General features: G+C 43.2%; 1 protein-coding gene across 1 annotated transcript; it reads right to left on the reverse strand.

The window, feature by feature from the left end:
* Nucleotides 1–17,273: 17,273 nt before the first annotated feature.
* LOC120518506 (G-protein coupled receptor 4-like) lies at nt 17,274–60,519 on the reverse strand. Its single transcript, XM_039741719.1, has 4 exons — nt 60,460–60,519; nt 36,987–37,125; nt 24,233–25,185; nt 17,274–17,566 (listed from the first exon to the last, which is right to left on the reverse strand). Exons 2-4 carry the CDS (start codon nt 37,028–37,030, stop codon nt 17,274–17,276), a joined length of 1,290 nt encoding a protein of 429 aa, XP_039597653.1. The 5' UTR covers nt 37,031–37,125; nt 60,460–60,519.
* Nucleotides 60,520–62,422: the final 1,903 nt, after the last annotated feature.

A 62,422-nucleotide genomic window follows, 5' to 3' on the forward strand; every position in this document is an offset into this window, starting at 1 on the left:
TCACAAGAGAGGAGGGTGTGTTGAGCAGATGGAAAGAGTACTTTGAGAGGCTGATGAATGAAGAGAATGAGAGAGAGAAGAGGTTGGATGATGTGGAATCAGGAAGTGAAATGGATTAGCAAGGAGCAAGTGAGCACAGGTATGAAGAGGATGAAAAATGGAAAGGCCATTGGTCCAGATTACATACCTGTGGAATTATGGAGGCATTTAGGAGAGATGGCAGAGGAGTTTTTAACCAGATTGTTTAATGGAATCTTGGAAAATGAGAGGATGCCTATGGAGTGGATAAGAAGTGTACTGGTGCCGATATTTAAGAATAAGGGGGATGTGCAGGACTGCAGTAACTACAGGGGAATAAAATTGATGAGCTACAGCATGAAGTTATGGGAAAGAGTAGTGGAAGCTACGTTAAGAAGTGAGATGATGATTAGTGAGCAGCAGTATGGTTTCATGCCAAGAAAATGTTTGCTCTGAGGATGCTTAAACATACAAATTCTAATAAACAATGACACCCTTCAACAATTTATGATTATCTTCCCAGAATTCCTGTCTATGTCTTTTTTACATACACCCCAGAATTTTATCTAAACCTAAATTTGACACTACCTCATGAATATTTATGAGCTCATCTGTACCTGCCTGCTGTTTCACTTAAAGAATATTTTGATTGCAGAAATGTCAGTTTATGGACTCTAAGGGCTCATTTATACTTCATCCTCAGAATGCATACTCACCCGCATCATGACTGCCACGCAGTCCCAGTGTTCATTTGACGCATCCTCTGAGCAGGTCCTCAAAAATTAACACGATGCGTGCGCAAGTTGCAGTACCAGCAAAAAGTCAGAGGGTGCAGTGTGCTAAAAGTCAGACTGTGACGTCAGAGTCTCTGTTTACTATCTACATGTGACAGAAAGCCACTTTGCGGATTCCGACGAAATCGATGTGCGCGCTTCGATGTTTAATGAATGGTTTGATATGGTGAAGCAAAATGCCGACATACAAATGCATTTGTGTTGCTTTTATATTCAAGCGTCGCATATTCCCAATCATAATGACACGATACATTTTAAAAGTCTCACATCTTTTGTGCCGTCTTTTTTTTCTGGGGCTTCCTCCTGACCTGACAGCAGCAGCAAACAGTAATAAATAACCACACAAGACACATTAAATTTATGATATTCCAACTCTCTGCACATTTAGAATCCTTAGATTTATACTTGATATCACTTTCATGATGAAATGCATTAAAATATGTATGTTACATTTTATAAATAAATCATTAATTTCATTTAAATAATGAATACTGTTAATAATTACACAGATGGTGGTGACATGGTGGCGGAGCGGTAGCACTAGGGAGTCACGTCGCTGGTGTTCCCTACCTGCAGTTTACATGTTTTCCTGCTGGGTTTCCTCAGTGGGCTCCGGTTTCCTTCCAAAGACATGCAGATTTAGTGATGCTAAAATGACGCTAGTGTATGTGAGTGCTTGTTTTCACCTTGCGATGAGCTGATGCCCCGTGTAGGGATTGTTTCTGCCTCATGCCCAATGCTTGCTGGAATGGACACATCCCTGGATTGATGGATTTAATCATTAAACATCCTTTTCAGAGATATTGCGGTAAGGTGTCATCGGAATTTAATGGGTGCTCCAGGCAATTCACAACACAGCGAAGCCAAACCTGTTCTCACCGTGATGATATCTCGCACTGCCACCTGGTGGATTCTTCCAGATTTACATAAAGAACACGCGCAAGTCGCTTGCGTAGCAGGAGCGTCCTCTGGAGCATGCGTCGCGTCATGTGAAGTATAAACCCGGCCTTAGACATACTGTATGTATAGTCTTGGTCACACAGTATAAGAGCATAATCTAAATAATTCTAAAATGGAAACACACAAATGAAATATTACGAGTCGTATTTAGCATACTGTAAAAGCACAGTTTTCCAACAGCATTACGCTAACTGGCTATATAAATGAATAAACAAGTGGAATATATAAAATATTCCTGTACTCAGTTACTTGCACTTCGGTCACCGCCACCTTAGAAACTCTGTTGCAACTTATCAGAGGAGCAGCTTGTCTGAAGATGGAAAAGGCAGAGGAATCAGAGTGAGGATAAAAGTAAGGTGGAATGGTTTCACATCTGGCCTGCCTCCATAGAATGTGGAATGTCTGATTATGTTTTAATAAGTCGAATGAACTGTCACATCTCATGGCAATTCACGGTGAGTTCAGGTACTGCAGCATTTTGGGTACTGCACAGTAGCAGCTTTAATGCTGGACATTTGTAATCAATTATGATCAGTCAAAGAGGAAAAGACAGAAGGGGGACTGGACATCTATACTCAGCAAAAAAAGAAACGTCCCTTTTTCAGGACTGTGTATTTCAACAATAATGTTTTAAAAATCCAAATAACTTTACAGATCTTCATTGTAAAGGGTTTAAACAATGTTTTCCATGCATGTTCAATTAACCATAATCAATTAATTAACATGCACCTCTGGAATGGTCGTTAAGACCTTAACAGCTTACAGAAAGTAGGCATTTAAGGTCACAGTTCTAAAAACGCAGGACACTAAAGAGACTTGTCTACCGACTGTGAAAAACAGCCAAAGAAAGATGCCCAGGGTCCCTGCTCATCTGCGTGAACGTGCATTAGGCATGCTGCAGGGAGACATGAGGACTGCTGATGTGGCTAGGGCAATACATTGCCATGTCCGCACTGTGAGACGCATACAGGGAGACAGGAAGGACAGCTGATCATCCTCGCAGTGGAAGTCCACATGTAACAACACCTGCACAGGATCAGTACATCCGAATATCACACCTGCATGACAGGTACAGGATGGCCACAACAACTGCCCAAGTCACACCAGGAACACACAATCCCTCCATCAGTGCTCAGACTGTCCGCAATAGGCTGAGAGAGGCTGGACTTAGGGCTTGTAGGCCTGTTGTAAGGCACGTCCTTACCAGACATCACCAGCAACAACGCCGCCTATGGGCACAAACCCACCTTCGCTGGACCAGACAGGAGTGGCAAAAAGTGCTCTTCACTGATGAGTCACGGTTTTGTCTCACCAGGGGTGATGGACGGATTCGTGTTTATCGTCGAAGGAATTGAGCACGTCTGGGACCTGTTGGATCGCAGGGTGAGGGCTAGGGCCATTCCCCCCAGAAATGTCCAGGAACTTGCAGGTGCCTTGGTGGAAGAGTGGGGTAACATCTCACAAGAACTGACAAATCTGGTCCAGTCCATGAGGAGGAGATGTACTGCAGTACTTCAAGCAGCTGGTGGCCACACCAGATACTGACTGGTACTTTTGATTTTGAGCCTCCCTTCATTCAGGGACACATTGTGAAACATTTTTAGTTTATGTCTTATGGTGTTGACTCTTTTAGTGTTCATACAAATATTTACACATTACGTTTACTGAAAGTAAAAACAGTTGAAAGTCAGGGGGCGTTTCTTTTTTTGCTGAGTACATGAATGGGCAATTCTAAAATAGAAAGCACATTACAATTAAATTAAAACGTGCGATTCGGACATTGAAATACTGACTGAATTTGTCTATGTTACTGTCTATCTATTGTAAAACAGGAGACAAGACAAGATAAAATGTTGGGGGCACCTTGAAGGCAAACCCCATGTAACTGATGGAAAAAAAATAACTAAACTTGTCAAATTTATAAAGAGGTCATTTTAGAGTGGAGTCAAAAATGAGACTGATCAAAAATGGCGGCGGCACCCACGGGCCCGGAGCCAGGGGCCGGGCCAAAAAAACATGACCTGAAAGTGACATCACTAGGACTGCTGATCTGTAGGAGAGAAAGAAGGAGAAGCATTAGGCAACGGTGCCCACCCGCGACTCGGGGTGGAATTATCATCAGATAAGAGCATGTCTGTGACACTCTATATCTAAAATGACAAATATCCATTCTAAAAGCAATCAGCTCTTCACCATTTAAAATGAACAGAGATCTCCTCTTGTCCTTACATCTACGTGTGGTCCAGTTTTTCATCACTTTGAGCTTCATTGCCTGGTTTACTGGTCTGACAAATCAAGATTTAAAGAAAGCTCCGGCATTTTACTGTTCCTTTAGGGGGTCGCTAGCTCCCTAGTTGGAATAAGTTCTTTTGTAATTGTGGCGTTTTAAGTAACCCAAAACTAACTAGATATAATGTAAAAAAAGGCGATATCCCTCCCATAGTGATACGGCGGTAAAAATCACATAAGAGAAAATAACAGCTTTCTTTGATGACTATTTATGTGGCATAACAGACGAGGAAGCCATGACAACACTTTGTGTATAGTTTGTCATTTTCGTCGCTGTGCTGAAAGGGTTTTCAGGACGGATGATGTTATCATTCATCTGTCCGTCGGCTTCAAAGCGTTTGGCTGCTGTCCAAGCCTTATATGCTGGTTCCTCCACGTGCAGACCCTTACTTAGGTTCCAAACAAGGGAAGCAGAGGATTCAATTTCATCTGTAATATACATAAATAGTACAATGCCCATTGTTGTAGTTGTACCTTCTCTCTTCAAATGTTTGCCTAGCAGTTCTAAATGCTGAGAGCCCCTGTGTGCTAACTTTGGCCTGGCCTGTACATGTGAGTGGATTTATAAAATAATTATTGTACAGAGCACAGTGACATTAAACTTATATTCTTATTACAATTACCAAACATGATCAGGCATGTGTGTGTCAGAGGGCCATGTTAAGGAACGTGGAGATCATCTGAGCTGAGGACAGACCCCCATTACAAGCAGAGCTCACCTTCGGTAAATCAGGGAGGATAGTCCCGTTAAAGGCCCATGCTAACCACTCCAGTCATTTCTTTTCTGCCAGTGACTTATGGCTTTTTTGTCTTTTATTTAATGCAGCTGAAAAGACAAATTCAATGTTTTCTTCTCTAAACATGACTACATAAAAAAAAAAATCTTGAACCTTCTCCTTGGTAGATAAAGATTCAGTACAGGCTCTTCAAAATGTAGCCTACATGAAAGAATGCAAAGGAAAGGGCATGCAAGGAAGGAAAGAAATAAAACTTTTAAAAAGACAGAAAACAAAAACCTGTCTCTAAATATATAAAAATCTAACGTCTGTCTGCCTGTATGTCTGCATAAAGAAAGATGAAGATCTCAGGAATGTTGATCTGCTCAGGACCACAAATCAGCTGATCAGGGCTCTTAGAAAAGAGAAAATCAACAGTTTCAGAAATGTCTGCTAGCTAATGCACAGAATTAAAGAAGGGGTTTAATTAACAACAAGAATCAAACAAGGAGTTTGAGGCCCTGATTTAGCTGGTCTTCGGTTGGCTCCCTCACTTCACATTTCACTTCTGTTTGGCTGCCATTTAAGAAAAGAAATGAAGCAATTCAGAGGAACAAACCTTAAAAAAAAGTCAACTAAAATGAATTCAAAAGAAGTCAGTTAGCATCAAGAACAGGTCACTAATTAAGAAAAGGGTTAGAATGAAAACCTGCAGCCACTGCGGCCCTCCAGGACTGGAGTCGGGGACCCCTGGTCTTAACTGTCTAGTTTGCAAATGGCTGCCGCACTGATCTGAAAATGATTCATGAATATGTATGAGGCTGCTCCTGATTGGTGCTGACAGTAAACTCGTTTTCTTTTTTTTAGTACACTGAAACTGAGCAACTGTTGTGAGAGCTCAGGGCTGGCTCCAGAATTTGTGCTGCCCTAGGTGAAGCTGTAAATGGTGCCCCGCCATGTCCTTTGCTTTGAGTAGAATCATCACTGCCATACCTGTACATAGGAACCTGGAGAAACGAGAAATGAGCCAGGACTGCGGAGAGTGCAATATGGAGGGTTTGAATGCAAAACAGGGAGTTTACAATTTGGGAATGTCAGCATTACTTACAGTAAAGTAGCTTCACTTACAAACTGTCTCAGAGAGATACCTGCTTGAGAGGGAACCTTTCAGAAAAAAACATTGGAATTGGGCTTTATTTATTTATTCACTGCATTTGAAGGTTCTGTAAGACAACAAGACCATGTGAATTTCATGATCAAATTGTTTGAACTGTTGTTACTCACGGTACCTCTCTGTTTAAACCAATAGGCCAGTGTTTCCCAATCTTTTTTTGTGGCGACACACTTTTAGCAACCAAAATCATCCCAAGGCTCACCGCTGTTTTACTAATAACCATAAACACAATATACAGTGTACCTCATAGATGTGCTCAACAGTCTGAAGAGGTGAGACTAGCAGAGAATGCTGTAAAAAAGCAGCTCCGAGATCAGCATTCGCAGACACGGCACTTAGTGACCACTTTGGTGGCATCTCCAAGCTGCTTTGTACCTTTGCCCATCCTTCTCAGCCACAGAAGCCATTTGTATGCCCACTAACCACCAGCCCTGTGAGACTTGCTGGTGACCAAACACTCAGGCAGGTGGACTCTAGCAGCCAGGAGATGCATCCAAAGTCCTCTATGTGCTGTGTCTGCCACATGGCAATGACAGAGCTGCTTTTATGCCAGCTTCTCTAGGTAGTCCTGTCCTCCTCCTCCTCCTCGACCATGTGAAGAGCCAGTCCCTCTCAGGCTTAGTCCCAGATGTGCTGCACTATTATTTCCACAGCACACCTGGGAAATTCCCATGACGCATCACTGTGCCACGGCACACTGGTTGAAAAACACTGCACTTGACTACCAGGTAGCTTACAATAATGGTGCCAGCTCAGTTAAAATCATATCCATTGTTGCATAAATATATACATGTTATTTATATTATTTAATAATAGACTTAAAAAAATCAAAAAATTCAATGAAATTGAAGTATAATGATTGCACTTGAACATTTACCCACAAGCACTATTTACCACTTCCTCACTAACTTATGCAAATAATGCAGCCTAATTATCCAATCAGTGCATGGCCTGTGAGAGGTGGACTGTAGAGAACACTATTTCAGCACGCAAAAAGTGAACGTCATAGACGATGGTGAGCAACGACGAACGATATTCTCCACGTTTTAATGTAAACCCATTATAGGGAGATGATTATAGTTTGGATTAAAACTGCCTTTAGCAATGTGTTCATGAGCGGCAGTCCTGTTGCTGTCTCGATTGCTTAATTTTAGTTTGCTGCATCTGTGTCTTCTATGCTACACCAGTTTGATGATGATGATGATGATGATGATTATCTATGTTGTAGCCTATGATTTTTGCACCTCACCCCAACAGACACCAGGATTTCAAAGACCAACTGTGACAGTGGTGACGTCATCATCTATGCTGTCAGACCAAACATCCATCCATCCATTATCCATCCCGCTATATCCTAACTACAGAGTCACCGGCGCCAGCCCACCACAGCAGACCAAACATTATAATATAAAACAATAAAATTGGGTTCATGAGAATTGGACAGTTGTAATGAGCCCAAGTGTTTGCAAGTCAGTCTCGAGTCTGTATTGTTTTAAAAAATGGCATCTTCGCATTTTGCTTCAATAAACAGTCGCCTAGTTTGCCTAAATGGTAGCACTGGCCCTGATGAGAGCAAAACTCACACATGCCTTAACAGGTGAGTGAGACTGACATATACGTCACATGTTCTTAGAAAGTATTTAAAAAGTCAGTCATTATAAAACCACACACTGTTACACGATACCGGATCTCTTCACTCCACATTCTCACCCGTCCACATTGCTCCACTGAGCCAGCATTTGCAGAAGTCAATAGCTATGGAGAGCATTTTCAAAAGTCTCCATTATTGGGGGTGAAATATATTGGGAAGTACGAACAATCGTCAGCACCTCTAATGACCTGAATTAACAAGGCACCCAGGCCTGGGCCCGAGGAATTGTTCTGTAGAACAAAAGGACAAGAAAAGTTAGAAGAACTTAATACAAGTGCAGATGTTAGGGTCATCTTTAGGTTGTTCTCTTCTGAAATTCACTCCCAGAGTATTTGGAGCCCTCATATACTCATTAAAGTCAAAGCCTTTCAAAAACGTTATCTGTAGTGCCCTACTAATCCAAGGAAGGCCTCTACTTGCCATTTTGTGTTTGGTCGGGGCCAGTTTAGTGTGGCTTTGATTTTAGACACCTGAAACTTGATTCATCACTGTTCTGCTCCATACTTCAAGTAATTTGTGTTTCCTCCAGTCTGAAATGACAATTCTTTGGTGTGATGAAGAGCCCCACAGCTTTTAGGTTCTCTAGGACAGTCGGCCGGTGGTGCAAGAAGGCTAATCAAGTGCTGAAAAAACTAATAACATCATCAAAAAGGGCAGCTCAGCAATTTGCCCCCAAGACTTTGGACAGTCGCTGGGAAGGACACAATACTGGGGTGTCCACTTGGAGGGCTAAGCGCAGTGTTCTCCTTTGGGTTCTGCTTTTAGGGGTATCTGTGACATCACTGCTACAATGAGTTTAAAGGTCTGCAGTGGGCATTTCCTAGCCATCTCAGAAGGCATCACCTTTAAAAACTTCTTGCAATTTTCTGTTTCTGAATCCTTTGATAGAAGACCTCTTGGTCGACTTTTGATGGGTTTTTTTTTTTTTTTAGTTGTGTGTTTTCCTCTTCCAGTTTTGTCCATTGGGGGAGTCCTTTGACTGCATACACCTGTTCATCCCTTTCTGATATATTTTTTTAGGTGGGAAGTTGACTTGCCTACATTATGATGCAGTTGATATGCTAAAGTTTACTTCTGGCATGTTTGAAAATGTTTTTTCTTTCTGCCTGTTCCTTCCAGTAAAAGCTGTGTCAGCTTTCTTTTTGCTGTGCCCTTTCCCCATTTCAGCCTCAATTCCTTGACATCACTGTGAACCCCTGACCCCAAAACGGGATTCTGTGGCTTGGCCTGTATGTAACCCTTCAATGGCTTTCCCTTGCTGAGACTCCCACTAGTCAGGAATCTGAAAGTGAAATGAGTGACGATGCAAAACCAGGAGAAGGACAGTGACAGAGAAAAAAGAAGAAGCTGGAGGTGTGATGATAAATCCTTCACTGTGGATTTGGAGAAAACGACAAAATATGGAGGCCAACCCACCAGACACTTGGGTACACCGTGCCTTTATTGGAAGGCTTTAGCAGATGATCCTCTTGCTCAGCTTTAGATAGATAGATAGATAGATAGATAGATAGATAGATAGATAGATAGATAGATAGAAAGGCACTATATAATAAATAGATAGATAGATAGATAGATAGATAGATAGAAAGATAGATAGAAAGGCACTATATAATAGATAGATAGATAGATAGATAGATAGATAGATAGATAGATAGATAGATAGATAGATAGATAGATGGTAAAGGCACTATATAATAGATAGATAGATAGATAGATAGATAGATAGATAGATAGATAGAAAGGCACTATATAATAGATAGATAGATAGATAGATAGATAGATAGATAGATAGATAGATAGATAGATAGATAGATAGATAGTAAAGGCACTATATACTAGATAGATAGATAGATAGATAGATAGATAGATAGATAGATAGATAGATAGATAGATAGATAGAAAAGGCACTATATAATAGATAGATAGATAGATAGATAGATAGATAGATAGATAGATAGATAGATAGAAAAGGCACTATATGATAGATAGATAGATAGATAGATAGATAGATAGATAGATAGATAGATAGATAGATAGATAGATAGATAGATGGTAAAGGCACTATATACTAGATAGATAGATAGATAGATAGATAGATAGATAGATAGATAGATAGATAGATAGATGGTAAAGGCACTATATAATAGATAGATAGATAGATAGATAGATAGATAGATAGATAGATAGAAAGGCACTATATAATAGATAGATAGATAGATAGATAGATAGATAGATAGATAGATAGATAGATAGATGGTAAAGGCACTATATACTAGATAAATAGATAGATAGATAGATAGATAGATAGATAGATAGATAGATAGATAGATAGAAAAGGCACTATATAATAGATAGATAGATAGATAGATAGATAGATAGATAGATAGATAGATAGAAAAGGCACTATATAATAGATAGATAGATAGATAGATAGATAGATAGATAGATAGATAGATAGATAGATAGATAGATAGATAGATAGATAGATGGTAAAGGCACTATATACTAGATAGATAGATAGATAGATAGATAGATAGATAGATAGATAGATAGATAGATAGATAGATAGATAGAAAAGGCCCTATATAATAGATAGATAGATAGATAGATAGATAGATAGATAGATAGATAGATAGATAGATAGATAGATAGATAGATGAAAGGCACTATATAATAGATATTTTTAAAATGACCTTTATTATGAACATTAACAATATACACAGTCATAAGACAAACAGTCCCAATATTCAAGATAAACAAAAGGCTAAATATCAGACAACTACCACACCTCCCCCTTTACACTCCTCCTACTCCGCACATAAATAAAAAGTTAACAATTCATTATAATACAAAGACCACCACTACTCCCCCTTTACACTCCTCCTACTCCGCACATTAATAAGAAAATCAAAAAAATTGGCAGTTCATTATGATACAAAGACCACCACTGATCCCCCTTTACACTCCTCCTACTCCGCACATTAATTAGAGCATATTGTTGAAGCCCACCAATACTTTTCATTCCCAGTTGATCACCAGTTCGCCCCCCTCCACAGCACACAGTACCTGTCGTGTCCCCCACATGTCGCTGAACATTTCTAAATTGTTTGTTAGTTTATGGTACATGAATTCAAGTTTCAGTCGACTTTTAATTAAAACTTTGAACAGCAGCAGAGCGCCTGTCCCCATGAGGTTTTCTCTTTATTCCTCCTTGTTTTAGGATTGCCAACTTGGCCTATCCTAAGAGGAAATTCCCAAGAACAGACTTATTCCTATTTTTTTGATTATAGTTAATACCAAAGATAAAGTTAATTTTTGAGAGACCAAAACCAAAACCACTAAGAATTAAATCCAAGAAAATAAACAAAGGCCTCAGCCGTTCACAGTGAATGAACAGATGAAAGATGGTCTCCCTTGTGTCACAGAACGGGCACTGGTCAGTCTCTGAAGCGTTAATTATATTCAGAAATGAGTTTGTGGCTAAGGCCGAGTGCATTATCCTCCACTGCAGATCCCCAAGTCTTTTCTGTAACGGGAGCTTATAAAAGCTCTCCATGAAGGTGTTATGTTCTCTGAGACCTGCAGTTCTTTCCTCCACAAAGTATCTGGCGACTCTTTCAGTTGGTTATAAAATGTCACTTTGACACACAGTTTATAAAGTTCTTTTTTGTTAAACAGTTCAAAGTCTTTCTCGACCAGAGTCCCAAATCTGAGAAGGTGTCCAGGTCTGTCAGTGTGGTCAGTGACGTGTGGTCTTACAATGATGGTGGGTGATGTCATCTCTGCCTCTGGTGTCCCTCACCTGTGAAGTACTCGTCACACAGTGAACTCGCTCCTGACCTCCGCAGTGCTGTTTGTACTTGACTAAGAAAAATGTCAACCAAGCGTACTGATCTGATCCCCAGGACTGTCGCTAGGTGGGCAGGGGTGTGCCAGCACCTCATATTTGTATTAAATAAATGTCTTATTTTTAAAATTCTTTTGTTTAAAAGAATTGATACGAATGAGTCAGAAAATAATAACAACAATCTAAAAGAGGATTCCAGACTAAAGGTTCTTCCAAGAACCAAAAAATACTTTCCAGATTTAGCCTGGTCCTCCTGAACTTTCTGTGCCAAACCTGAAGTGCAGATTTATAAAATTCTGGCAGGTCAGACCCAACAATTGGCAGAATGTAATAAAAATAATGTTCAGCAAAATTTAAATTCCTTACCCCACGAAATAAGGTAAAGGCCAGCTGTCTCCATGGTAGGTGCTCAGGGCCGTATAAGAGCCGATGTAATGCCTGTAACCTAAAGGCCTCCATCTTGCTCACCAAGTCAATGAGTCCCTGACCGCCTCTTCTACAGGCAGATACAGGACACTGCGCTTCACCCAATGCAGGCCATCCCAAAAGAAATCTAAAAGTATTGCCTGGATGTTCTTGATGACCGATATTGGGGGTCTATACACTGTAACTTATGCCAGAACATGGAGGCTATTAAGTTATTAATAATGAGGACCCTGCCTCGACAGGAGATCTCCTTTTGAAGATATTTCCATTTCTTCAGTCTGGCTTGAACTTTTTCTACCCAGTCAGCCCAGTTTTCCTCAGCTACTCCTCCCTGTCCTAAAACACCCCAGGTATCTGAAGACTCTTCTGTTCCACTTAAGGCCACCAGGTAGGCCGGTGGGTCTCCATCCCTCCAGTTGCCAATTAAAAATGTGGTACTTTTGTCCCAGTTAATTTTTGCCGATGACAGTATTTCAAATTAATCCAGGCAATGTTTCAGCGCCGTGATGTCTCCAGGATGACAGATGAACACGGTTAAATCATCAGCATACGCGACCACCTTGAGCTGTAAATTCGGGCACTGAGGGATGTTCAGACCTTGAAGGCGGATGCGTTGTTGTAGTAGCGGCTCGATGGAGAGCGAGAAGAGCATACCGACAGAGAGCAGCCCTGACGTATCCCTCTGGTGACCTTGAAGGGGGCGGTTAGTGTTCCATTAAGTTTCACGACACTAAAAACGTTGTGATATAAAAGTCCAATGTGTTTAATGAATGAAGGTCCAAAGCCAAAGGCCTTCAGCACTGCTAAAAGGTAATTGTGGTCCACCCTGTCAAACGCCTTCTCCTGATCCAGTGATAAAAGACCAGCATCAAACCCAAAGAGCCTGGCAGCATCAATCACATCCCGAACCAGGAAGATGTTGTCCAGAATACACCTGCTGGGGACACAGTATGTCTGCTCGGGTTCACGATACTCGCCATGACTCTTCCTAACCGGTTAGCCAGGGCCTTGGAGAAGATTTTGTAATCCGCACACAGCAGGCTTACTGGGCCAGTTCTTTAGCTCCGTGAGGTCTCCTTTCTTTGGGAGTAGTGTGATAACTGCTCTGCGACAGGAAAGGGGCAGTTCACCCACTGCAGACTTTCACAGAAAACCTCTGCCAGATCAGCCAAGGTGACACCAAAAGCTTTAAAAACTCAACAGGCAAACCGTCAATTCCTGGGACTTCCCAATGTTCAGCCCATTCAACGCTGTGGTCAACTCATCTAGAGAGATCGTAGATTCCATGAAGTCCGTCTCTCCATCTGGAACCTGAGGTAAGTCCTGGAGAAAAACTGATGACTCTAAATGTACCTCTTCAATGTCTGCAGAAAACAGTCGCTGGTAAAATTGGTGTGCCCAGGATCGAAGGGCTTCAGGCTCCAGCAGGTCTGACCTTTGTCATTTTTAAACAGTTGATGGTCTTACTTTGGCCAATTGTTTTTCCAGTTTAAAAAATTGTGTGGAGCGTCCATCTGGGTGAGCGACTGCATTCTCGAGCGGACGAGTGCCGTTGACTCTCTTGTCTATAAGGTCCATCAACAATTGTTTCTTTGTTTTAAGGGACTCAAAAATGCTGCTGTCAGAGTTATTACATAAAACTGAATGAAGTTCCTCAATATCCTTCTCCAGTTCTGAAATGGCCGCATTCACATCCCTGGTGGTGTGCTCGGTGTATTGTTGACACAATACGCGTATCTCAGTTTTGAGCAATCCCACCATTGCCTCAGTGAAGAGAAGGTCTTCTTTTTGTATCTCCATTGTGTCCAGAAGTATTTGAAACAGTTGATGAAGTGGGGTCTTTCAGTAGATTATTATTAAAGTGCCAGTAGGATTTAACAGAAGGAGCAGAGAGAAAAGAGATTTGAAGGAAACAAGACAGTGATCAGATAAACTAGTTGGAAGAATGGAGCAGTTAGCTATGAGGTTCCTGTGATTTTCTGGATGTAAATTCTGTCAAGTCGAGCCATAGACAGCAGCCCAGCTGAGCTCTTCACCCACGTATACTGCGGACCCCGGATAAAATCCTCCAAATATCAAGGAGATTATTATTGGTGACCACAGACCTCAGTGATTGGACGGACCCCGGGTGCGGTTCTAGCCCATTCCTGTCCAGCTGCGCATTTTCTGTGCAGTTAAAGTCGCCCCCAACAAACACCAGCTCATCATTGTCACATGTCCCCAGGACATCATTTAAAACTGAGAAGCAGTGAGTTCTCTCAATCCCTACATTTGGGGCATAAACGATAATAAACACCCACTTCTTCTCCCCCAGCTGTGCTTCTACCTTCAGCAGCCTCCCTGGATTAACTCAGTACAAACAACACTGTCAGGTACAAAACTCTTAGAAAATAAGATGGCAACTCCTGCACTGAGATTTGAGCCATGACTAAGATGTGCCAGCCCTGGCCACTCTCTGTGCCAGTCAGACTGATTAGCCTGTCAGTATGGGTCTCTTGAAGGAAAACCACGTTAATTCTTTTTTGCGCTAAGTGCTCAAATAGCGCCGTTCTTTTTACTAGATCTCTGCAGCCGTTTATATTGAAAGAGCACAGGGAATAGACAGGCATTTTAAAAGAAAATAAGGTGGCGGTCAACAACACTACATTAACCAAAGAAACGGGAATCGCATTAAAACTGCCATCATGATTGTGCTTCTAGTGAACGTTTCACTTTGCTTATGATATTCTTTAATCGGACTCTCTCTTTGGAGGTCATACCTAATTCAGCAGCCCCGCGCACTTGCTTCGCCGAGCTCAGAAACTGATGGAGATCAGGAAAGTGTTCGACTATACTGACCCCAAGCTTCCCTTCTAAAAACTCAAAAAGCGCAAAATGCTTTCTGTGCTGTAAGCCTCGTGTAAGCTCGAGTGAGATGACAGATCAACTCTTATCGACGGGTCAGATTCATTGCCGTCCTCCCCTCCTTCCTCTCTCGCTTTGATTTCAGTGCCGTCTGTCTGCTGCTGATCACTAGCGGCGGCCTCTGCACTTTCAGTCTTAGTGCTCTTCTTGGCGCGGCCACCACTGGTTATTTGCTCTTTTCTTTTCTGGTTACCGGCTTAACATAACCGTGTTCATCGTTACTGTCTTCAACGAGCATTTCTCCATCGGCCCCCGTCTCATGCGTTGTTTCTTCAGTCAATGCCTGCACAGCCAGCGCTCTTCTCCGCCCCTTGAGAAGGCGCATCTCTTGGGCACGTCTCTAGAGCGCAATACTCTCGGTGGGTGTTTTTTGGAGAAGCGCTGCAGGGTCATCTTTATAATATTCAACCCCTGGTATCACCTTAGCCACCACCTCCTCCTCTTCATGGCTGACTTCAGCCTTCTTGTTCCCATTACTTTTACTAATCTGCCCGGCATTAGCGCTCGCGTGATCATTTCAGCCCTCAGGTTTTTCCTAACGCAGGCTCTCCGCTGGACACTTCCGGCTCCCCTGCTTCATGTCCCAGGCCTGCTGTGATACTTTGAACTATAGTAATTTCATTCTGATCTTCAGCCGCTTCATCTGAATCGTAACTCAGATCCTCCATTTCTGAATCACTGATCACCGACTCATTCTCTTCGTTGTCCGAAGTTCTATCACGGGGCTCTCTGTGCACACCAGACGCTCTTCGTCATCTCACCCTACTTACACTGACTCGCTTTGTGTCCTGTCTGACCACACAAAGCATTTCATTTGTTCCGTAGTGATAAAAACTATATATTCGTAACCCTCTACTTTAAATTTCAAGGCCACATCAAGCTCCTCACGCGAGTTATTTAGTATCATGTACACCTGTCTCGGAAAGACACGACATGCTTTAAATCCGGTGAGCAGCAGCCAAGCGGTATCATAACCACATCAGATATGACTTCACCATATCTACGAAGTTCATTTAATAAAGCCTCATTTTTCAAAAATGGTGGAACATTTGAAATAATAACTCGTTTAGCAGGAGTCGATAAAGGCAGCACCGGGGCTAGCGAGCCGTTTATCACTAGGCCCTCCTGCACTAGAGTATGCACCATAGCTTCGTCGCTAAAAACTACAATAGTTTTGTTCATTGGGATGCTGACTTCACATTCTTACAGCCAACTCTTTTCGCTACCTCAATAACACACGCCTCAACAGAAACCATCGGGTCCACAACCACTTTAATTCCATTTTTCCTTGAAAGATTTTCAAAATTTCGCGGGTTAAGCCCTGGAGGCTTTGCTCGGGACGCGGCCATGGCGGCGAGCTGCAGCCGCGTCCAAATATTTCACCCACCACTAACAATAAACTATAGACTGTCAAATAAATGGCAAATCAGTAAAAAATATCTTTATACTTTAAACTGATAGTAAAGAAAGATAGAAAAAGAAAACGAGAATACTCACAGAGACCCAGACGAACGAAGAGAACCTACAACCAACAACCGCGCCCACCCAGACCAGAGTAATCGACAGACAGAGATTCCACAGACAGAAAGGATAGATAGATAGATAGATAGATAGATAGATAGATAGATAGATAGATAGATAGATAGATAGATAGAAAAGGCACTATATAATAAATAGATAGATAGATAGATAGATAGATAGATAGATAGATAGATAGATAGATAGACTTTTTATCTGACCCGGAAGTGATAAGAGATCACACGGACTGAGGATTGGAACACTTCCGGGTCAGGGAATATTAAAGGACTGTGGGAGCTCCCAGACAGCGAGCCTAGCTGGGTGGAAGGGTGGCAACGCGTCTGGAAGTAGAGGATTGTTTATTGTAGTGATTATTATTGTGATTATTGGTTTGTTGAATGAGTATTATAGAGAAGAGGGTGCTTTGTGCACTGTGCAGAATAAATATAGTCTACTTTTGGACTTTTATCTGGTGTCTGGCGCCACTGTGACAGATAGGGGGCGCTATCGCTCCCTTGAACCCTTGTCCAAGACGCCATACACCAGTATTGGTATTGTGCCATTGAATTGTGCCCTTCTCTTTATTTAAATCACCTCCTAATGAAAGGCACTATAAAATCAGACTGGCTTGACGTTTCTCCTTTTTCTTTGCAGTGCCAGCGCAGGGGGTGTCTGTGTTGTGACATCCTTCACTCAAGTAGAGAGACACCCAAGATCAGACATGTTTTTGCATTTGCTCTTAGTGACATTGAGGCGCCTTCCGAAAAGCAGCACCACAAGTGATGAAGAGTGTAACAGGATACAGGCTTGCAAACTAGAAAATAAGACCTCACTGAGCAGGGGAAGTGAAACTTGCTGTGGCCAGAAAGTTTTTTTTTGTTAGTTTTTACTGAATGTGCAGAAACTGAGCCAAGATTGAATGTGCAAAGACGGCACTGCGCCTTTGCTGTGTCTACCAACTTGTCAACAACTGTCTTTACTGGATTATGCGATGGATCTTCTCCCCCACGCTCACCACAATGACCTTCATGGCTACCAGCTGGTTGAAGTAAAGCTCAGCTATAAAGAATTCATTCTGCTGCATGACGTAAAATCTGGTCCACCAGTCCCAGTCAGCAGTCCTTTTGAGTACATTTATGAGGCTGATAAGGTGTTGCTGCCATAGCATTTGTACCTTGATGCTGATGTCTTTAAAAAGGTCAAAAATGTCAAAACAGCATAAGTGACCCCCAAAGTAAATAAGAGGCAAAGCCTCCTGAGAAACCGTGCCTGAAAAAGACAGTGAGATGAGACATTTAAAGTGCATCAGTAGTCTGGGGACCACTTCAGCAAAAAGCAAATGAGGTGAGGAAAGCTTATTAGCGATGAAGAATGGATCAATGATCTACTGCTGGAGTGTATCAAAGGAGCAGAAGAGAAGTTGAGTGTACAACATAGAAGGAGGCTGAGCTGTGGTAAGTAACTGTGAGCATCAGAAGTGAGATGAGTGGCTCGATTAACTTTGTATTTTAATATCCGGAAACAGCAGGCAGAAGAATAAAATCCTTTTGCTAGTGTTCGCCCTGCAGTGGGTTGGCGCCCTGCCCGGGGTTTGTTTCCTGCCTTGCGCCCTGTGTTGGCTGGGATTGGCTCCAGAAGACCCCCGTGACCCTGTAGTTAGGATATAGCAGGTTGGATAATGGATGGATGGATAGTGTTCGCCTCTGACACTGGGCTAAACCAGGTATCACTATCTTATGGATCCTTGAACATCACAATTAGTCAGAATGCACATCCGTGTTGGTTTAGGCGCAGCATTATTTCTAGTTTGGCTCAAGACTACCCCCTGTTGTTCACAGATGGTATGATTAACCTGGTAATCATAAAAGAGCCCTGATACAGCCGGGTAGCTGTAATATCGCAGGTCTAATACAGTATAGTGCCTTACAAACAACACATTACGCTGACATGCACAGTACAGGACATCATGGGGTGACCTGGTAACATTCAAGATGATTATTCTAAATGGGCGCTAACAATACCATCCATCCATCCATCCATCCATTTTCCAACCCGCTGAATCCGAACACAGGGTCATGGGGGTCTGCTGGAGCCAATCCCAGGGCACAAGGCAGGAACCAGTCCCGGGCAGGGTGCCAACCCACTGCAGAACACACACAAACACACCCACACACCAAGCACAATTTAGAATCGCCAATCCACCTAACCTGCATGTCTTTGGACTGTGGGAGGAAACCCACGCAGACACGGGGAGAACATGCAAACTCCACGCAGGGAGGACCCGGGAAGCGAATCCAGGACTCCTAACTGCGAGGCAGCAGCGCTACCACTGCACCACCCCTAACAATAGCAGCTCTGTACAATATGATTTTAGGAAGCTTTAGCATTCATAAAATATTATCGCATTGGTCCTTCTAACCGACTGCAGGGCAGATAGAATTTATGCTTAAGACCACCTTTTACAGTATGTATTGCATGGTGTCTCTCTTCTTATGTTCTTAAATTGTTACTGAACAAAGTCCCCAGCATTGAGCAGGTATATTAGTTCAATGGTTTAAGGTAAGAAAGCCAATATTTGTGTGTTTTTAAGTGTTGACGGCTACCTCTCCATTATCTACACTACCACTCTATCAATGTCGTTGCTCTCATGAGGCGAGAATCTCTTCTTTTTATGTCTGATTGGAAATCGATAATTGGGGTAACTCCTTGCTGGGTTGGAGCCATGAATGCTACTTCTTTTGTAATTTTTGTTTTAGCGTGGCCTAACAAACACATGTTTAATCTGGACAGCTTTTGGCATAACTCAACCCATTGACCACAGAAAGCATCTACTGTAGTGTGGCCAACGGCGTTTGGGGTTTACAGGCATCACTGTAGGTCTCCATCTTATTACAGTAGACAGCACCGGTGATAATATTTGATAATGCTAAAGAGGCGATTCGGAGTTCGTTCATTTATTGTTGGTTTTAAATGGCTACAAATCACAATGTTGTACTGTTATTTAAACCTAAGATTACAATTGCCTCATAGAAAAATGAGCTTGAAAAAATGTCTACCATCAAGGAAAACACCATCCTCAGTCGTTCTCTTTACCATCCTCTGAACAGCAACTCAGCATAAAAAGTCTGTTTCATTGTAGCTTCATCTCCACGGCGCAGTGTCATCAGTTTGTGTCTGAGTTTTTCTCAGTTGTGTTTTTGAGGGTGGTTCCCCCAAGAGGCAGGGCCACCTGCCCATCACCACTTCAAAGTCGGGGGCAACCCACAGTCCCTTGCGGTTCATTTGAATGCACTTGGGAGTTAGTGAATGTGTTTGTTGTGAATTTATCTTTGTTTGGTGCTTTTCAGATTTATTGGATTTGCTCTGTTCTTGCCCACTTTTTGGATTTCCTATTGGGATTTTGTTCACTTTGGATTGCCTTTGCCTTTTTATGCAGATTAGAAGACTCTAGATGAGAACAGCCCCTCGTTGAACCGCCACCTTATCGTGGTGGAGGGGTTTGCATGTCCCAGTGATCCAAGCGCTCTGTTGTCCAGGGCTTTATGTCCCTGGTAGGGCCACCCAAGGCAAACTGGTCCTAGGTGAGGGATGAGACAGTGGTTCAACATAACCTCCTATGAAGAACAAAAAATTTGAATGGTGTTTTCCCTTACCCGGACGCAGGTCACCGGGACCCCCCTCTGGAGCCAGGCCTGGAGGTGGGGCTCAATGGCAAGCGCCTGGTGGCCGGACCTGCACCCATGGGGCTCTGCCGGGCACAGCCCGAAGAGGCAAAATGGGCCCCCCCCCCATGGGCTCACCATCTATGGGAGGAGCCAAGGAGGTTGGGTGCAGTGTGAGTTGGGTGGTGGCCGAAGGCGGGGACCTTGGCGGTCCGATCATCAGCTACAGAAACTGGCTCTTGGGAAGTGGAATGTCACCTCTCTGAAGGGGAAGGAGCCTGAGCTAGTGCGCGAGGTCGAGAGGTTCCGGCTAGATATAGTTGGGCTCACCTCGACACACAGCTTGGACTCTGGAACCAATCTCCTTGAGAGGGGCTGGACTCTCTACCACTCTGGAGTTGCCCCCTGTAAGAGACGCCGAGCGGGTGTGGGCATACTTATTGCCCCCCGACTTGGAGCCTGTTCATTGGGGTTTACCCGGTGGGCGAGGGTGGCCTCCTCCCGCCGAGTGGGGAAGGGTCCTGACTGTTGTTTGTGCGTATGCGCCGACCGGCAGTTTGGAGTACCCACCCATTCTGGAGTCACTGGAGGGGGTGCTAGAGGGCGTACCTTCTGGGGATTCCCTCGTTCTGCTGGGAGACTTCAATGCTCACGTGGGCAATGACAGTGAGACCTGGAAGGGTGTGATTGGGAGGAATGGGCCCCCCGATCTGAACCCGAGCTGTGTTTTGTTATTGGACTTCTGTGCTCATCACGGATTGTCCATAACGAACACCATGTTCAAGCATAGGGGTGTTCATATGTGCACTTGGCACCAGGACACCCTAGGCCTCAGTTCGATGATTGACTTTGTGGTCGTGTCATCGGACTTGTGGCCACATGTCTTGGACACTCGGGGGAAGAGAGGGGTGAAGCTGTCAACTGATCACCACCTGGTGGTGAGTTGGCTTCGATGGTGGGGGAAGATGCCGGTCAGGCCTGGTAGGCCCAAACGTTTTGTGAGGGTGTGCTGGGAATGTCTGGCAGAGTCCCCTGTCAGAAGTAGCTTCAACTCCCACCTCTCGCAGAACTTCGACCACGTCCCGAGAGAGGTGGAGGACATTGAATCCGAATGGTCCATGTTCCGTGCCTCTATTGTTGAGGTGGCTGACCGGAGCTGTGGCCGTAAGGTGGTAGGTGCCTGTTGTGGCGTCAATCCCTAAACCCATTGGTGGACACCAGCACTGAGGAATGCCGTCAAGCTATTCGGGGGTCCTGGAGAGGAGGATCCGTCGGATGGTTGAACCTCGGATTCAGGAGGAACAGTTTGGTTTTTGTCCTGGTTGCGGAACAGCGGACCAGCTCTACACCCTTAGCAGAGTCCTGGAGGGTGCATGGGTGTTTGCCCAACAAGTCTACATGTGTTTTGTGGACTTGGAAATGGCGTTCGACTGTGTCCCTCGGGGAATCCTGTGGGGAGCATGAGATCAACAGGCAGATCGGTGCGGCATCCAGAGTGATGTGGGCTCTGCATTGGTCTGTCATGGTGAAAAAGGAGCTGAGCCGTAAGGCAAAGCTCTCAATTTACTAGTCGATCTACGTTCCTACCCTCACCTATGGTCATGAGCTATGGGTAGTGACCGAAAGAACGAGATCGCGAATACAAGTGGCCGAAATGAGTTTCTTCCGCAGGGCGTCTGGGGTTTCCCTTAAAGATAAGGTGAGAAGCTCAGTCATCTGGGAGGGACTCAGAGTAGAGCCGCTGCTCCTCCGTATCGAGAGGAGTCAGATGAGGTGGCTCGGGCATCTGATCAGGATGCTTCCTGGATGCCTCCATGGTGAGGTGTTCCGGGCACATCCAACCGAAAGCAGGCCCCGGGTGAAGACCTAGGACACGCTGGAGGGACTATGTCTCCTGGTTGGCCTGGGAACGCCTCAGGATTCCCCTGGAAGAGCTAGAAGAAGTGGCCGGAGAGAGGGAAGTCTGGGCATCTCTGCTCAAGCTGCTGCCTCCGCGACCCGGCCCCGGATAAGCGGAAGAGGATGGATGGATGGATAGACGAGAACAGGCCATTCAGCCCAACAAAGCTCGCCAATCCTATCCACTTTTTTCTTCTAAAAAAACATCAAGTTGAGTTTTGAAAGTCCCTAAAGTCTACCACACTACTTGATAGCTTATTCCAAGTGTCTATTGTTCTTTGTGCAAAGAAAAAATTCAGAATTTTTATACAAAATTTACCCTTAACAAGTTTCCTACTGTGTCCCTGTGTTCTTGATGAACTCATTTTGAAATAAGTCTCGATTCACTGTACAAATTCCCTTCATAATTTTAAACAATTCAATCATGTCACCTCTTAATCTTCTTTAGCTTAAACTGTAAAGGCTCAGCTCTTTTATTCTTTCCTCATAATTCAACCCCTGTAGCCCTGAAATCAGCCTAGTCGCTCTTCTCTGGACCTTTTCTAGTGCTGCTATGTCCTTTTTGTAGCCTGGAGATCAAAACTGCACACAGTACTCAAGATGAGGCCCACCAGTGTGTTATAAAGCTTGAGCAGAACCTCCTGTGACTTGTACTCCACAGATCGTGCTTTATAAACTGACATTCTGTTAGCCTTCTTAATGGCTTCTGAACACTGTTTGGAAGTCGATAGCTTGGAGTCCACTATGACTTCTAAATCCTTCTCATAAGGTGTACTCTCGATTTTTCGACCGCCCATTGTGTATTCAAACCTAATATTTTTACTTCCTATGTGTAATACTTTACATTTACTGACATTAAATTTCATCTGCCACAAATCTGCCCAAGCCTGTATGCTGTCCAAGTCCTTCTGTAACGATATAACGGATTCCAAATTATCTGCTAATCCACCTATCTTGGTATCATCTGCAAACTTAACCAGCTTGTTACTTATATTCCTATCTAAATCATTTATATATATTAAAAATAGCAGCAGCCCTAACACTGACCCCTGCTGGTCACCACTCTTAACATCGGCCAGTTCTGATGAGGTTCCTTACACCATCACCCTCTGCTTCCTGTGTCTGAGCCAATTCTGCACCCATCTAAAAACATCACCCTGAACTCCCACTTCTTTTAGTTTGATGCCCAACCTCTCATGTGGCACCTTATCAAATGCTTTCTGAAAGTCCAGATAAATAATATCATAAGCTCCACTTTGATCGTATCCTTTTGTTGTCTCCTCATAGAATTCCAGCATGTTACTAAAACACGACCTCCCATGCTGACTGTTCCGAATAACTCCTGTCCTTGCCATGTGTTGCTCAATCTTATCCTTACTAATTCCTTCCATTAATTTTCCTGTGATGCATGTTAGGCTTACTGGCCTAAGTCAATTCCTGATTGTCTTTTTTGCTGAGAATTTGCAGAGAATTTTTGTGAAGACTAAATCTTTCTATTTATAAAGATTCTGTGTTCACCCTTTTTTATTAGCCAGATGAGCTGATTACCCCCTCTAGTGGGCATTTTTAGAACTTGTTTGGGACCTTGTGCTTCTGAATTCTTGAGCAACATCAGATTCTCATGTGCATGCAGTGCAATGAAATTCCTATCTGAGTGTCTGACCAACAAGACTGCAAGCCGCATCTGTCTTTGCCTCAAACTGAATCTGAATCTGAGTATAGGGGTCAGGTGGACTGACATGTTTATGTACAGTATTCATTCATCTGTTCATCCATTTTCTAAACTGACTTACAGTGGTACAAAAAGATTTTTTTAGAGGCTATGCAAGATTTATTTTTGAGCCCCCATTCTGCATGCATTTGATCATCATGGATATGTTTTGGTCTACGCAAACAGAAGAGGGGCACGTCTGTCAAATGTCTCTTGTTTGTCATACCACACCCAAATGAATATGGAATAAAGACGAGCCGATACTGTGACTCAACTTAGCGCACTTGGAAAACATTCACACAGGCACCAACGCTGTCAGGAAACATGTTAATTGGCTAGAAAAAATGCTTTATAAATTATAAGTTGTCAACTCATGCTATTTCTAGTCATGTAATCTGACATCCTGAAGGTGACATGATCAGCAACTGTGGTCGTTATGTTTGATGAGCTCTGCAATTCAGTGTCATGTAGTGTGCTGTAGGCTTTAGGTATAACTACATATATATAAATAAGTAAATATATGTTATATAGTACCTGTCAAATAATACAAAGAATACACAACATGTGATTCACTCTGTTTGGGGCATTAAATTCACAATAATAATTCACAGGGTTAGCTGGAAAGAAATCTGATAGACTCAGACCCAGTCTTAGTCTCCACACTTTGCTTGTCAGTTTTAAAGAGTCTGAAAATTTCCAGATTTTTCTTAACATCTTGTCTAAGAAAAATATAGAAGACTGGATCCAGTAAGGTGTTCAGGCTGAGAATTCCCTTTCCAACTTGATAGAAAATAAAAATGGTGGCCTCATTCTGGCATACATTTCCATGAAGAATGAGGATGAATTTAACAAGGCTGAGCAGGTGGTATGGCCCAAACACTAAGACGAAGGCAAAGACCACAAAAGATAATAGTTGCTTCATTCTCTTCTTTTTATTCTCCGATAAAAAAGCAATGTGTTTCATCTTCTGAGAAGCTCTGGTCGAACACAAGAGGAGAAGGACCAGAGGAAAAAAAAAAGTGAAGACCATTATGGCACAACGAAACTGTGCAAAGTTCCTCCTTGTTGGATACGACTCCATGCACAAGCCAGTGGTGGAGCCTGAGAATCCAATTCGGAAGGCAAGAATAGTCATGATGGACACACACAGCCAAATGCAGGCACACAAGATGTAGACGCCTTTGAGACGATTACTTTGAAACCACAGAGGCCGGACAATGGCGAGGTATCGCTCAATGGAGATGCAGCAAGAGAAGAAGACGCTGTTCCACATGCAGATCCAGAACAAAATGCTTGTGATGGTGCAGGCATTCAAACCAAAGCGCCAATTGTGGCCGTTGTGATAGTAATCGATCCACAGGGGCATTGGAAGAAGGTGTAGAAGGTCGGACACAAGAAGGTTGACAACAAAAATGGGAAGAGCTTTATTGCACTTGATGTAGCTGCCTAGGCCGTATAACGCCAGGCAGTTGGTGGGCAGGCCAAGGCAGAAGATGAAGCCGTAGAGGACAGGGAGGAAGACTTGGTCAGAGCTGAAGTCGATGCTGTCACATTTGTCTGAAGTGTCATTTGTGGCGTTCATTTTAGGGATTGTCAAATCCCTTCTGTTTAATGGTCTAGAAAGGAAGCACAAATGAAAGGAATTAAAAATAAAAAAAACAAAAGATGTGGCCATTTACACCATGTGAATGTGTGACAATAAGTCAATCTGACAGAATTCAGCTTACAGTATGTATTATTGAATTAAAGGAAGTCTTCAGACCCCTTCACTTTTCGTGTATTTTGTTATGTTGCAGCCTTGTGCTAAAATCATTGAAATTCATTTTCCCACACCAAACAAAACTCAATACCCGTGAATGACTTCACGGAAAAAAGACATTTTTGCAATTTTATTAAAAACAAAAACTAAAATATCTCACTGACTCAAGTATTCAGACCCTTTAGATAATTAAAGCCTGGAGATTTCTTGGGTTTGATGCACCAAGCCTCACACATACCTGGATTTGAAGATTTCCTGCCATTCTTCTCTGCAGATCCTCTCAGGTTTTGTCAGATTGGATGGAGACCATCGGTGGGCAGCTAACTTCAGGTCTCACCAGTGATGTCTGATTAAGTTCAAATCTGAGCTCTCGCTGGACCATCCAAGGACAGACTCTTGTTTTTGCTTTGTGCTTAGTGTCTTTGTCTTACCCAGTCTGAGGTCCAGAGTTCTCTGGAGAAGGTTTAGATTACGGATATCTTTGTGATTTGCTCTGTTAAGATACCCCTCAACCCTGCTTCTGATAAACAAACACGCAGTATGACGTTATGATGGAGCAGTACAGGAGAATGCAGGAGCAGAAGTTGCAGAATAACAGCATGAAGGAAGTGTGGGATGGGATGAAGATCATCACTGGCTGTAGCTCGAAGTGGGGTGTCACCATCAAGAGAGACGTGGAGAGAGCAAACCAAATGAACAACTTCTTTAACAGGTTTGACCACCCTAACCCACTCTCACCTCGGAGTACTGCACCCTCCACCCATCCTTCTGCTGATACCAGCATAGGTGAGACATCCCCACCCACAATTACAGCAGCCCAAGTAAGCAGAGAGCTGAGAAGACTTCGTGCCAGCAAAGCAGCGGGTCCAGATGGATTATCGCCACGACTGCTGAAGGCCTGTGCGCTGGAGCTGGGGAGTCCTCTACAGTGCATCTTCAACCTGAGCCTGGAACAGGGGAGAGTCCAGAGGCTTTGGAAAACATCTTGCATTACCCCAGTCCCAAAGGTATCACGTCCTAGTGAGCTGAATGACTTCAGGCCTGTCACTCTGACGTCACATGTGATGAAGACCATGAAGCGGCTGCTGCTTCACCAGCTGAGGCCACAGGTCCGCCACGCTCTCGACCCGCTGCAGTTCGCATACCAGGAGAAGGTGGGAGCGGAGGATGCTACACCGATCCCTCTCCCACTTGGACAGAGACAGTGGTGCTGTAAGAATTATGTTTTTGGACTTCTCTAGCACCTTCAACACCATCCAGCCTCTGCTCCTTAGGGACAAGCTGACAGAGATGGGAGTAGATTCATACCTGGTGGCATGGATTGTGGACTATCTTACAGACAGACTGTGCGTCTTACTGTCAGTATGTGCGTCTTGGGAACAGCAGATCTGACATTGTGGTCTCCGGTTCTGTTCAGCCTATATACATCAGACTTCCAATACAACTCGGAGTCCTGCCACATGCAAAAGTTTGCTGACGACACTGCTGTCATGGGCTGCATCAGGAGTGGGCTGGAGGAGGAGTATAGGAACCTAATCAAGGACTTTGTTAAATGGTGCGACTCAAACCACCAACAACTGAACACCAGCAAAGCCAAGGAGCTGGTGGTGGATTTGAGGAGGCCCAGGCCCCTCATGGACCCCGTGATCATCAGAGGTGACTGTGTGCAGAGGGTACAGACCTATAAATACCTGGGAGTGAAGCTGGATGATAAATTGGACTGGACTGCCAATACTGATGACCTGTGCAAGAAAGAACAGAGCCAACTATACTTCCTTAGAAGGATGGCGTCCTTCAACATCTGCAATAAGATGCTCCAGATGTTCTATCAGACGTTTGTGGCGAGTGCCCTCTTCTACGCGGTGGTGTGCTGGGGAGGCAGCATAAAGAAGAGGGACACCTCACGCCTGGACAAACTGGTGAGTAAGGCAGGCTCTATTGTAGGCACGGAGCTGGACAGTTTGACATCTGTGGCAAGGAGACGGGCGCTAAGCAGACACCTGTCAATCATGGAAAATCCACTGCATCCACTGAACAAGATCATCTCCAGACTGAGGAGCAGCTTCAGCGACAGACTGAGGAAATCGTTCCTTCCCCACTTTATGCAATTCTTCAATTCCACGCGGGGGGTAAACGTTAACATTATTGTCTGTTATACCTACACTCTTTAATTTAATATTGTTTTTTATGAGTATGCTACTGCTTGAGTATGTGAATTTTCCCTTGGGATTAATAAAGTATCTATCTATCTATCTATCTATCTATCTATCTATCTATCTATCTATCTATCTATCTATCTATAGTTGTGCTTGAAAGTTTGTAAACCCTTTAGAATTTTCTATATTTCTGTATAAATATGACCTAAAACATCATCAGATTTTCAATCAAGTCCTAAAAGTTGATAAAGAGAAACCAGTTAAACAAATGAGGCAAAAATATTATACTTGGTCATTTCTTTATTAAGGAAAATGATCGAATATTACATATTTGTGAGTGGCAAAAGTACAAAGTATGTGAACCTTTGCTTTCCGTATCTGGTGTGACTCCCCTTTCCAGCAATAACTGCAACAAAACGTTTCCGGTAACTTCTGATCATACCTGCACACCGGCTTGGAGGAATTTTAGCCCATTCCTCCGTACAGAACAGCTTCAACTCTGGGATGCTGGTGGGTTTCCTCACATTAACTGCTCGCTTCAGGTCCTTCTACAACATTTCGATTAGATTAAGGTCAGGACTTTGACTTGGCCATTCCAAAACATTGACTTTATTCTTCTTTAACCATTCTTTGGTAGAACGACTTGTGTGCTTAGGGTCGTTGTCTTGCTGCATGACCCACCTTCTCTTGAGATTCAGTTCATGGACAGATGCCATGGCATTTTCCTTTAGAATTCTCTGATATAATTCAGAATTCATTGTTCCATCAATGAAGGCAGGTTATCCTGGCCCACATGCAGCAAAACAGGCCCACCACCATGTTTCACAGATGGGATAATTTTCTTATGCTGGAATGCAGTGTTTTCCTTTCTCTAAACATAACGCTTTTCATTTAAACCAAAAAGTTCTATTTTGGTCTCATCCGTCACGCCGTGCTCTTGGAGTGATCTTTGTTGGTCAACCACTCCTGGGGAGGGTAACAATGGTCTTGAATTTCATCCATTTGTACACAATCTGTCTGACTGTGGATTGGTGGAGTCCAAACTCTTTAGAGATGGTTTTGTAACCTTTTCCAGTCTGATGAGCATCAACAACTCTTTTTGTGAGGTCCTCAGAAATCTCCTTCATTCGTGTCATGATACACTTCCACAAACACGTGTTGTGAAGAGCAGACTTTGACAGATCCCTCTTCTTTAAATAACACAGGGTGCCCACTCACACCTGATTGTCATCCCATTGACTGAAAACACCAGACTCGAATTTCACCTTCAAACTAACTGATCATCCTAGAGGTTCACATACGTTTGCCACTCACAAATATGTAATATTCGATCATTTTCTTCAATAAATAAATGACCAAGTATAATATTTTTGTCTCATTTGTTTAACTGGTTTCTCTTTATCTACTTTTAGGACTTGAGTGAATGTTGATGATGTTTTAGGTCATATTTATGCAGAAATATAGAAAATTCTAAAGGGTTCACAAACTTTCAAGCACAACTGTATGTGCCATCAGCTGACTTCACTACAGATGAACTTCAAACAGAAAACGCAGAAACATTTCAGCGTTGATCAGCAGAATGAGACGAACCTGAGCCTGATTTCAAGTGTCACAGCAAAGTGTCTAAATACTTCTGTCAATGTGGTTTGTCAGGTTTTTATTTTTAATAAATTCCCAAAAATTTCTAAAATCCTCTTTTCACTTTGTCATTCTGAGGTATTGAGAGTTGCTTGATGTGGGAAGAAATTAATTTAAATGATTTTAGCACAAGGCTGCAACATAAAAAAATGTGAAAAAGTGAAGTGGCACCCCCTGATCTTTAACAAGATTAAGTGGCTTCAGGAAATGGATGGACAGATAGATAAAACAAATCATGCATACATAAAAATAAATCTTTAAAACATTCTTTAAAATGTTAAGTTTTAACATGAATATAAAATGTTCAAAAAAATTAAAGGAACACTTTGAAAACACATGAGATCTCAATGGGAAAAAAATCCTGCTGGCTATCTCTACTGATATGGACTGGCATGGTAATGTGTTAGGAACGAAAGGATGCCACATCGTTTGATGGAAATGAAAATTATCAGCTTATAGAGAGGGGCTGAACTCAAAGACACCCTGAAAATCATCAAAGTGTGGCAGGCTAGTCCATTTTGCCAAAACGTCATTGCAGCAACTCCAAATCGTGCTCAGTAGTTTGTATGGCCCCCACATGCTTTTATGCATGCCTGACAACATCGGAGCATGCTCCTAATGAGATGACGGATGGTGTCCTCCCAGATCTGGACCAGGGCATCACTGAGCTCCTGGACACTATGAAGTGCAACCTGGTGGCGTCTCATGGACGATAACATAATGTCCCAGAGGTGTTCTATTGGATTGAGGTCAGGTGAGTGTGTTGGCCAGTCAATGGTATCAATTCCTTCATCCTCCAGGAACTGCCTGTGTACTCTTGCCACATGATGCCGGGCATTACCAAACACCAGGAGGAACCCAGGACCCATTGCACCAGCACAGGGTCTGACAATGAGTCCAAGGATTTCATCCCGACACCTAATGGCAGTCATGCTGCCGTTGTCTAGCCTGTAGAGGTCTGTGCATCCCTCCATGGATATGCCTCCCCAGACCATCACTGACCCACCACCAAACCGGTCATGCTGAACGATGTTACAGGCAGCATAATGTTCTCCACGGCTTCTCCAGACCCTTTCACATCTGTCACATGTGCTTAGGGTGGATCAGCCAATTCTGGTATTCTATGGTAAATGCTAAACAAGCTCAACAGTGCACAGGGGCCACTAGAGGACGTCGGGCCCTCAGGCCACCCTCATGAAGTCTGTTTCTGATTGTTTGCTCAGAGACATTCATACCAGTGGCCTGCTGGAGGTCATTTCGTAGGCTCTGGCAGTGCTCTTCCAGTTCCTCCTTGCCCAAAGGATCAGATACCGGTGGGTCCTGCTGATGGGTTAAGGACCTTCTATGGCCCTGTCAAGCTCTCCTAGAGTAACTGCCTATCTCCTGGAATCTCCTCCATGCCCTTCAGAGTGTGCTGAGAAACCCAGCAAACCTTCTGGCAATGGTACATATTGATATGCCATCCTGGAGAAGATAGACTACCTGTGCAACCTCTGTAGGGTCCAGGTATCGCCTGTAAAACTAGTGAAAAAACAGATGGGGAGGGAGAAATGTCGGTGGCCTCCACCTGTTAAACCATTCCTGTTTTGGGGTCATCTCATTGTTGCCCCTCTAGTGCGCCCGTTGTTAATTTCATTAAAACTAAAGCAGCTAAAGATGATTAACAACCCTCTCTGCGACTTACAGTAACTGGCCAGATCAATAGCCCAGAGGTTTCATTGACTTGATGCTATACTCGGATTAAAAAGTGTTCCTTTCATTTTTTTGAGCAGTATGTATTCACTTCAATAAAAGGATAAGCATTTGTCATTTTAACAGGTGGAGCATCACAAACATTAACACTGCTTTTATGAATCCCATACCAAATGGCTTATAACAGAAGCATATGCATTGTATTTTTCATATCAGTAGATGGCACATCACAAACATTTCTAGTAATGCATTTTATCATTACAAAGGTTTGTGATGTGCCATCTGTTAGGATGAAAATTGCCATACATTTTATTATAAATTGATTTCAAAAGATGGTGCACTGCAAACGTTAATGCTGAGGCCGATGTTGATTACTTACATTTCAGCCTGTCTTAGACGGGCAGCACAGCAAGTTAACGATTAAAATGTAGAGTTCTAAATACGGTACACTAAATTCCAGAATAGGCAAATTCTCTCTGCCCTTTGCCAGCTTTTCCATTTTGCAAACAAACATCATTGCAAAAAATCATTCTACCAATAACACAACATTAGGTCAACTAAATAACTAAATAGGCAACAGTAATTTGGGTCTGCTGAAGGGCACACTAGGGCCTTATTTTCAACATCACATCCACCTGACAGTCGTCCACCTCAATTTTACAGCACAGATCAATGTAACTCTTTTATGACCTTTTTGATATGAAGATTGGAAATATCCTCAGCAGTTGACTTCTTTAGAAAACTGTGCACTTGGAACATTTTATGATTTCCCTTCTTCTTTTCTTACTAGTTTTAAACTCCCAATTGTGGAGGAAATATCTGGTATTATTAGAAAATCCTGGCCCTCTACCTGTCAGCTGGATCCAGTTCCTACATATTTGGTTAAATCCTCTTTATCTTCTCTTTCTCCCTCTAATAATTAACATTCTACATTCTTCCCTTATCTCTGGTTGTGTTCCTTTATTTCTTAAAATGGCTGTAATAACTCCAATTCTCAAGAAATCTGGTGCAGATCCCTACAACCTAAATAATTCTCATTCAATCTCAAATTTACCTTTCTTTTACAGTGGCAGTTCGTAGCTAAAATTAGTGGGGGTGCTGCTCCAGAAAATTGTTAGCCTTTGTTTTAAAATTGTGTAAAAGGAAACAAACATGTATAAAAAGAAAATTTATTCAGAAACTTGGTTAAATCCTAAAAGAACAAAATAGAACATTTTTTACTTACTATAACCTAAATTGTTACAGTTCAAGCTTGATCTACTCATTTAAAAATGAAATCCATTCTTCTTGTTTTAATTTGCGCGAAAAGATCAATAATTTTCTCCTTGATCTCTGGATGAGAACTGAGGACATTTTTCTCCATTGAAAGCACTGCAAGTGCATTTAGTCTTTCCGAATTCGTAGTGCTTCTTCCAAAAGTTTTTATTCTTTTCAATGTTGAAAAGCAGCGTTCTGCCTCTGATGTAGTCATGGGAACTGTCAAGAGGATTTCGTAATTTCACTAAGAACATCATCAAGATTATTTTCCAAGATAAATTTCATCAGCTCAATTAATTTGCAGTATTCATGAATATGGTACACGGTTTGTAAGCACAACACACGCAGAGTAAAAAAAAAAAACACTACCTTCCACCAGCACGCCAGGGTCGGCACTGCGGGAGCGACAGTGCTCTCTCTCCCTCACAGCCCCGCGTGCAGCTTCTTATGTGCGCATGCGCAAAACAGCCAAACACCACGCCGCTGGAACTGTGAAGCGTATAGTTCCATACAAAGATTTTTGTATCTTTTTCATAAACTGGGGGGTGGCTACTGACATTAAGCTTAAGGATTATATATTGTACAAGTATAAAGAAAGAATTAAAGAAAAAAGCACTCATTATATTAAATGTTATCGATAATATCAAGTGGAAATAAGGGGGTGCTGCAGTTTCACAGTGCCTATACGCGAATCACTTGAGAAGACTGTTGCTGAGCAGGTTCACTCTTACCTTACTGACAAACATTTGTTTGAACCATTTCAGTGTGGCTTTCGTCCATTTCACAGTACAGAGACAGCCCTGGTCAAAGTCACCAATGACCTGCTGATGGCAACTGACTGTTTGCTGTTAACCATACTTGTGTTCCTTCATCTGAGCTCTGCCTTTGCTACTGATTCTCCTTGAGAGATTAAAATCTTTTGGTATTATTGGCACTCCACATGCCTGGTTTAAATCTTATATCTCAGATCATTCACAGTTTATTCCATTATAAAATTTCAGATGACAAGTATACCCAGTTGTTAGTGGTGTTCCCCAGTGCTCTGCCTTAGGTCCTCTTCTATTTATTATTTATCTTCTGCCCCTTGGTCACATCTTTAGGAAGTTTAATATTCATTTTCCTTTAAGCCTGATTCCACTCTTCCACCTTCTTCCCTCTCTGACCGTCTGCAGGAAGTTAAATCATGGCTGCCTGCTAATTTGCTAATAATAAAACAGAGGTTCTTTTGGTACAAACTGAATCTGTTTTGGCCTAATGTGATAATATTTCTATGACTATTGATAATTCTCTAAACTCTTCTTCTTCCCAGGTTAAGAGCTTAGGTGTCATTTTTGGTAGCACCTTTAAATTTGAGGCCCATATTAATAATATTACTCGGCCTGTATCTTACTATTGGTGTAATATCAGCCGTTTACTCACATCTCTTTAAGCCACCAGCACAGCTATTCTTGTTCATACTCTGGTTACATCTTGATTACATTGATTATTGTAATTCTATCCTCTCTGATCTTCCTCACAAACCTCTTCACAAACTTCAGTTGGTTCAGAATGCTGCGGCTCGTTTTATTACCAGAACTCCTTCCAATGAAAATGTTACTCCTGCCCTTCAGCAGTTTCATATTGCATTGATTTTAATATTCAGCTAATTACTAATTACAAGATCCTCCAAAATCTGATACCCCCTTATCTTTCTGATCTTCTTCATATCTCCATTCCTTCTCGTATCCTTAGATCTTCCTTCTCTATTAATCTTAATACACCTCCTGCTCACTTGACTACCATGGCGTTTAGAACTTTCAGTCGAGTGACCCCTCGCCTCTGGAACTCTCTCCCTCAAGATATTTATTTAATATTGACTCTTCTTAATTTTAAATCTTACCTTAAAATACATCGTTTTAAGCTGGTTTATATGTTATATATAAATTGTAGAGAATATATTTAAATTTAATTCTATTATTGTATTTATTCTGATTTTATTGTACTGCAGTATCTTATTCATTTTATATTGTGACTGTTGTTATTAAGGGCGGCACGGTGGCGCAGTGGTAGCGCTGCTGCCTCGCAGTTAGGAGACCCGGGTTCGCTTCCCAGGTCCTCCCTGCGTGGAGTTTGCATGTTCTCCCCGTGTCTGCGTGGGTTTCCTCCGGGCACTCCGGTTTCCTCCCACAATCCAAAGACATGCAGGTTAGGTGGATTGGCGATTCTAAATTGGCCCTAGTGTGTGCTGTGTGTGTCCTGTGGTGGGTTGGCACCCTGCCCAGGATTGGTTCCTGCCTTGTGCCCTGGGATTGGCTCCAGCAGACCCCCATGACCCTGTATTCGGATCCGGCGGGTTAGAAAATGGATGGATGGATGTTGTTATTAATGTGTTCTGTAAGGTGTCCTTGTGTGCCTTGAAAGGCTCCTATAAATAAAATAGATAATAATAATTTATTATTATTATTATTATCTGCAGTGGGCTGGTGCCTTGCCCAAGGTTTGTATCTGCCTTGCGCCCTCTGTTGGCTGGGATTGGCACCAGCAGAGACTCTGGCGAGTGTGTCAACATCCGTGTAATTGTGGGTGGACCACCAAACCAAATTTTAAGGCAGGCACTGGGATCTCTGTAGGCAGGCACCCGTCATTATGAATTTACCACATAAAGTCAAATGAATCCATGCCTTTATGCCAAGAACTATCTTAAAAAAAAAAAACTTTTCAGCTGAAAATGATATTTTGACTGTGGTGGGCTGGTGCCCTGTCTGGGGTTTGTTTCCTGCCTTGTGCCCTCTGTTTGGTGGGATTAGCTCCAGCAGACCCCCGTGACCCTGTAGTTAGGATATAGTGGGTTGGATAATGGATAGATGGATATTATTATTATTATTATTATTATTATTATTATTATTATTATTGTGTTCCTCAGACAACTGGCATGTATTGGTGTGCTTGACACCTTCTACTTCTGGATATTTCTCTTACCTTTGTAAAAAGTGAACCTGTCTGATAAATCCAACATTTGTAAGTAGGAAGAATTGTTAGATTTGACACACAATGTGAGGCTTGAATCTTGAATCGTGGAGTCGTCAGTATCAACATGTAGACGGTGTACTGAAGTGAAGACTAATGAGATGTTATGTTGCATATCACGAGGTGTGGAGTACACATCAAGGGAGGTTGCACTTATGGTACACTAGTCAAGCCCCCCGCACTCATAAAGCGCTCTGATTCTGGACTCCTATATTGCAGAAGCATCAGTCAGCGAATTCCTCAGAAATACCCAGAGCAGTGGACGTGGGCCTGACTAGATTGAGATATTATATGGAAAAATGTCTCTAAACTTTCTTGTTGTGGTGTGACGACTACTGGCTGAGTTTTGTGAGCCGTGCTCAATGGCAGCAGCAGCCAAGGCTCTAAAGGTCACTTCAGTGCCTGCACATGTACAGTATAATGCATTTCTTCTCTCGCGCTACTTGATACGTACTGTGAGCCTGTGCTTTAGCGTTTTATGGCCGATTCAATTACAGAGAAAACACACTTTTAGTTGGTTAATGATTACTCACCCTTAATTGCTTATTTTAGTCTTAAAAATCTGCATTCACTGTTTTTAATGGCTCCTTGTTAGCAAAAGGTGAAAATATTAAAAGATCCAGCAGTTCTCCACCTAACTTGTCTCCATTTGCTCCTGTGTGTGTTCATTACGCTCTATCTAGTTGTGTCAGGAATGCGAATCAAGGGATCTCACAGATTTGATTGAGGTATGTAATAATTGGCGAGGACAAGAGGGGTGGTGGCGCTAACATTCTCTTCTCCTTCTCTGCCCACAGTGCCAAGAAACCACCCAGTGAGGACACTCAGCCCCGCCCCTTCTAGTTCACCCGCTGTAAGTAATCTGGAAGGAGGGGTCTTTTGAGGTCCGAGCGACCCGATGGACGGAGCTCCTGTCTGATGGACCCTAAATCTGCAGTTACAGCTGAACCTGTTTGTTTTGCATTGAGCTTAAGGGTAAGAAGCATAAACACCAAGGCACGTCCTTATTGTAGGACAATTCAGTTAATTAAAAGGGATGACCCAGTTGGCGTCATTCCTACATCTGGCCCCACAGGTTTAATAAAATCAAAAAAGTAGAGTAGATCCAACTACACTCTTTCAGCTTAATGGTGAATCCCAGGGGTGGGCAAAGTCATTCCTGGAGGGCCGCAGTGGCCGCGGGTTTTTGTTCCAACCCAGTTGCTTAATTAGAAAATAATCCTTGCCAATAATTAAATTTCAGGGCTTGTAAGTGCTTTAACTCTGCTATGTCAAGTCATTCTCATATCCTAGATTTTTTTTTTTTTCTTAGGATATCATCCAAATACTTTGAAGTGTAAGACGGATGGGTAATTCTCAATCCTTCACTTTTTTTCTCTTCTATTTAATTAAACCAAATAATGCACGATAAATACACACAGGTGTAAAGGGTAACAAGCAAAATGGATAACTGCTGGTTTCTTTTGTCGTTTGCATCTTATTGCTAATAAGGGAGCAATTAAAAACCGAGAATGCAGCTGTTTAAGACTTAAATAAGCAATAAGGGCTCAAAATCTTAATGAAGGAGGGAACTAAAATGAAGCAGAAGTGTTTCTAGAGCAATAAGTGCTTCTTGTTAAGCAATTAGGTTGGAGCAAAAACCTGCAGCCACTGCGGCCCTCCAGGAATGACTTTGCCCACCCCTGGTGAATCCTGAAGTTAAGGGGAAATGCATTTAAAACTGAAGCCAGGAAGCACTTCTTTACGCAAAGAGTTGTGGGACAAACTACTGAGACATGGAGTTGAAGCAGAAACCTTCATAACCTTTAAGAAAAACCTGAATGAGATATGGGACAGCTAAACAAACAATTAGGTTATTATAAAATGTCACTAAACCAAAGTATTTTCCTGAATAAAGAAATATACAGACCTTGTCTTGAAGTAGTACTGAATTAGCTGTAAGGCAATGGACATCAAAGTGAAAGCTCAGGGGTCCGTCTGCTGAGTCCCTCTTATGGCAAAAGAACCAAATCCACTAACTGAGAGCACAGCCGTGGTGATGCAGCCTGCTGACAGAATATGAAGATAAACATCAGCTGTGCCGTGTGGAAGATGATGAGAGCAGGTAATGTTGGCCAGCTACTGGTCCTGTCCTCACTCAGCTGTAAAGTTACAAATCCAAAAGCCTATCTTAAAGATGCTTAAGATGACATCATGAGGTGACACTCCTTTATCATTTGCTCTCTTCTCCTCTACTTCCTTCCTTCTTTTTCTAAAAAGCACCAGATGGCTTTGACCTTCCATAATCCATGTTTGTTGGTCGGTGCATTTTCTCATTATTATTATGATAGATAGATAGATAGATAGATAGATAGATAGATAGATAGATAGATAGATATGGAAAGCACTATATGATAGATAGATAGATAGATAGATAGATAGATAGATAGATAGATATGGAAAGCACTATATGATAGATAGATAGATAGATAGATAGATAGATAGATAGATATGGAAAGCACTATATGATAGATAGATAGATAGATAGACAGATAGACAGATAGATATGGAAAGCACTATATGATAGATAGATAGATAGATAGATAGACAGATAGACAGATAGATAGATAGATAGATAGATAGATAGATATGGAAAGCACTATATGATAGATAGATAGATAGATAGATAGATAGATAGATAGATAGATAGATAGATAGATAGATAGATAGATAGATAGATATGGAAAGCACTATATGATAGATAGTGTGGAAGACTGCCGGCTTCCGAGGCCGGTCCGCACCCCCAGGCCGACAGGAGGAGCTCTCCCGACAGCGGGATCGTGCCCGAGGTCCAGCAGGGCCTTATGGACTCTGTGGTGTTTATACACAGCCCTGCTGGATACCTTGGGCGCCACCAGGAGTCGCTGTGGGGACTTATGGGCTCTGTTGTGCCTTATGACCCGGGAGTACGTCACGGTCACGTGACAGGAAGGTATGGCGTGCTCCCGGGTTGAAGTAATAGACTGATTGCCCTGACCCGGAAGGAATAATAGACTGCTGGGACAGGAACACCTCCGGGTCGGGGCCTATAAAAGGACGGTGCCTCAGGCCAGACACTGAGCTGTGCTGGGTGGGAGAGGAGCAAAGTGTCTGGGCGAGGAGGAGAGGTTATTGTGCGTGTGATAAAGAGATTTGTGAAGAGTGTGGAAGGTGCTTGGTGCACTGTGGAAAAGAATAAAAAGATTAGTGTGGACTATTACCTGGTCTCCGGAGTCGTGCCTGAGGGTTCAAGGGTGCACTACTGCCCCCTACTGCCACACTGGCGTAGTCGGCAGGATTCTCTGGCCGTCTGTTGGCAGAGGACCTGCATAAAAAACAAATTTCGTGTGGGCAGACAACCCTCGGTCGATTCCCCATTTTTACACGGAGGTGCAGAACACCACCCGCTGCCAAGGAAGCGGCAACAGTGCGTGTTATCCCGCTCTACAGGGCCATGGGAAAGAAAACGGGAAAAAAGGTCAGTCCCAGCCGCCTGCAGGACATGACGGACGCCGCGATGTCCTGGACCCTCCTGACCGGGAGCGAGGAAGACAAAGCGCTGATACGGGCCAAACAAGCCCGGGCCGCGAAGGACCCGGGACACGGACAAATGCCGAGCGCATCGTACTCCTTAAACGGTCCGGGGTGCCGCGATTCCGCTACGGAGGCGGCTGCAGGTAAACCGCCCCGACGCCCCGCCTTTGTTTTATCCTGTTTTGCAGACGTCCGCCGGAGGATTGCAGCGGCGTCTTGGACGACGGCCTCATGCCTCGGCAAAATGGCCACGGCTCCCAGAAAGCAAGTCGCGGTGAAAGACGGCTAGAGACAGCCGCGTTGGCGACAACAGACTGGTCACCGCGGGGATGTCGGACGGTGGAGGAAACCCGAGTCCGCCGACGAGGCCGGCCGCCCCTAACGGGTCCGAGCCTCCTCGAAAGGGAGGGGAAGGCGGGCGAAGCGCCGCCGAAAGAAAAAGCCACCGACAAAGAGGGACGGGTTGTGGCTGACGAGTCTGCCGCGGTAAAGGAGAAGGCAGATCGCAGCCGGCTTGTAGTAGCCAGCCGTCCCTCTGAGGACTCCAACTCCCAGGAGCCTTTGCGCGACCCAGCGGAACACGTGCCTGGAGGCGACGTGCTCATTGGTTCCCGGCCGGAAGGTAAGCACAACGCGGAAGCGAAAATGCAGCCGGCCGTAGTAACTAACTGTTTGGACTTACGGGTCTCGAAATACCTCGAGCCCCTGCACCGTTGCTTGCAGGGTGTCGAAGACCTAAAGGAACGAGTGGAGGAACTAGGAGCGACGGCTGCAGCACCTGTAAAGGCGCTGAAGGATTTCGTGCAGCGGCGCCGAGAAGCTCCGGAGATGATTGATGCGGGAGTACAGGTGAGTCCCTCCCGTGTCGTAGAGAGTAAGGGGACACAGTGCGATCGGGCACCGCGGAGAATGAGTAGCGTGCCAAAGCACTGTGTGCCCGACAAGAGACTGGGGCACGATGACCGAATGGTCGGGACTGGAGCAAACAGCCCGGGCATGCGGCGTGGCGTGGCTTTCCGGGGCAGTACGGCTCACCAGGACCCGACCGGTCTTAAGTGCGGGGTAGCGCCGGTGGTAGGAGTGCCGGGGATGCGCCGCTCGTGCCGGTGCAGCTGAATAGTGCTGTTCATCGGTGCGGACGGTGCAAATGACGCCACTCCCAGTAAGCGGAAGGTAGCGGGTGTGCAGACAGCACAGAGGCTCTCCTCTTCCCATGGAGGGCCTCAGGCTGAGCGCAAGCCCCACATTAAGCGGGAGATCCCCAAAAGGAATGGTGGGTCTCCCAACAGGAGGGAAAGAAGGCTTGAGGGCAGCCAAGCGGCCGTAATGCCCTCCCTGGCAGGTGAAGGGGCGGAGACAACGCTGACGGAGTTCCCGAGGTGTTTTTGGTCCCGCAGAGGGAAGCAACCAGGAGGCCTTCGTCGGTGCTATAATTGCCGGCAACCGGGCCACGAGAGGCGCCATTGTCCCCGGGGAGACAGGAAGTACACCGCCCCTCCAAGGTTCGCCGAGGACAGGGACAACGCATTCAAGGCCGGATGACGCGCCCTCCTGGAGGAGGACGCCCCTCTCGGGCCGGACGCCCGCCCCAGAAGTCGCCACTAAGGGGGGGGAACTGTGGAAGACTGCCGGCTTCCGAGGCCGGGTCCGCACCCCCAGGCCGACAGGAGGAGCTCTCCCACAGCGGATCGTGCCCGAGGTCCAGCAGGGCCTTATGGACTCTGTGGTGTTTATACACAGCCCTGCTGGATACCTTGGGCGCCACCAGGAGTCGCTGTGGGGGGACTTATGGGCTCTGTTGTGCCTTATGACCCGGGAGTACGTCACGGTCACGTGACAGGAAGGTATGGCGTGCTCCCGGGTTGAAGTAATAGACTGATTGCCCTGACCCGGAAGGAATAATAGACTGCTGGGACAGGAACACCTCCGGGTCGGGGCCTATAAAAGGACGGTGCCTCAGGCCAGACACTGAGCTGTGCTGGGTGGGAGAGGAGCAAAGTGTCTGGGCAAGGAGGAGAGGTTATTGTGCGTGTGATAAAGAGATTTGTGAAGAGTGTGGAAGGTGCTTGGTGCACTGTGGAAAAGAATAAAAAGATTAGTGTGGACTATTACCTGGTCTCCGGAGTCGTGCCTGAGGGTTCGAGGGTGCACTACTGCCCCCTACTGCCACAATAGATAGATAGATAGATAGATAGATAGATAGATAGATAGATAGATAGATAGATAGATAGATAGATAGATAGATAGATAGATAACTGAGCTTTAATTGTCTTCAGGGGGAAATGTGGATTTCTATAGAAGATCTTTAAATAAATAACAATATAAATAAGTAAATAATTACATATTCATTCACATGCACCAGAATACAGTGGAAGCCTCACTGGGACTCCATCACAAGTGAATGCCCATCTTCACCCCCTGCCCCGTCAATCAAAGGTCTACCAGCTCAATATGCCACAGATGTAGTTTTCATAATTTCTTTTATTTAATTAATTGATTTATCTATATGACTGATCATTTGATTCTGTTCTATTCCATATACTCGAGTGTGTTTAGAGAACAGGAGCTCATGCGTGCATTTTGTGAGCTGTCACGCCAGTGAGATGGTTTGAGAAGGGCTCATATGTTACTCCTTGAATGCCATCTCTCACCCTTGATGAGCTCCATTCAGGTTACCAGACAGCAGCAGTAATGAGAGGAGGGCTGTTGGACAATGAAAGAGGCGTCCAGCTGTGACCAGAAACATGGGTGCCATTTGGATTCGGAGAACGGGCATGTGCTGTGTGGAGGGCAGTGGGGGTTCTCCCACCCGTAGCATTGGCCAACTTAGTCATTTAGTGCCCACTTCAGGACCCACATCTGGGGGTGTTATATCTGGTAGGTGTGCTTTGTGTCCTGCAAGTGGATTATGTGGGGACATTAGCATGAGTGTGAGATAAGGACACTAGAGGGCAGACAACACACATGTGCACTCAGATACCAGGCCCTCTGAGCAAAGAGAAAGTAAGAGAAGAGAGGATGTGTCAGGTGTAATGGCTTGTTTTGGCCGCAAGAGGTCACAGAGTCCCTGAAAGAATCCTATGAGACTTTGCTTTCCCTCTGATAGAATTAGCATCATGGACGCTGGAGGCTGTTAAAGGGAGTTTGAGCGTGGTGTCCCTAAAGTACATACAAGACAAGACGCAAGATACAATGCCAGCCAAACCACCATATACTGTATGTGAAAGTGCAAGGCCAGCTTGGTGTGGGCCAGAAAGGCCTCAGGTTTGTTTTTGCTCCTTTTTTTTGTTTTTTGTATTTTGTGTTCTCATACTCCTCATGTGTCAGTGTTTTTAAACATTAGTAGTATTATTATAACTAGTATAATGTTATACTATTATGGTATACTATTAATATAGTACTATAATTAGTATTATTCTTATGTTACAGAAGCACTGCCTACTGCTTACATGAAACATCAATGGTTTTCAATGTTCAGTTCTCAGGGTCCCCTTTGGCTGCAGGTTTTTGTCAAATTTCCATTTCTTCTCATAATTGAACTCCTCCCTCAATTAAGTAAGCCATTATTTCCCAGTTTCTATGTTTTTTACATCCATCCAGACATTACTAACTGGTTATGCTATATTTGTTACTGAATTTCCATGTGGTTAGATGGTTAAGAATTATTTTTTCTTATAAATATATATATTTCTAAGTGTTGTGGTTATTTACACAACTATTCACTTACAAGATGATGGCCCAGATGGGTGACGCTGAAGCAGCTGCCCCTTTCTGAGTTATTTGTATTGCTGTCAGCTCTGCTCATCATTAATTGTTCTGTGACAGTTTAGATTGGCTGTAGCTGTCACAACCCACTTGAACCTGGGACCACCAATAGTCAAGTCCGAGATGAGCCAGGCAATGAGGACACTAAACAAGAAGTACGCTGAAACGGTGCTTGGTCCTTTTATTAACAACAAAGTGTCTCAAAACAAACACAGTGTCCAGTGCAATCTTCTTTGCATAAATAAATAAATAGAAAACAGAATAAAAACAGATGAAATGCCCAAATGAATCAATTCTAAAAAAAAAAATCTTGGAAGGCTTGGAAGGAGACGAGACGTGACTTTCTCGGAGACACTTTAACGTCCCACGAGACAAGGCAGTGAGGCAAAAGGACAGCTGTGTACCCAGAAGCACTCCGGGTGTCCCCAGTCTTCTTCCCCCAGCACTTCCGGGTGTGGCGGAAGTGCTGAGGTCCAGGGCTCCAAAGGCATAGGGGCGCCCCCTGGCGGTGACCACGGGCCCCTACAGGGTGGAGTTTCAAAGTTCTATACCCGTGGCCCCCAAAGGTACCAGGGTGGTCGCCCCCACATGGTCTGGAGAAGGTGCAAGCCCTCCTCCAGTCCTCCTGGGCATCCCAGCCGGGTCACCACCCCAGCCATCTCTGACAACAGTATTTTTGTTAATTAATTATACATGTGTCATGCGGGGCGGCACGGTGGCGCAGTGGGTGGTGCTGCTGCCTCTCAGTAAGGAGGCCTAGGTTCACTTCCTGGGTCCTCCCTGCATGGAATTTGCATGTTCTTCCCGTGTCTGCGTGGATTTCCTCCCACAGTCCAAAGACATGCAGGTTAGGTGCATTGGCAATCCTAAATTGTTCCTGGTGTGTGCCCTGTGGTGGGCCGGCGCCCTGCCCAGGGTTTGTTTCCTGCCTTGCACCCTGTGTTGGCTGCGATTGGCTCCAGCAGACCCCTGTGACCCTGTAGTTAGGATATAGCAGGTTGGGTGATGGATGAATGTGTCATGTGGCCATTTCAAAGTCTGCATTTTGTTGCTGAGTTGCTAGGATGCACTGCCCTGTTGCTAAGGATCGTCTCCCAAGAAGCCCTTTGCGTCACATCATGGAGGCTCACTACAACACTCTGCACTAGGCTTCAGCTCTCTGTCCAAGATTGTGGATTTAAACGTTGAATATTTTTAGTCTCGAACATCAGAACATCAGTTCTTCTTGTTAACAGCTCTGAGCTTCCCAGTTGCCCATTTGGTTTATACTCTTAATGTTTTGGTTCTGCTGATGTTCTCTAAATTTTGGTGATGGCTCCTGGCAATTCATAGCATATGGTTTAGCCCTCTGCCTTTTGTTTTTAATAACAATATTTTCAGTATTCTAGAAAGCTGCTTTTGTTCCAGTTTCTTGAAAATGCCCACATCTGGCACATTTTTGTACTTGCTCACAGTCAATGGTGCCAGCAGACAGTATGAAGAGGATGGCTGGAATTAACAAAGGGAGTGTCTGCTGTGGTCCAGCATTTACAACTAGTTTAAAAGACTATTTGTCAGAAAAGTACTTTTTTGCAAAGTGTTTTGTAATAAAGTGTGTAAAACGGACAATCCTTTGTTGTCACTTTTTAAAACCAAAAAGCAAAGCAAAACACGAAGTTGCAATGAACTCACACTCACAATCAGAATCCTTCTAAATGTTAAGCAGCACTGAAGAGACTCTTTGGCCAGTTGAGTGTTAAAGTTTGGACATTTTGTTCATGCAAGAGTAACAGGTGTATAAAATACACGTTTAGTTGTTTGGAGCTTCACCAAATCCTGATAACATTCATTGAGTTGTATGTTTTCCTGTGGTGGTCCTGTTATATTTCCCTGCTGTGTTTGTTGTGTCATGTGACGTCATCAGTGTGACCCCCTCTCAGTATTCGTTGTGTTACTGTGAGAGGAGGTAAGCACGCTGTTATTCTCTGTATGATAAAATTCATTCAATTATTTTAAATTGTTTGAGTTAATTTTTTCTGTATATGACAGTAATTGTAATAAGATTGTTGTTGTGTACAGTTGTTGTTTTGAATGATTTTCTATTCATTTTGGTTATGTGTTAATGTGAGCGTTCAACAGCCTTTCCACGTGTTTTTTTTGTTAATAGGAGGAATCACAGAGCTTGAGTTGTCATTTTTATGTTCCCTGTTTAATATTTCTGGTATGTTATTTTTTTATTTGTACATTCACTATGCATGGTTATGTATGTCGTTGCAATTTAGATTGCGCAGTATTCGTTGTGTTACTGTGAGAGGAGGAGGAATCACAGAGCTTGAGTTGTCATTTTTTATGTTCTCTGTCTAATATTTCAGACCATTAATAAAAAAAAGAGAAAACATCAACAACTAAAGGGTGTTTGCAATATTCTTTCGTGGCGGTTTGTACAGCTCGTTGCATATATCACAACTCAGAGGTTTTGAGGGTTAACCGAATCAAAAGGCCAGGACGCAGCAGTACGGCGCGTTGGTTACATTGGTGCCGCGATCCTTTTTTTCTACAGAACGACGCCAGTTCGTTTTCAGTAGGACGCTACGACTTAAGCCCATAATTGCAAGAAGGGGCGGTCCTAGCTTGTTTGGTGCCCTGGGCGAACACCCCCTCTGGTGCCCCCTCCAGCAACACCAACCCCACTCACCCAGTATTCTAATAAACACTGAACAAAATCAGTGCAATAAAACAAACTATTGGAAATGTAATGTCTAACAGAGACAAAATCAAATTTTACATTTATACAGCACCAAAATATTTTGTTATAGTGTAAAGAATTTTCACTTTAGTTCCATCTCCAGTCATCAGTTCACCAGGTCACTAACAACTGCATAAACCTTTTCACTCAGAGCTGCAGTCAGTTTATTATTTCGGGTTAACTTTCCCTGCCTACCACTCTCCACTACGTGAGTCATTTGCATTAGTAAGTTAGCACGCAAACATATACTGTATATCCATACAAAAATACTCTTCCTAACTCAAATCATTTTATCAACATGTTCAAAATCTCTTTGACGATATTTTACCGTTTTAAAGCCTGTAATGTGCACTCCAATTATGGCCAATTTACTAACCTGTGATAAAGAATAGAGAGAGCACAGGCACTGAGCTGGCGTCAGCTTCACAAAGGAGAATCCCCCGCCTCCCCGCCCCTCTCCTCCCTGTGTGTGCGGCAAGAAGCAAGCAGCAGGCGCACCTCGCAAATGGAGGGCGCCCTTAGTCCCCATAAATGGGCAATAGAAAACCGATCGGTGCCCATGCAATCCCAAAAATGCGCTGGCATGATGTCGGGGCAGCATGGGCGTGTGCAAAAAAAAAAAAATTCACCACGATGCCGCCCTGGGCAATGGCCCATGTCACCCATATCAAAAACCACCACTGATTGCAACGTACACTGCCACAGACTGGAAAAAAAAGTTTTTTTTTTACAAATTGTCTGTTACGATTTAATTTATGTAAATTATTCTGTTCCTTAGCATTGTGTAATAACGTTCTGAATTAGTTTAGTTTACTTAGTTTAATTGTTGTATTGTTACTGTTTTATTAGTAATATAATGGCTGAAGGTGGAGAGGGCAACGACCAGAATATAACTAACCCATCTAAAGAAGATTCTTTTGAAAATCACTTTAGTTTGGGGAGGGTTTTTTATTTAAGACTTTAGATGAAACACCACAAAGGAGAGCTGGATTAACTAGAACACCACCAGTTGATTCCACACATTGCAATGAATTCTCCGCATCACCTTTGGACTCACACTGTTCAGAATTAGGCACACTTGTCACAAAATTAGCTGAGCAACTTAGCCATTCTATTACAGCTCAGCTGCAGGCAAATATGAGTAGCTTTAGCAGCACAACTGCAGAAACAGCTGGCCGGAGTCAATCTTCTGGTGCACCTTTTTCAAGTGTTAAATTTGTCCTGCAATCAGATGTGAAAGAACCTCCTTTGTTCAGAAGGGATGGTTCTGACAAATACTCAGTTCATGAGTGGGAAGGACTAATGCGTATTTGTTTGAGAAAACGAAATGTCCCTTTGCAAGAGCAATCCCAGGAAATACTTGCTAGACTGATGGGCAAAGCAGGAGACATAGTTAAAATCATAATTCACAATAATCCTTCCTTAGACCACTTTCAAGACCCCTCACTAATCTTTGATATTCTGAAGCAGCATTTTAGCGAGTTGACTTACTCAAATATGCCTCTTGCAGACTTTTACAACACATTGCCTCATCCTGGTGAAAAACCAATGGATTACTGGATCCGCCTAAATAAGGCAGTAGATGTGGCAGATGAGTGCTTACGCCGGTGCGGGCACCACATTGACAGCCCAAGTCACGAAGTTGCCATGATGTTTATTGAGCATTGTCCTGATCGATCTCTTTTGAACATTTTTAAATTTAAATCATCCGACAAGTGGACTGCATATGAGATTCAGGAGAGACTTGATGAATACCAAAGAGATACCAGAGTTTATGCTGCAACACCATCACTCCTTCCCTACATTATTAAGCCTGCTATCCACACACAAGAAATATTGAACTGCCAATCAGAACAAGTCAAATGTTGCCCAGCACTTCCCTTTACAGAGGTTCACACGCCTGATTGTGCTCGGCAGTCAGGAAATGACTGTATGAGGAGGTTGGTTAACTTACTTGACCGCATGTTGACACAGCAAACCCACTCCTCACCAATGTCCAGACAGTGCGACTCCTTTCCGAGGAGGGCTTGTAAGGTTTGTGGTGATTCAGAGAATTCTACTTTGTCACACTGCAGAAGATCTAATTTGTGCTTACGATGTTTCACTCAAGGGCACTGGAAGAAAAACTATCCCCATCAGAAGAATCAGGGCCATCAACTGTCTAGTGAGGTTCCTCAGGAGACTGGTCAGCCTTTAAACTGAATAGCTCACATTTAGGGAGGGACAGTGTGAGTGGACAGCTAAATACCCTCCAAAATGAATGTAATTGGGAAGATGTATATGGAGACTGCCTTGCTGGTGCACAAGAGGGGTGCACAATTATTTTTCAAAAGGTGCAAGCTTTTCATGACCTGTTTTACACTCCTGTTATTGTTGGTGGTCCTGTAAAGCTTCAAGGGATGCTAGATACAGGCTCCGTCGCATGTATAATAAGTATGACTGCTGTTCATCAGCTTCAGGGTGCAGGACTTTTACCAGAAACAATACAACCAGCAGAGAACGTTGTTTTGATTGGCTGTGGTGGTCAACAGACACATCCTGAAGGTATTTATGACTTAGAGATGTGTCTGTATGGCATCACCTGTGTTGTTCCTACTCTACTAGTACCAGGGCAGCATGTTGATCTCATTTTGGGCACAAATGTCATCAAATATTTGCTTCATCACATGAAAAGCCACAGTGAGTACTGGGACCTTGCTTCAAGAACTGGTGCCCAGTCACACCCTGATGTAGAACAGTTCCTTAATATGATGACATGTATTGACCGATGGAGAGATGGGATGATGCCAATTTAGGTTGGGACTGTAGTGTTAAAACAAGCTGTAACCCTTCTTCCTAGGCATGAATACTTGGGATGGGGGAAACTCCCCGCTAAGTCCCCTGTTTCTCCAGGCAGTACTGTAATAGTAGAGGCCATTGAATCCAATGCTAGACCACGCAAAATGTTAGTGGGCAGAATCATCACTCCAATGTGGGGTGATAGGTGGATTCCAGTTAAGTTTCTTAATCTTTAAGATAGGTCAATTACTTTGAAACGGAATAGTAAAATAGCTGATGTGTTGGGCTGCAGAGGATGTAGATGTTTATCAAGGTATTTTTATGAAGACAGATGACAAAAATCTAGACTCGTCCCACAAGTGCCATAGCTTTTATTCTGGTGCTACTCCTACCCTTGCTGAGTTTGGGCTAAGTGATATTAAGGTTGAAGACTGCCAGATCAGTAGCGCCGAGAAAGATAAGCGTGTACGACTACTGATAATGTACAAAGACATCTTTTCGAAAAACATCCTTTGGACTGTGGAGAAGTTAAGGGCTTTGTGCATCGTATCCGTTTAAACCCGATGAGCGTCCATTTCGTCTTCCATACCGCAGGGTGCCCCCTGCACATTATCAGAAGTTGAGGCAAGTTTTAACTGAAATGGAAGAAAAGGGCATAATCAGGAACTCAGTGAGCGAGTTTGCATCACCTTTGGTGATGGTTTGGAAGAAGGATGGTAATGTGCGAATTTCCACTGACTTTCGTTGGCTGAATGCAAGAACTTTGAAAGATGCCCACCCCTTGTCACATCCAGCAGACTGCTTGGCTGCTTTAGGAGGCGATTCTTGTTTTAGCACAATGGACCTTACTTCCAGATATTACAACATTCCCATGCATGAAGAGGATAAAAAATACACAGCCTTCATATCACCTCTTGGTTTCCATGAATACAACAGAATGCCTCAAGGGCTGTGTAATAGTCCTGCCACTTTTATGAGGATGATGCTCAGTATTTTTGGGGATCTGAATTTCACTAAGATGCTATGCTACTTGGATGATCTCTTAATTTTTTCTAATATGGAAGAAGATGCCCTTTGTAGTCTTCAGGTTGTGTTCCGAAGACTATGGGAGAATAATCTTAAATTGGCCCCAAAGAAGCGTCACTTTATGAAGACGACTGTGAAACTTCTTGGTCATATTATTGACAGCTCTGGTGTTTCAGTTCACCCTTCTAAGGTAGAAGCTATTGCTAATCTAACAACACGAGATGTAATGGAAGGTGATGGCTGCACTCCCTCTGTGCATGCACAGAATTAAATCATTTTTGGGAATGGTATTTTACTAGCAGCACTTTATTCCTAACTGCTCTACCATAGCCAAGCCTTTTTTTGCACTAACAGCGGGTCAGAAACGAAGAGGAAAATTTGCCAAGGACCGGAAAAGACAGCATGTTTTTCGTTCAGTCATACCATCTGATTGGACATCAGAATGTAATCCTGCTTATCATTCACTAAAGACACAACTTCTTGAATCAGTCGTGCTTGCGCATCCCGATTTCAATGAACCATTCATTCTTTCTGTAGATGCCTCTCTTAACGGGCTTGGTGCTGTCCTTTCTCAGCTTGTTCCTGGTGAAGGGAAGGCTAGATAAATTGCTTTTGCAAGTAAGACCTTAAGTGCGGCCCAAAGAAGGTACCCAGCATATAAGCTGGAATTCCTGGCTTTGAAATGGAGCATCTGCGAAAAATGCAGTCATTGGTTGAAGGGTCATAACTTTACAGTATGGACTGATAATAACCCGCTTACATATCTGTTAACTAAGCATAAACTTGATGCATGTGAGCAGCGTTGGGTGTCCAAGTTGGCATTATTCTACTTTTGATCTTAAACATATCTCTGGCAAACAAAACGTTATGGCAGATGCGCTAAGTCGAGACCTCTTTACAGAGTCAATCAGTAGCCGACTTTTAAAGGAGCCATATTGTCAGTTATTACGTGAAGCTGGGAAGGTAGCAGGAGGAACAGTGCAGGATGTGCTGCGAATGACTTGCCAGCCACAACTACTTGGAAAGACCAGTTCACATCCTCAGCTAGACACTCAAATGAAGTTTTTTTGCGACTGCAGTGAGATTCCGGCTTTGTGTCAGTCCTCACACACTTGGGAAACAGGGGCAGAGTTCAGAGCTATTAGTCTTGCTCAGCATGTCCATCAACTTTCCACTGGCCAGGAGTTTTCTCCTGAATTTACAGAGCAACAACTTCAACTTGCACAACAAAATGACCCTGTCATTTCCAAGGTGCTACCTTTCGTGATCCGAAAGAGACGACCTTTCACGAAGGGAACGACATGGTGCAAATTCAGAGGTTCTTAGGTTGTTGAAACAATGGGATAGGTTCGAATTTCGAAATGACATCTTGTACAGAGTGATTAAAGATCCTGTGCAGGGTAAGAAGAAAGTTCAGTATGTTCTTCCTTATTCGTTGATGGAGAAAGCACTATCTGGCATTCATGATCTGGCAGGTCATCAGGCTCGAACAGTGTATCTGGCCTGACAGCGTTTTTTTCTGGCCTGATATGGAAAATGACATCAAAGCCTACGTGAAATGCTGTCAGAGATGTGTTTTTGCCAAGTCGCATGAGCCTGCTGCACGAGCACCATTAGAGAGTATCAAGACTTCTGCTCCTATGGAGTTGCTTTACCTTGATTTCTAGTCGGCAGAAGGTCACAAGCAAAGATCTGTGGATGTCCTTGTGGTTACAGACCATTTCACAAAACTGGCTCATGCATTTCAATGTACTAACCAGACATCAAAGCAAATTGTTAAAAAACTTTGGGATAATGTATTTTGTGTTTATGGGTTTCCTGAAAGGATACACACTGATCAGGGTGCAAATTTTGAGAGTGATTTAATAGCTGGGTTGCTTCATTTGTCAGGAGAATCTAAGTCACACACGACTGCATACCACCCCATGGGGAATGGAGGGACAGAGCAGTTCAATCGCACACTTGGAAACATGCTTCGTACCCTCCCTGTACGAGAAAAACACTTATGGCCTCAGCAGATTCAGACATTAACTTTTGTCTACAATGCTACAGTGCATGAAACAACAAGATATGCTCCATTTTTCCGAGACTACCTGTGGATGTTATGTTCAAACTAGCTTTGCAGGACCCTGTTATAGTTGATTATAGTACATATGCAAAGACTTTACTCTCCGACTTGCAAAATGCAATGAACATTGCTCAGCGGCATTCCTTAAGTGAGCAGCATCATCAGGCACAGCAATACAACAAAAAGATCAGAGGCACCCATCACAGACCAGGTGATCGTGTGCTTGTGGCCAACAAGAAGGAGCGAGGCAAAAGAAAATTAGCCGACAAATGGGAAAGCACAGTGTTTACTGTTGTGGATTGAAATCCTCAAAATCGTGTTTATAAGATCAAGGATGAACTGGGACGTGAGAGAGTGGCACATAGGAACTGGCTACTAGATGTTAGTTTTTTGCCAATGAACCTCTCAGATGTGGATCCTGAAGAGACTGATACAGTCTCTACGTCTTCATGCACCTCTTTTGGAGATTGTACATGCAATTGTTTCACAAATGAAGAAGAAACTAACTTAACTCCTGTTGATGGTAACCAGGATCATATCAGCTATGCAGGTATAGGAGAAGTTACCCTAATACCCATGTCCAGGATGTTAGTTTCTCATTCACATACTCTCACAGATAGTAACAGTTGTAAGACTTCCTGCTCTCCAACTCTGCCTTCTTATCTGGAAAAACGTGAGAAAGAATGTCAAGACAACACTATACAGAGATCTAATCAATCCTCCGACGCTCTGAGTGAAACAGCAGCCGCTCCATTTATACAGCCTGCTTCTTCTGTAGTCCCACGTTTACCCTCAGGTGTAGTGTCACATTCACATGCTACTCAACACGTACATAACCTTGCTTCTACTTCAGGTAGTTTTTTTACAACAAAAACTGGCAGGGTGGTTAAATCTGTCAACAGGCTCATTGAAACTATGGTTCAGAAACCTTTTCTTAAGAGTGATTCCAGTTCAGTTACTAGTCATTTCTCATCTATTTTTGCTCTGTTTAAACATTAAATTTTTCTGCTGGGTTGCATACATGAATAAGATGCAGATATCAATATTATATGTTTCTAATACTTCCTGTATATTGTGTGGTCTATGGCCAACCAGTCATCCCGGCCAATACCCCCAGGCCACCAGATGGAGTTCACCCTGTAGCATGGAGGTGCCCCTGAATACCAGCAGGGAATTATGGACAATGGAGTTTTCATCCTCACCCCTGCTGGATACCACAGGGGCCACTAGATGGAGCTGCAGGGAGGAGCAAAGAATATTCGCCCTATGCCCCGGAAGTACGTCTGAGTCACATGCACAAGAGGAATGATGTGCTTCCGAGGTGAAGAAAAAGGACTTTTTATCTGACCCAGAAGTGTTCCTAGTCACATGGACAGAGGGAGCGAAACACTTCTGGTTCAAGGACTATAAAGGACTGTGGGAAATCCTCAGACGACGAGCTGAGCTGGGTGGAAGGGTGGCAACACGTCTGGAAGTAGTGGAGTGTATCATTGATTATTGTGGTGTATTTATATGAGTATTGTGGAGAGGAGGGTGCTTGTGCACTGTACAATTGTCCGAATAAAGAATTATTGGACTTTTACCTGGTGTCTGGAGTCAAGTCTGAGGGTTCAAAGGAGCTATAGTGCCCCCTATCTGTCACAACTGGCAAAGTGTTGTGTGGCGTACCAAGCGTCACATTATTCTAAGGGGTTATGAAGCCTGATCAACTTCATGTAACACTTAACCTTTTTTTTTTTCTTTTGAGGGTAACTTTCAAGTTGGACCAGATGACTCAGTTGTCATTCATACTTGTGCCAGATAAAAGCAAACCATGTTGTTTAGTGACTAATCGGAAAAATTATCAGGATGTTGGTGATTTGCAGGAGGGGTGAATGTAGCAGGTGTATAAAATAAAGAGCTTAGTTGTTTGGAGCTTCACCAAATCCTGATAACATTCCTTGTGTTGTATGTTTTCCTGTGGTGGTCCTGTTATATTTCCCTGCTCTGTTTGTTGTGTCTTGTGATGTCATCAGTGTGACCCCCTCTCAGTATTCGTTGTGTTACTGTAAGAGGAGGTAAGCACGCTGTTATTCTCTGTATGGTAAAATTAAATTATTTTGAATTGTTTGAGGTAATCTTTTCTGTATATGACAGTAATTGTAATAAGATTTTTGTTGTGTACCGTTGTTGTTTTGAATGCTTTTCTGTTCATTTTGGTTATGTGTTAATGTGAGCGTTCAACAGCCTTTCCACGTGTTTTTTTTTGTTAATAGGAGGAATCACAGAGCTTGAATTGTCACTTTTTATGTTCTCTGTTTAATATTTCAGACCATTAATAAAAAAAGAGAAAACATCAACAACTAAAGGGTGTTTGCAATACAGTGAACCTTCGTTTATCACGGTTAATCCGTTCCAGACTCTACCGTGATAAATGAATTTTCGAGAAGTAGGATTCTTTATTTATAAATCGAATATTTTTGCAGTTAGAGTATAGAAAACCTGTTTACGACCTTCTAAATACGTCTTTTTAACATTATTAGAGGTCTTTAGACATGAAATAACACACTTTAGTCACCATTACACTCGTATTACCCAATATATTAGACAAAATAAGAGAAAATAAGACATATTAAACGTTACAAATATCATACTGTATTACTAGGCACACTCGCCTTTTAAGGCAACCGACTTTTATCCTCAATTTTTGTGCGCTCCATGTGTACATCAGGCATGTAAGTGTAGGGAATGAGAACTTCAAAGTGCCCATTCATAACATCTCCTGAAAACCTAAGTTTTTTTTTATCCCCTCAAGTGCCTGTCCAAAGTTGTATAATGTCAGCCCGAATCTGTACCGCTAAAGATGGAGTTTCATGCACTAAATAAGCTATAGATGAGAATAAGAAAGCACCATCTCCCCTGATATTTACTATGCGGTGATGCATTTGTACTCCATCAACATTAATTATTTCCAGAAACATAATTTTGTCTATTTTTCCAGCGCATCGCGCACAAAAGCAAGGGGATGATGGGAGCAGCAGAACTCTGCACACATCGCGTCGCTTTGTACCTCAAGCCGCAAGTAGTAAGTCTGTGATAAGCGGATAGCTCTGCACTCACGGGACGGAAGGACAATCCTAAGCGCTTTTATATAGTAGATTATTGTACTGTACATTTAATTGCACACAAACACACACAGTTCTTACACACAACCACTAATCTATGAAGGCACGACCTCAGTATGAGAGTCTTCAGAGGTGGTGCAGTATCTTCAGCAGGTGCGTTGTTGTCTTCTTCCGCTGAAGGAGTACTAGGAGTAGGCAGTGGGTGTCTGGGTGCGCGCTGAAGAACATCTTGATAGGCAGTTGCTGGCACTGTCTTTTCATATGCGTGAGGAGGCTTTGGTAGGGTATTGCCATCTTTAATCATACCCAAGAGTTTCACCTTCTCCTGGATAGTAAGCATCTTCCTCCGGCGCTTAGTTTTATTGTCAGAAGGCTTAGAAAAAGCAGCACGTTTAGGAGTCATCGTGGGGCTTAGATAAAAGTTCTCAGAAAGCGCATGCGTATTGACGTAAGCGTGTAGGAGAAAAAAAAAATCGCGATAGAGTGAAGCCGCAAAAGTCGAAGCGTGATATAGCGAGGGATCACTGTATTCTTTTGTGGCGGTTTGTACGGCACATTGCATATATCACAACGCAGAAGTTTTGAGGGTTAACTGAATCAAAAGGCCAGGACGCAGCAGTACGGCACGTGCAGTGGAGAGACCGGTTACACAAGCGTGCCATCGTAAATATCTCATACCATGCCAAGCAATCACACAGCATCATAGCGACCAGAAGCACAAAATGGTGGTGCTGATTAAGAACAAACTCACAAAATGGCAAGCCAGTATAGTCACAAAAAATTGAAAAATATACAAAATACAAATCAGCAGCACAAAAAATGTTTGCAGACAATACAAAACAACTAGGAATGTATGTCTGACAAACAATAACATCGTAATCAGCACTGATGGCCGGAGGAGTAACGTACTGCATGTTTTAATTACTGCATTGAGTCACTTAAGTTTTTTGTGAAATGTGTGACGGTTGCCTGAGAAATTTTCCAACATTTTCTGTGCCTAAAATTAACAAGAAAACTCCACAGCCAAGTGGGAACACAGTTGACCCTCAACTTGGCAACCTGCGCCATCCCAAAACAAGGGTGGACTGTCCTCACTTTCAGCCTAAAATGCAGATCATCGATCCATCCATTATCCGACCCGCTATATTCTAACTAAAGGGTCACAGGAGTCTGCTGGAGCCAATCCCAGCTAACACAGGGCGCAAGGCAGGAAACAAACCCGAGCAGGGCGACAATACAGATCTTGATCTCTAATATTGCGTTGATGGCATTTATTGAAGATCTAGTCGGCCACAAGAAGAGGTTCTGTGCTGCTGTTTCTTGCTGGTTAACAAGGACTCTTGACATTAATGGAGATTATGTGAAAAAATGAGGTGTGCACCAAGTTATGAGCATGAGCACGTTCAAAGAATAAATTGCAGGTAATAAAAAAAAAAAACTGTTTTGCAAAACATTTGGAGGAACTGTATGTTGGGGAAGGTGTGAAAAAAGAATTGTGGTAAATGTGTAAAAGAGCAGAACAAAATTGGTCAGAGATAAACAGCAGCAGCAAACCAGCACTGTGGAGACGGGCGTCACAGGCGTCACACGTATTCTGTGCCTCACAAAAGGACTGGGGTGACTGGGATCGGCCCGAGATGTGTCCCTCAAAGTGTTCCAGACAGCGTCCTGGTCACACTCGATGGTGCAGCTCACAGCCCCTTTGTGATGGCTTTGCACTGAGCTGTCATCAGATTGTTAACTTCATCCTCGATGTGTGTTTCCTTATCAGTTTTAAAACTTTTTTCTCACCTTCTCAAGCCAAGCCACAGTAAAAACAGCTGCAAAGATGGAGATGTAATCTTTTTTTTGTTTGCACTGAAAATGTAGCAGAGAGCAAGAAAACACTCAGGAGAGCTGAAGAGTGACATGATGTTTTGGAGAATACAGTTCAATAAATGACCCAAGTCGCTAAAAAGCTAAGGGTGGGAGAATTGGGACATCCTACAAAGCGAAAAGTGGTCTGGTGAATGCCAGTTTCTTCTAATTGATAGTGTGAGGGACACACCAGTATATGCATATGTGAGTGTGTGTGTGTGTGTATGTGGTCAATATATCTGACTAACCTTTTCCAAACTGCTCGGTCTTACACCTCCTCCCCAGTCAGACCTTTCTCCTTCAGATCTTCTCATCCACCTCCACTTGGGTCCTTTGGCCTCCCCCGTTTTCTCTTCCTCTGTACTTCCATTCCCATCACTCTTTTGCCCAGGTATTCATTGTCTCTCCTCATCACATGTTCATACCACTTTTCTGTACTTTCTTAGACATCTCTCCCACTTCTGTTGTTCCTCTGATTGTCTCATTTCATAGTCTGTCCTTTTTTGGAACCCTCAACATTCTCATTTCTGCCATATCTGCCATTACTACTCATGTTTCAGCCCCTTACATCATTGGTGGTCTTACGAATGTCTTAAAAACCTTTCCTTTAACCTCCACCTTAATTTTTCAATTACAGTACACAATACTGCTGATACCTCTTTCCAATTGTTCCATCTAAGCTGACCCACACTGCACTCTATGGGATATCTCTGCATCTAATTTCTGTCTTAGCTACCACTGATCCTAGATATTTATACATTTATCCTCTCTTTTCTGTAGATCTCCCTGCAGGCTAACATCTGAATCCTGGTCATCATTAAACCTCAGATATTTTCTCTTCTTCCAATTTATCTTCAATCCTCTATCTTCCAAAGCCTTTCTCTATTCTTCCAACTTCCTCTTCACTTCCTCTCTTTTGGTAACCTGTGAATCCTGATCATCATTAAACCTCATATATTCTATCTTCTTCCTTCTTCAGCCCTCTATCTTCCAAAGTCCTTCTCCATTCTTCCATCTTCCTCTTCATATTTTCTTTTGCTACACAACACTAAAGCCTTCACCAGGGGGATTGGTCTTTTGTCTCACAAGCCCACACATCCATAACCAGATCAAACAGGAGGGGGACTTAAAAAAGACCCCGGTGCAGACCTTCTCTAACTGGGATCTTGTCTGTTACCCCAACACTGCTTTCAACACGAGCCCTCGCTACCTCATTCATAACCTGGACAATTGTCATATACAGTGGTGTGAAAAACTATTTGCCCCCTTCCTGATTTCTTATTCTTTTGCATGTTTGTCACACAAAATGTTTCTGATCATCAAACACGTTTAACCATTAATCAAATATAACACAAGTAAATACAAAATGCAGTTTTTAAATGATGGTTTTTATTATTTAGGGAGAAAAAAATCCAAACCTACAAGGCCCTGTGTGAAAAAGTAATTGCCCCCTTGTTCAAAAATAACCTAACTGTGGTGTATCACACCTGAGTTCAATTTCCGTAGCCACCCCCAGGCCTGATTACTGCCACACCTGTTTCAATCAAGAAATCACTTAAATAGGAGCTGCCTGACACAGAGAAGTAGACCAAAAGCACCTCAAAAGCTAGACATCATGCCAAGATCCAAAGAAATTCAGGAACAAATGAGAACAGAAGTAATTGAGATCTCTCAGTCTGGTAAAGGTTATAAAGCCATTTCTAAAGCTTTGGGACTCCAGCAAACCACAGTGAGAGCCATTATCCACAAATGGCAAAAACATGGAACAGTGGTGAACCTTCCCAGGAGTGGCCGGCCGACAAAAATTACCCCAAGAGCGCAGAGACGACTCATCCGAGAGGTCACAAAAGACCCCAGGACAACGTCTAAAGAACTGCAGGCCTCACTTGCCTCAATTATGGTCAGTGTTCACGACTCCACCATAAGAGAGAGACTGGGCAAAAACGGCCTGCATGGCAGATTTCCAAGACGCAAACCACTGTTAAGCAAAAAGAACATTAGGGCTCATCTCAATTTTGCTAAGAAACATCTCAATGATTGCCAAAACTTTTGGGAAAATACCTTGTGGACTGATGAGACAAAAGTTGAACTTTTTGGAAGGCAAATGTCCCGTTACATCTGGCGTAAAAGGAACACAGCATTTCAGAAAAGAACATCATACCAACAGTAAAATATGGTGGTGGTAGTGTGATGGTCTGGGGTTGTTTTGCTGCTTCAGGACCTGGAAGGCTTGCTGTGATAGATGGAACCATGAATTCTACTGTCTACCAAAAATCCTGAAGGAGAATGTCCGCCATCTGTTCGTCAACTCAAGCTGAAGCGATCTTGGGTGCTGCAACAGGACAATGACCCAAAACACATCAGCAAATCCACCTCTGAATGGCTGAAGAAAAACAAAATGAAGACTTTGGAGTGGCCTAGTCAAAGTCCTGACCTGAATCCAATTGAGATGCTATGGCATGACCTTAAAAAGGCGGTTCATGCTAGAAAACCCTCAAATAAAGCTGAATTACAACAATTCTGCAAAGATGAGTGGGCCAAAATTCCTCCAGAGCGCTGTAAAAGACTCATTGCAAGTTATCGCAAACGCTTGATTGCAGTTATTGCTGCTAAGGGTGGCCCAACCAGTTATTAGGTTCAGGGGGCAATTACTTTTCACACAGGGCTATGTAGGTTTGGATTTTTTTTCTCTCTAAATAATAAAAAACATCATTTAAAAACTGCATTTTGTGTTTACTTGTGTTATATTTGACTAATGGTTAAATGTGTTTGATGATCAGAAACATTTTGTGTGACAAACATGCAAAAGAATAAGAAATCAGGAAGGGGGCAAATAGTTTTTCACACCACTGTATATCTCTGATACTCCTTACTCTCTCATGCACCTCCAGACCCCTAAATGTGGCACTTCACCATAAGTCTTCTCCAAATCAATAAACACCACATGCAAACCTCTCTGTTTTTCTGATAGATACACACTGTGTACAAATAGTGCATACATGAGGGCACCGTGAGAGAAATAAAAGCCAACTACGGAACATAATATATGCGCATGTAAATGATGTAAACATATTGTGTACACACACACACACGCACATTGTATTTATTCATATAAAGCACACTTACAGTTAAATCCTAGTGAACTATATACTAATTATGAATAGAGTAATTAGAAAATATGACAACATGACATGCAACTAAAACACTAAATATAATTCTAAAAGATAAACAGAAATACAACCTGCAGTATATACTAAGAAAGGCAGGATATTATATGGAGACACTTTTTTAATACTGCCGTGGGCTGGCGTCCTGCTTTGTGCTCTGTGTTGGCTGGGATTGGCTCCAGCAGACCCCTGTTGACCCTGTGTTAGGATATAGTGGGTTGGATGATGACTGACTGACTTTTTTAATAATAATAACACTACAGAAATGTATCATTTTTGGTGAAGCACTAGCGTATGTACAGTCGGTGTTCATGTACAGTATGTGTGTGTGCATACATCACTTGAGTCCAGTGGTCTGTGTTTATACTGTACATACACGTACCAAGAGTATATATGTATTTACTATGCACTTCATACAGACATATAAAGCGTGTTTCTGTTTATCCATTTATCCATTTATCAATCTCTTTTTCCAAACCTGCTCAATCGAGTTAGCCCAGGGGTTCTCAATCACAGTCCTGGAGGGCCGCAGTGGCTACAGGATTTTGTTCTAATCCGGTTCCTTAATTAGAAAGCGATTCTTGCCAATAATTTAATTTCATGGCTTGTTAGTTCTTTAACTCTGCTGTGTCAGTTAATTCGGAATATCCTGGATTTTCTTCCCCTTTCTAAGGATATCATCCAAATGATTTGAAGACTAAAATGGAGGAGTAATTCTCAGTCCTTCACTTTTTTCTCTTCACTTTCCTTCCAAATATTTAATTAAACCCAATAGTGCATGATGAATACACACGGGTGTAAATGGTAACAAGCTAAATGGAGGAATGCTGCTCTCTTTTGTCATTTTCATGTTATTGCTAATAAGGAGCAACTAAAAACCAAGACTACAGCTGTTTACGACTAAAATAAGCAATAAGGGTTCAAAATCTTACCGAGCGAGACAACTAAAGTGAAGCAGAAGTGTTACTTGAGCAATAAGTGCTTCTTATTACGCAACTGGGTTGGAGCAAAAACCTGCAGCCACTGCGGCCCTCCAGGACCGTGATTGAGGACCCCTGAGTTAGCCCATCACATGCTCAATTTACCTGACCTACAGGAAAACTGAAGCACTTAGAGAAACTCCGAATGGACACCTGAAGAGCGTGCAGACTGCAAAGATCTCCTGAGCTGGGGGGCAAAGGCACTTCCAAGTGCACCGTCCTTAAAATTCACAGGTCACACCAGCCCACAGTCCACCGCCGTTGAGCACTTTACAGTCTCTCATACCTGTAACGCTTATCATTTCTTTGTTCAGGAGGTATTAGAAAAATAAATACATAAATAAATTTGGTTGAACTTACCTGAGCTGAAGTGGACTGTTTCAGAACGTGCCCCTCGGCCCACAATGCATCTGCCTGTCCTCAAATCAATTGTTCAGCCCCGCTGTCTGGTTTTGGTTTGAGCACTGATGTGCATGGGCTGCCACAAACCTCTTTGTGTGTGTGTGTGAGAGTGTGTGTGTGTGTGTATCTGTGGGTGTGATCGCTCTCTGTTTGTTTGATTGAGATGTGAACTCCTCAGTTATATCAGTTGTGGTCAGTCTATCTGAGAGGCAGTTAGAGAAGCACTTCAAGCCCGGGACATTCATTTAACCTTCCAGTGCTGAATGGAACATTCTGTTTGTTTAAACTGTTTATTTGATTGTGTGGGTCACTGAAATGCTCTCAGTGCCATCTAAACAACGACTGGCATTACCAGTTACTTGCTAAGGGTGTGAGCACAGACCATAAAAGGATTCAAATACAGCCTAAGAGGCAAAAGTGACCATGTTATCTGGTGGCACGGATGGCAATGGCTGCCAATTATGTGACAGTCCTGTCTGCTAGTACTGTGTGTTGGCAGGGCAGGGAGAGAGCTGGTGAGGGGTGAGAGTGTTCAGAATATGGAGTCTATTACAATGAATGTTATGCCTGCTGTCTGCTTGTTGTCTTTTGGTGAACTCCCTCAAGTTGCTTTTCCACTACTGCCCAAGAAGTCAAGCGTGAGATTTGCTTTATTGTCAAATCTAACATAAAAAAAATATTCAGGGCACAGGGTGGTGAACCACCCTAGACAAAGCCTCAATCCATCACCAGGTCCATCCATTACTGAAGCCACTTACTATATTACCAGATGGTCTACACAGAGCCTGTCACCTGTCACAGGGCACAGTCATGGGCACACGCACACTCACCCCCACGGGGCCAATTTAGAGTCGCCAATGAGTTTAAGCAGAACATCATGTTGATGTTGGAAGAACGGATGAAAACCCATATGGACAGACAGAAAGTGCAAAGTCCACACGGGAAATATCTGGCTGAAATGATCTCTGAGCTTTAACAATCATCATCATCATCATCATCATCACAGGTTAAGAAAATGATCTGATCCCAGGATGCTGGGGTAGTGCTGCCCTCCTTAAAATACTAAATGATCATCCATTCTGTTTGTCATCAGGCCAGCATCAGACAACAGCACTGATAATGGAGCAGAAGGGCCCTGGGAAGACGTTCAAAGTCGAGATGATGGGTCAGTAATTGCTGCATTCCCTCCGCTGCCATTAAGTGACATTGGATTAAAACTGACACCTACATGCACACCACCACTATTTCATTGAATTCAGTTCTTCGAGCCTTTCATGGTGCTGAGGTGTCACCCGCAGCACTTTGGTCCCAATTCAGGGGGTACGTCGTGTGGTGGGGGTGGCAGAGTGCTATCAGCATTTCATGGTGTTTTTTCACCTTCTGCTGGCGTATTTCATCTTCACGTTGTGCCTTTGGGTCTTACGTTTTAGACTCATCTTTCTCAGCAACGCCTTTCACGTTTCCATCAGGTGCTTTCAAGTTGACTTGAGATCCCCCGTTCGCAAAGCTACTTTTTTACGGTCAGGTTTATAGTCATGATTGAATGTTGTAGGATGATTAATAAGCAATAAGAGGATACCACCCTGGAGGACGCCATAATAATATGGGGTTTGAAAAAGAAATTTTAACTTAGTTGGACAATCAAATGATCTGTCATGGCTCCTACTTTCGTTAGCTTACCTTTCTCTGTTGTAGGAGGGGGGTGGTCTTCAGCCTTTAAACTTATATCAAGGTAACTGAGGCACACTCGTTATAGGAAACAGAACAATACAATTTATTATTAAGAACACAAGGTTTGTAGAAGTATGATAAATGCTTATATACTGTACATTGATATGTAAGACTAGACGCAGACAGACAGACACATGACCTATAGGCCGGCTGTTTACTGCTATTTAGAGTTCTACTTTATCTTGGCACA

This window comes from Polypterus senegalus, chromosome 1 (genome assembly GCF_016835505.1).
Source record: "Polypterus senegalus isolate Bchr_013 chromosome 1, ASM1683550v1, whole genome shotgun sequence".
NCBI classification, from domain to species: domain Eukaryota; kingdom Metazoa; phylum Chordata; class Cladistia; order Polypteriformes; family Polypteridae; genus Polypterus; species Polypterus senegalus.

Coding starts and splice junctions, on each gene's coding strand:
- LOC120518506 (XM_039741719.1), bottom strand. CDS start 37,030: ATGTCCATTGCCTTACAGCTAATTCAGTACTACTTCAAGACAAG. Junction 25,186..36,986: donor CAGTACTACTTCAAGACAAG/GTCTGTATATTT, acceptor CTTCCTTTCTAG/ACCATTAAACAGAAGGGATT. Junction 17,567..24,232: donor CTTTAAAACTGACAAGCAAA/GTGTGGAGACTA, acceptor TGTCTTTTTCAG/GCACGGTTTCTCAGGAGGCT.